The sequence below is a fragment of the Peromyscus californicus genome, unplaced genomic scaffold (assembly GCF_007827085.1).
Source record: "Peromyscus californicus insignis strain IS unplaced genomic scaffold, ASM782708v3 Scaffold_34__1_contigs__length_536609, whole genome shotgun sequence".
In the NCBI taxonomy this organism is placed as follows: Eukaryota; Metazoa; Chordata; class Mammalia; order Rodentia; family Cricetidae; genus Peromyscus; species Peromyscus californicus.
Window position 1 is genome coordinate 226,992 of NW_026294545.1, and position 72,089 is coordinate 299,080.

Genomic DNA, 72,089 nt, shown 5'->3' on the forward strand with positions numbered 1-72,089 from the left:
AGTATAAGATATAGAGAGTATAGTGGTTACTAGAGGCTTGCAGTATGGGATAAGGAGGGTACACAAAGAAAAATGAGATGATGAACAATGAGGTCAAAGAGATATCAAGAAAGCTCAAGTGATCTCAACCTGTAGGTTCTGCTAATGCATCTAGAACTTCAGAATTGCTAAGGCAGTAGAATTGAAATATTTTCACCATAAACAAAAGGTAAGTATGTGAATGATGAGTATGAGGTAATGAAAATATTGATTACACTGTTTTAATTATTCCACAATGTAGGTATGTATCGTGGCAGACATAAATGCTTCTTATTTGTCAATTAAAAGTTAAATAAAGTCAAGGAAATATATAAAACAGCTCTCCAGCCCTTCAGAGGGTGAACAGGAGGGAGGATAGCCAAGTAGGGTTCACTGGCCTAGCCAATTCTTCCAACATCACTTCCTATCTCTAGGCCAAGACTCTGGGTCCTGCTTCTGGGAGCTTTTCTTCCTATCCCCAGGGCACTCTGCAGCTGCTGACTGATGATTCTATTCTGCAGCTACACTTTCATAATTCCATTTGTAAACTGTCCTGTATAGCTAGAGTTTTCCTGCCTGGCCCACGGTCAGGACAAATCTCTCTCACCCCCAGTCCCATAGCCGCTCAGACCCAACCAAGTAAACACAGAGACTTATATTGCTTACAAACTGTATGGCCATGGCAGGCTTCTTGCTAACTGTTCTTATATCTTAAATTAACCCATTTCTATAAATCTATACCTTGCCACGTAGCTCGTGGCTTACCGGCATCTTCACATGCTGTTTCTCATCGTGGCGGCTGGCAGTGTCTCTCTCCCTTTCCCTTCCTGTTCCCTTAATTCTCCTCTCTGTTAGTCCCGCCTATACTTCCTGCCTGGCCACTGGCCAATCAGTGTTTTATTTATTGACCAATCAGAGCAATTTGACATACAGACCATCCCACAGCACTTCCCCTTTTCTTTTTTAAAAAGGGAGGTTTTAACTTTTACACATCTCCAAAGACAGCTTGGTATATTTGCGAATTTGGGCATAGCTTCTCTTACTACTTCCTGCTGGAGAGGGGCACTGTATCTTATGGGGACACAAAGAAAATTTAAGGATCATGGAGTAGTCCGTGAGGCTGTATTGTTTGAGTCAGTTGCCTTGAAATAATTCTGGATATTGGATCATCTGGGCCATGGTGTCATCAGAGACCTTTCAGGTGGTCTTGGCTGGTCAAACCTGATATATCTTAATCTGGAACAAATCCATAGCCTCTGGCTTTCTGTGGAAACAAAAGCATAGCCTCCTTTCCAAAGCAACATATCCTTACAACCAAATTTTGAAGTCAAGGTACCTTTAAAATATACATTTTGGCATAACTCAACAGCTTTTGCAATCAAATGTTTTTCTTCAGTTATGAATACCAAAGAGAACATAATCCAGATTCTCTGTGTGATAGCCATCTTTACGTGGCTTATTTTTTATATTACCTTGAGCCTATTGCTTTAAACTGCAGCATTCCAAGACTGAAACAGTGCAGTGGCTGCTGGCTCCATCCACTTCAGCTTCCCAACATGGCGGTGGTACGTTTTCCGCCAGCTCTGGGAATCATTAACTCTCAGAAATAGAGGGTCTATGCTTTTATCCAAGCAGCGTGTAGCCCAGAAACCTCTATTTTTTTTTTGTACTAGCAAAGGCTAAATCCACCACACAGCTTAATGTGCCACTTGTAGAGGCCTCATTCCCGCCCAACTGCAGGTGGAGTGTGCACGCCAGGAACCCACCAGTAGCTCAAATTGCAGGCTGCCACTAACTTGAGAGAGACAACTAGGAAGCTGTTTTTAGCTCCATTTTAGAATCTTTTCTCAGGTTTTAGGTGGAAACTCTTGCCAACACATTGGGCGCCATTTGTAGCTAGAGTTTTCCTGCCTGGCCCATAGTCAGGACAAATCTCTCTCACCCGCCAGTCCCACAGCCACTCAGACCCAACCAAGTAAACACAGAGACTTATATTGCTTACAAACTGTATGGCCGTGGCAGGCTTCTTGCTAACTGTTCTTATATCTTTTTTTTTTTTTTTTTTTTTGGTTTTTCGAGACAGGGTTTCTCTGTGTAGCTTTGTGCCTTTCCTGGGACTCACTTGGTAGCCAGGCTGGCCTTGAACTCACAGAGATCCGCCTGGCTCTGCCTCCCAAGTGCTGGGATTAAAGGCGTGCGCCACCACCGCCCGGCCTGTTCTTATATCTTAAATTAACCCATTTCTATAAATCTATACCTTGCCACGTGGCTCGTGGCTTACCGGCATCTTCACATGCTGCTTGTCATGGGAGCATGCTTTCTTAAAGTATCTCAGATGATAGAAATGTTGGCATGGACAAGAACACCAGTATGGTGGTCAGGATGCTAAGCAGGCAACTTAGAGAAAAGAATCAGAGGCCTCCTTTTTGGCCCCCAAATGTTTATATTCTACACTTACACCTGAATAAAGGTGTTTCTTCCAAGAAAGGCTATAGATCATCTGTCATTAGGTCAAAACAATATTCCATGATGCTAATTCTGAGGGGGAGAAAAATAGATCTTCATTTTTCTGGGTGTCTCTCGTCTTTCACAATCCATTTTTGGGTGCCTTTTGGGGGGACACTGATATATCAATGAAATTTCAGTAAAAGAACAGGTGTCCTAGAGAAATAGGGAAGGCCCACAGCTAGGTCTTCCCTGGAAAGTGCCAATACTTCCAGCCACAGGGGAGTGACTGGTGCCTGCACAGAGAGACACTTTCTGCTAATTCCCTTGCTGGCTGCTGATGCCATTATGTGACTTGAATTGTTAAATAACTGTCTTTAATTGGACTTAGCTGCCTTTGTCTGCCAAATGCAACCACAGCCAGCAGCCACATTCCACCAGCTGACTGTAACCCATGTTGTTGGGAACCATCTGAAGCCCTGAGCATCAGGGAGAATTGCTCCTTTACTCGAATAACCTTTAACAAATGTTTTGTTTTAAGTAAATTTATTGGGTCCACTTCTCCCTCCTGTTTCCCCCTGGGAAGCAAAAAATTGATTTCTTCTGGGAATGGAAAGCTCAATACAAAAGCTCTTTCCTTTTCCCTGGAGAAAGTGTTTCACAATTCTTCTTGGTGTTACAGAAAACCCGCTCACTTTCTCTTTCCCTCTTCTCCCTGTCACTTCCCCTCTCTCCCTTTGTTCTTTCCTTTCCTCTTTCACTTCTGTTCCATAAGGAGAAGAGGTGTGTGACTCCTGCCCTTGTCTCCACATTCACTCCAAGTCCTCTGTGACTATGACAAGAAGACCCAAGTCCATTAATCATCTCAACTGATGAAGTGCTATGAAATTAATCTGTTAGTGCTTTCCTCTAACATGAGGATGAGATTCCTGTCTTTGCCTTTTTTTCTACTAACGTGTAGAAGGAAATATATAAGAGATGTAGGATTTATTTAAGAACACTCCTAGCTCATCAGTGGTGGCACACACCTTTAATCCCAGCACTCAGGAGGCAGAAGCAGGTGGATTTCTGTGAGTTCAAAGCCAGCCTGGTCTATAGAGAGAGTTCTATACTCCTAAAGTTTTCTAAACTCTTTCAAATAATAACCTATGATTTTTATTTATTTGATAAACATTTTGGTACATGCTGTGATGGTTGATCTTCATCACTAACTTGGCTAGGATTGGAATCACCTAAGTGATAGGTGGGATGTGCCTGTTGATATGTGTGAAGGTGTTTTCAGAAGGGATTACTGAAATATCAAAGATTCATCCTGAATGTAGTGTCGTAGTTGCTTTTATTGTTGTAGTGATAAAATACCCTAACAAAAGTAACTTAAACAAAAGAGGGTTTATTTTGGTTGCAATTTGGAGGTACAGTTTCTCCTGACTGGGACATCAGGCAGCAAGAGCTCATCACAACTGGTGACATGGTGTCTAATGTCAGGAAGAAAAGTGCAATGAATGCTGATGCTGGCTTAGCATTCTCCTTTTTATGTACTCCAGGACCCAAACCTGGGACGTGGTGTAGTTCACTTTCAGGGTAGGTCTTCTCACTCCAATTAACCTAATTAAAATAATCTTTAACAGGGATGACCATAAGCTAACATAATTGAAGTAATGCCTCACAGGTATTCCCGGAGGCTTATCCTCTAGATAAATCCAGATCCTGTCAAGTATTACTAGATATCACAGTGGGTCACACCATTCTATGTGTAGAGGATCCCAGATAGATAAAAGGATAACAATTGGAACTCATCTAGGTACCAGCATTCCATCTTGTCTGCTTCCTGGTATGTTTTAGCATGAGCTTTGGTAGGAACTGCAAAGACACAGAGGACCAAAGATTCACAGATGCACCTGGGTATGAAGAGTCCAGTGTATTAGTCACCTGAAGGATGCAAGTTGGTTTGGCCAACTTCTAGCTGGATCAGAAGAAGGATGGGGTCTGTAGAAAGAGAAGGCCAGAGTCTTTAAGGAGGGACTTTGGACCAAAGCTGAAGGAGAAGTTTGAGTAGAATGGTAATGTGGTCAGGACCTTACTTTTAAAAGATACAACTTGGTTGCTTCTTGACTTTTGGCTTTGCTTGAGTCTGAAGGATATTCTTAATTATTGTATAAACACTAACTTCCTGAGCTACCTGAAGTGTTCATGGAGGGAGTTGGTGACAGTTTGGATATTGGTCATAGGAGTGCAGAAGGTGGCAGCTAACTAGATTCAGAAGAAGACAGTCAGTTCTCCTTATCCATAGTTTGCATTCATGGAATCAGCTTGTTATGGACAGAAAATACAGAAAATGAAAGCATAGTATCTTTACTGAACATATTCAGACCTTTCCTATTACTTTTGTTTAATTATAATGCAGAATAACAGCTATTTCATGGCCTTCACATTATATTATGTATTTAATGATGGAGATGATTTAAGATATGTGCATATTATATATAACTATGACATTTCATTCAAGGGAGATGAGCACTCTTATATTTTTATATTTCAGGGAGTCTTAATCAGTTCCCTGTGGACTCTAGGGGAGTGTGTGCACATGGGCGAGCGTGTGTGTGTGTGTGTGTGTGTGTGTGTGTGTGTGTGTGTGTGTGTGCCTGCCCATGTACAGATACACTTGTATGTATGCATATAACTTTATTTGAGGTTTATAAAAACAGAGTATGGAAGAGGAGCATACATCTTAAATTTAAAGCTAATTACACATACAAGAGAGAATATGTGTGCTAATACAGGTTTTTAAAAATAATATTTTTCTGGGGTCCAGTCTTGACTTGGGTTCAGGTCCTGAGAAAGAGAAGGGGTGTTGGAGCAAGGAAAACTTCTGACCACCAAGTGGATTGCACTCAAGTGGCCCCAAATATCTCAGGCTGTCTTTATTTATACTTAAATAGAGTTTTTCTTACATGAACAGCTTTATTACTGGCTTCTATTTTTGACTTTAAGGAATACATCACAATTTAAGTAATACATCATGGTCATTATAAAAGCCCCCATTGTTTATGGTGATATTTTGTTTGTACTGAAATGTGATTTTATTTGTATGTTAATAAATAAAGTTGCCTGGGGGTCAGAGCTAATAGCAAGCCATAGCAGAAGCTGAGTGGTGGTGATGCACGCCTTTAATCCCAGCTCTTGGGAGGCAGAGCTAGGCAGATCTCTGTGTGTTCAAGGATACAGCCAGCATGGAGACACACACCTTTAATCTCAATACCAACCATAGAAGACCTGGAGGTCTGTATAGACAGGCAGTGACGAGGAGGTCATGTGGTTGGGTTTACAACCAATGAGAAGGCAGAATAGAAGTCTATAAAAAAGACAAACAGACAGGAAGTAGCTCTCTTGACTGAAGAGGACAGCAGCAGCAGTGAAGGGTAAGGTTTTTAGCTCTTAGCTCTGACCTCTTGGGCTTTCATCTCTGCATTGGCTCTGTGTTTCTTATTTAACAAGATGGTTAAATCTACATTTGGTGCCCTCACCCCAATACCTGGCTCCAGGTTCGATTTTATTAATAAGAACTTTTAAGATTCCTGCTACAATTGTTCTCTTTTATGCTTCTCCAAATACACCTTCCCACCCCCTGCATAATCTTATTTTAGACAAAGAGTTCAGCATTTTTGTAGGCTTAACTAAATATCGAGCCAGATACATCTTACTCTTGGAGCACTTATATCAGCTGGCAGGTACTTGAGGTTGCAAAGTTATAAAGTAATAGACATGGGTACAATGCTTTAAGGACAACAGTATTAAAACCCAAACAATTCTTTCACGTCTGCAAGATATATTTTTATACAGTTCCATTTTCCAAAAGAGGGTCCCATGCCTCAATCTTTCTGTAAAAGGCAGACCTTGATAAAGCACTCTTTTCCCATCTCATTATATGATACTTCTTCCACCAATATGAGCTTCTATGTATGGTAAAGATGGATCTATCCATCCCACATTTTGCACTGTATTTTGTCCTCTTAGAGCATACCAGATCCTACCTAAGATTCTATGCTTGGTGTCCAGGGAACTTACTCTCAACTGTTGGCATTATGTGTATTCCTGAGGCCTTTTCCCTATTCTGTGTATGCATGCCCTACTCTCCTTTCCAGAACTGTGAGACAGGGTTAATATTCTAAGTGTTGTTTCATCATATGTACATAACTGTCTCTATTGAGCCAGAAAAATTCCCAAGATTGAGAATTGTAGTTAGTAATTCCAGATAAGAGATTTGAGAAACATTAACCCCCTGTTGAATCTTAGGGGAAAATATTTGAGAAAGAGCAGAATTTCCAGGGAAAATTACAGCAATTGCATGTATGACTGACACAGTAAAACTAAAAATAACCTCCAAATCACCAATATAATGAGAGAGAAAAGAGCCTGCAAGCTGCATAAAGTTTGCAAATTACTATGCTGTCCTGTGGACTACTGGTCCTTGCCAAGTGAGAGTCTGTTTCTACGGGTGCCTTGCCCTGAGGAAACCCATTGGACAGATAGTCATATGCTGATCCAAGACTAGGCTGCACAGCTCCCATCAAAATTTGAATTTATTCTTTGAGAATTTCACACAATATATTTTGATCATATTCTTTTTCCTCTCCTAAATACTAGATCTTCCCAACCCACCAAACTCATGTTCTTTCTCTCTCTTAAAAAAAAAGTAACAACATCTGGGTATCCTGGTGCACACATTGAATCCCAGCACTAGGGAGGCAGAGGCAGCTGGATCCTTGTGAGTTCTAGGCCAGCTTGGCCTACAAAGTGAGCTCCAGGACAGCCAGGGCTGTTACACAGAGAAACTCTGTCTTGAAAAACAAGCAAGCAAGCAAGCAAACAAACAAACCAAACCAAAATAAAAGTAACAACTAAAAATGAAACTACTCCTGCACATAGGGTGTAGCTTGGAGTGTGGTTGATATATCCAATGCCAATTCATTGAAGAAAATTGACTCTCATTCCTCCCAGAAGCTGTCAGTTGTGAATAACATTTTGGCTAGTGGTGGGACTTCACGCACACACTTGTCTTCTTCCATTCTGGGATTTTGTCTGCCTTGAGGTTGTACAGGTCTTGTGCATTCTGTCATGGTATCTGTGGGTTCATATGTGCATCTGTCCTGTTGTGTCTGGAAAATATTGTTTTCTTGAAGAACTACATCACTTCTACCCCTTACGATCTTTAGATTATGGTAAGGATGTGGGGAAAGGGTGGCAATTATTCATTGCTGGTGGGAGTGAAGACTAGTGTAAGTCATTGTGGAAATCAGTGGGGAGGTTTCTCAAAAAAATGAAAATTGATCTACCACAAGAACCAGCTATACCACTCTTGTAGAAATACCCAAAGGACTCTATATCTTATCACAAATACTTGTTTATCAATGTATATTGCTGCTCTATTCATAATTGTCAAAATAGGAAAAAAACCTAGATATCCACCATCTAATGAATATGTAATGAAAATACATATATTTACACAATGCTATATTTACCCAATGGAATATTATTCATCTGCCTCAAAAATGATATGTCTTGGAATAACTCTAACCAAGCAAGTAAAAGACTTGTATGATAAAAAAACTTTAAGATATTAAAGATATCAGAAGACAGATAAAACTCCCATGCTTGTAGATCAATAGGATTAATTAATATAGTAAAATGGACATCCTACCAAAAACAATCTATGATTCAATGTAATCTCCTATCAAAATTCCAACACAATTCTTTACATATCTTGAAATGACAATTTTCAGCTTCATATGGAAACACAAAAAGCCAAGGATCACTGAAACAATCCTGAATAATAAAAGAAGTGCTGGGTGTCACCATCCCTGATTTCAATTTATACTATAGGACTATAGTAATAAAAAGAGCAGGGTATTGGCATTAAAAACAGACACATTGATCAATGGAATCAAATTGAAGACCCAGACATAAATCTACACACATATGGACGTTTGATTTTTAGAAAGAAGCCAGACCTACACACTGGAAAAAAGTCAGCATCTTCAACAAATGGTGCTGGTCAAACTGCATGGTTGCGTGTAGAAAAATACAAATAGATACACACTCATCACCCTATACAAAGCTGAACTCCAAATGGATCAAAGACCCTAAAATAAGACCTGACACAATGGATTTGATAGAAGAGAAAGTATGGAATAGTTCAACAGTGAACTCATTGGCAAAGGAAAGACTTTCTGAACAGAACACTTTGATCACCAGTTTATTAATTGGATCTCATGAAGTCAAAAAGATGCTGCATGGTAAAGGGCACAACATGGCAGCCTACAGAATGGGAAAAGGTTTCTTACCACCTATGCATCCAATACCATCCAATAGAGGGCTAATATACAAAATATATGAAGAATGTATAAAATGGGTATCAAATTAATAACCCCATTAAAAATTTTGGTATAGATCTGGACAGAGAATTCTCAAAAAATGAAATTCAAATGGTTAAGGAGCACTTAAAGTTTATTATCTTTAGTCATCAGGGAAATGAAAATCAAAATTACTTTGATATTTCATCCTACACCTACCAGAGCAACCAAAATCAGTAAAACAAATGACTGTATGCTGGCAAGGATTCCGGATAAGGTAAATTCTCATCCATTGCTGGTGGGAGCACAAATTCATACTGCCACTATGTAAATCTGTGTGGCGGTTCCTCATGTCTTGTCTGCAAAAGATGCCAATGCAAAATTGGCACAAGACTTGTTGGAGTAACCAACCAATATCTGATTTAACTTAAGGCCCACTCCATGAGATGCAATAAATACACAGAATTGCTTTGGCAGACCAAGAACCGGAGATTAGATGTCAGGACCTGCTGACCTATCAAACAGTACCTGAACAGGGAGTGAAGATTAAGAAAGAAACACACAAGAGACAGAAGATGAAATAAGGAGGGCTCTCAGTGAATACTGCAGCAGCCCAGAATTTATTTCTCATAGCCTTTTTATATCCAAAGCAAGGGGGGTAAAAGACTTCCTTAACATGGTTCAAGGAACAAAGCAGTGTAAACACCTCCTTAATTCTCAAAACATCTAGTAACCATGCCTTTGGCCAATCATATTGTTATTTAGCTTAAGGAGCAAAAATAAGCTTGAACTCTCTGACCTTAAGTCAAGATGGAATCAAGCCATGAGCTGAAGTCACTGTGGGCTCCCACAATTAGACAGCCAGGACATAGGGTAAAACCAAATACTGTTCTATAAAAGGAAGATAGCAATAAAATGATTTAATGGCTCTGCTATAATCACAGATCAGTGACTAGCTCAGCCATCATCGGAGAAGCTTCTCCCTGCAGCAGATGGGAACAAATGTAGAGGCCCACTGTCAGACAATACGCAAATAGTGAGAGACCTGGGAACACCCAGCCCTCAACAGGATGTCACCATTAAATTCCTCCCCTCAGGCTCAGGGCACCTCGTAGAAGAGGAACCCTAAAGGGTGTTTTGTGTGTATGTCATGGCTACTGATTTTGTGTTTTTTATGACATTTCTGAATGTGTGAACTTTTTTACTCTGCATCTATATCTGTTACTTTTGCCTTTTCATGGGTTCTTTACCTTCTGTTTGCTTTGTTAAATTCTGACTTGTTTGTTTTGTTTGATCATACTACATTTTATTATTATCCCTTAGATGCTCATTTGTTTTCAAAGAAGAGACATAAAGGAGGAATGGATCCATATGGAAGGGTAGGAACTAGGAGGAGTAGAGGAAAGAGAAAACATAACCAGTATATATTATATGTGAAAAACCCTACTTCAATAAAAAAGAAATACTGTGTGTATAAGAGAGATCATCCTACTTTTTTTTCCTGCATCTGGGTTGAGATGATATATTCTGAAGGAAACAGAAGTTTCAGGAATTCGAAGACTGCTTCATAATAAGCCTCTTATTGCCCCTCTACACCTTAGATGGTTCTAAGTTCACTGAAGGTACCGTAGGAAACTTCTATCCAATGCCACAAACAGGTTTCCTTGGCATAACCATTAGCAGCTGAAGGGTGAATGCTGAAGGGAGAGTCTGTAGACTATTTGCTTGACTTGCAAATATATGCTCAAGGGGGTGGGCTGGGATCCTTAAGAGGTAGTTGGTGTTCTTTCCTTGAGGACATTAGTCCATTCATGAAAATAATTGACTAATAGACTAATTAATTCACAAAGAGTTAATATCTCAAGAGTAAATATGCTATAATGCCAGTTTGGTTAGGTTCCTCATGCTCTTCTGTCTCTTGCCATGAGATTTCTCATTCCATCTTGGGAAAACACCAACACGAAGATGACCACTAGATGTGATTTTCTGACTTTATATCAAATCATGAGCCCACATGATGTTAAATAAATTATTTAATGTGTGGTAAATGCAGAGAAAGTGTAGGGGTGAAGGGAGTCCTTGCAAATGGAAGCCCAGAAAATGGAAAAGCTTGAGAGTGTCCTGTGGGTTACCAACAAAACTCACTAGCAGATCCACCCAGCAGTGACACTGCAGATGAAGGTGGTCTATGACTTGGTGATCTAAATGAGTCTCATAAAGCAGTTAAATGTAGGTTTGAGAAGGTGGGGAAGTATTTTGGAGAGAGAGAATCCATATTGTCTCTCCTGAAACCATAGATAATTGTTGGAAGCCTAATTTACCAAATCAGAGGTATATTTTTGACAACTTCTTTCAGGCAAATGTTAATCTTTATTTTTGCATCCCTTAATTTGTATAGGGCCAATTGCTTTTGGAGAAAACTATATGATGAACATTTATATAATAAATTTCATAGTAATGACGAAAGGCATGAAGAAGCTCCACCGTATTCTGTTAAAAATTTGGTGACTATATGCAATGCTAAGCTCGATCTACACTCAGATAATTACTTTCTATGAAGTGAACTTAACAAAAGGTGTGCTGTCAGCTTTCCCAATTAAAGTGTCCATCTGCTTTTGTTTTTGAGTTAAATTTTGCCTATGGTAGCATACTGTACAATAAATGTCTCTTTTTGGCTTGTGCTGTTGTATGTGATTGACAGGTTTTTTTTAGTTCAGCATGCACATAACGAGCATGAACAAATAAAGAGATGCGTAATGATGAGCCTTAATGAAAGAGGCTGAAAGAGTGAGCTGGAAAGTACCTAACATGGTAAGCAGTGCAATCCGCTAAAATTAGAAGGGTGGGGGTAGGGAAGAAGGAAGGGAAACAGAGTGGGAGAAAAAAAACGAGATAAGATGAAGAAAAGAGAAGAGAAGGAAGGAAAAAGAGAAGAAATGTGTGAGAAGAGAGGGATGGCAGGGGGAGAGCTGGAGCAAAGAAAGCTATGGGAAGAGACAAAGCAGTAGTATAGTGGCTGAGAGAAGGAGGCAGTGCATTAGGATTGAGGAATTTGCCACATTATCTTATGTTTCCCTTCAATCTCACAGGTTATAAATTGGCATCTTAACTTATAAAGGAGATGGAGCCGCTGGAATATTCAAATACTCCAGTTCAATATTGTGTTTGAATTGTGCACCAGTATCATGTGGACTATGTAAGTTAAAACATTACACACTTAAATGTGTTATCCTTGTTAATGGTGTGTTATCCTTGTCATGGTGTGTGTGTGTGTGTGTGTGTGTGTGTGTGTGTGTGTGTGTGTGCACGCGCGTGTGTGCGCGCGCGCGTGTGCCTGTCTGTCTGTCTGTTTGATATTTAAATTAACATGGCCTTAGACGAATTGGATATAGACATAGGGATTAGTAAAAACTACTGTCTATTAGGGGAGCATTTTCCTGTTTCTGGACACTGAACATCAGAACAAGAGGAAAGAACTGAAACCCAGAAGCAAAGGTCATTGTTAATGGTTGATGAGACACTTGTCTGTGCTTAATGAAGACCATGGCCAGCATGAAACTCTTGGAATCAATAAAAACAAAGCCTAGTTTGTGACTAAATATTATGAAAAAATAACAATTGTTTGTCCAGCAACCCTTGTTCAAAATATTATGGAGAAAACATCTCTCATGAAGAATAGAACCATGCCAATATGATGCAGTGGCCTAAGTTGTCACTAACCAAGAGAATTGGCAATTTTCTGAGTGGATATTGAAGTTTCTGATACTCTGGTTATGGCAGTAGCTGCTCTAATACTATACAGTTTCCTCTTGAGTACTGTTATGAAAAGCTGTGAAACCACAAAAACCAAATAGCTATTTCCATCTTGGCAGTATACATGCCTTTTATTTTGAATGATGGTATGTGGCCCTGGGAGGCTGGAGATAATGATTTACAACTCATGGTTGCGAAGTATGCAGATTGTCTTCTCATGGTCCACAATCTGGGGACAAGGACAGCTCAGAGCTTTGGAGCTTGACATGCTGAATTAGAACCTAGAATTTAGAGTTGACTAAATTGTCAACTTGTATGTCTCTGAAATGGGAAATAATGGAAGAGTTTCTGCCCATGTAATATGCCCATGTAAATTTTGTTTATATTAAATTTTGTTTTCACAAATCTGCTCAGTATGCATAAATGTCTACTATCTTAAAAAGGAAAACCTGAAGTTCATAGTAAAGAAAGTCCAAAATTTATGACAGCTTAGTTTGGATTTTTTTTAACTTTATTGGAATATAACCTTATAATAAATTCCAGAGTGTATGCATTTAAATGTATGAATCTAGAAGATTTCATGTCTATTAAACAGCAGGATAATACTCAAACTTGTTGGATCTTGTCTCTAATGTTCTCACTTTATACATTAAAGTGGACCACTCTCACTTTTAAACCCTCATATGTTTGGGGTGACAGCATCTTTTCCTCCACTCACTGAGAAGAGCTGAAGACTGCCTCAATCACAGGGCACTAGGAGAGGAAATAATAATTATGGGCATGGGCCCATGGCTGGTGCCTATTAAGTGTTATCAGTCCTACACCATTGTAATGTCTGTGAACTTGCTCATAATTTCCCTCTTTCCAATCTCTTCAAAAGAACTACTTGAAGGATAAGTTTTTGCATTCCACTGGTGCTGAAATTTGGGTGGATGTCCCTCTCAACTGATGTATCGAAAGCTTGGTTGACAGTATATGACACTATTGGAGTACAGTACCCTCACCATTTCTTCTTCTCTTTTTGTTTTTCACTCACAGTGAAGTGAGGGCTTGCTTTGATATTTATTCCCACCATGTGTGGGGTCTTCCTATAGGACAGAAGACAATGGGCCAGATGACCATGGACTGAGACCTTCAAAAGTGAACTCAAATAAACATCTCCTTTCAAAGAATTTAGCTCTGCTAATTGGTTCTACCAATTGAAATTAGTATAGCTGACTAATACAATTGCTTTCAATATCATTTGGAGTCACTCTTTTTCAGAAACATAACTTTGGGCCTGGGGTGAGAGATGAGTATTGAGTGCCAGGATGTATTTGGCTAAGTGTGAGCTCAGCAACATTACTAGAAAAATTATGCAATGTGATTATTCTAAAGGTGTGGTGATACTTTATTTGTGTGAAATGTGATATTTTATTTGTATGTTAATAAATAAAGTTTGTCTGGAGATCAGAGGTCAGCAAGCCATAAACAGAAGTCAGGCGGTGGTAGCCCATGCCCTTAATTTGATCACATGGCATTCAGAGTCTCTGTGTGGTCAAGGACACAGTCAAGTGTGGTGACACGAGCCTTTAATCCCAGTACCAACCATAGAGACCTGGAGGTCTGTATAGACAGGTAGTGATGAAGAAGTCATGTGGCTGGGCTTAGAGCCAATGAGAAGGCAGAACAGGAAAGCAATAAACGCATAGGTCAGACAGGAAGAAACTCTGTGTGGAAGCTATTGCTGGTGGTAAGCTAAGGCTAGTCATGGCTATTCCCTCTGAGCTTCTTGGCTATTATTTCTGTATTTGGCTCTGTGTTTCTTATTTAATAAGACTGTTTAAAAATTCATCTACATAAAGGCAATGGCACAAAGTCATCTTCATGTCTAATAGGACGAGGCTAGGGTATTCATGTTAGACCCTTCTGTTTTTGTCCTTCAAGGGAGAATGGAGGTGAGCTCTTTACCTGGGAAGGAGTTCTCCTTCTCTTGGTCCTAGGTAAAGCTATATGCTCCCATCTGTTTTGATAGACACGTGGCTAACAGAATATCAGAACCATAGAAATATTAATAACACTTTATGCTTATTGGGTGGGGGTTTCACTGGGTACCAGGCCAACAAGATTTGTTAATCAGTCAGATTTCTGATACAATAAGAAAAAATATACAAGGCAGCCAACTTATAAAGGAGAGTTTATTCTGATGTAGGGTATGCAGGTTGTAGCTTATAACCTATTGGCCTTGCTGTTTTGGACTTGTGAAAAAACAGGTTCCAACAATGCTTATTTTTTGGTCAGAATGTGAAAAAAAAGAGATGGAGGGACTGTATCCTTATTCTCCTCTTCAAGGGCACGTATCAAATGACCTAAGACCCAGGCACCATCTCTTAGAGATCCCAACACCTCTAATAGCACCAAACTGGGACCAAGCCTTTAACATAACACCTTTGGAGAGCATCTGAATAAAAACTATAGTCCTACACAGCAGCCTGGCCCTTTTAACACTATTTTTCCTTGTTGTAGATTAGATTATTGTGTAACAGCATAGGCTTTATTTACCAAATGTCCATGAGCATGTTTTTTTTTTTCAAAAATTACTCACATGGAGAGAGATACATGATTATATCTTAAAAATACAACATTGAAAATGAATCTTTGCTATTTATCCTTCTGTGGGAAAACTAGAAAATATTAATTAAACCCATATGGTTGAAACCTTTAGATACCTTTGAGTGTTAGGTCCTAAAGAATCAGGTCAAAACCCAGAAAAAATTCAACTGTATCCCTGCATTGTTTCCAAGTGTGGTTTCTTGTGGTTTTGTGTGTTGATCGCCATTGCTGTAAAGAGAAGCTTCCTTGATGAACAGTGGTAGCTACACTTATCTTTAGGTATATGGATGAGATCTAAATGTAGGTAGGAATTATACTGGTCTTGCGAAGTAGAGTCTCCTCAAAGATCCATAAGATCATGACTTCACTGGGCTGAGGAGGTTGGCTAGATATCTAGTACCAGACTTGGTTTGCCTCCTATTGAGTGGGTCTTATATTGAATTAGACAGCTGTTGGTTACCACTAACATATAAGTCCACTTATTGCACTTTTAAGAATATCTTGCCTTTCTGGTCACTGCTGTGATTCATAGGTATCATAGCTGAGTATTTTCTGGTACCACTGAACCTCAGCCACAGGTAGGAGGCTTTCAGGTTGGATGTAGTAAGAATAATGTAAGTTCTGTGTCCTAAGTATGTGGTATCTTCAGCAATAGGGACTTACCTTAAACCTGTGAGAGGCAACCAAAGGCATTAGCTGTAGTCTATATTGTTTTGGGAATCACTTGGACTACCCTGACCAACCAGTCCAAAGGATATTTTTCATGCCTGATACTGGTTAGCTTATAGTTCTTATGGAAATCATTGCCAGATCTAACAGCATATAAGTATGTTTGTGTGTGTGTGTGTGTGTGTGTGTGTGTGTGTGTGTAAAACATTTACACCAAGGACCCTAAGTCAACATATTTTCATAGAGATAGTTGCATAGTTCTGTATCTAGTTTTGAGGAACCATCACACTAATTTCAGTAATGGTCCCTGGACCAGCAGCTATGGAATCATGTGGGGAGTTGGTGTTAAACACAACTTTCTGTATTCACCAAAATTAAATCTCTGATGAGGAGCTAGCCTTCCCCCATTTTCAGTCTTCATGTGATTCTTCTGTGTGACTTTGAGGATGATTGCTATAGATGAATGAAAGGCCTTGTGTAAAGAGAACATTATGAAGCCAAAGGAGACATAACAACACATGAGAGTCCTCTGAATAACAGGAAAACTTAATTAAAAGGAAACTATTTATTTATATGTAGAGGTGTTTTACCTGCATGTGGACCTATGCGCCATGTGCATGTCTGGTTCCCACAGAGGCCAGAAAAAGGGGCCAGATACCCTGGGATTTGAGGTACAGACACCTTGGGTTTGACTTCTAACCCTCTCCCCTAGCTTTCAAGGCAATGTAGCCTCCAAGATGATAATGCCATATCATGATATTTCTGATTTATTCTCTAGCAAAAAAGGGGAAGACCTTACTCAGAGAGAAAACTTCCCAGCAGTGTGAGGAAATTGAGTTCAACTTGGGTATAAATCTAGGCATAATTAACTTGCTCACCAAAGGTCCTACAGTAACCCCCTTACCTACCTGTGTTTTGAGAAACTGCTCTGAACTAATGTGTAGTGTGGCCAGTGTTTCGTCTAAAATAAAGTAGAATGTCAGTGTTTTCTGTCAAATAATAAAACAGTTTCTGCTTGGCCAGGCAGCTTAGAAAACTGTTTACTGGACCTTTCAAATGTCAGCAGGCACTTCCATGCTTCCCACAGTGTGAGCAAGAATATGTTAGAAAGTGCTCTGCCTTGGAGCTTGGAAGGTGAGCCACTCAGGGCAGAAAGTTCAGCCCATGCAGCTTTCTTTCTTTTTTTTTTCTTTATTAAGAAATTTTTTATTCATTTTACATATCAACAATAGATCCCTCTCTCTTCCCTTTTCCCATTCCACTCCCCAGCCTTCCCCCCTCCCAACCCACCTCCCATCCCCTCCTCTGAAAAAGTAAGGCCTCCCCATGGGGAGTTGGCAAAGCCTGGTACAATCAGCTGAGGCAGGTCCAAGCCCCTCCCCCTGCATCAAGGCTGGGCAAGGTGTTTCATCATAGGTAGTGGGCTCCAAAAAGACAGCTTATGCACCAGGGATAGATCCTGATCCTACTGTCAGGGGATCCTTTAAGAGACCAAGTTACACAACTGTCTCGCTTATGCAGAGGGCTTAGTCCAGTCTCATGGAGGCTCCACAGCTGTTGGTCTAAAGTTCATGAGTTCCCACTAGCTTGGTTTGGTTGTCTCTGTAGGTTTCTCCATCATATTTGATGCCCCTTGCTTATAGAATCTCTCTTCCCTCTCTTTGACTGGACTCCTGGAGCTAGGCCTAGCGCTTGGCTGTGGATCTCTGCATCTGCTTCTGTCAGTTACCAGATGAAGGCTCTGTGATGGCAGTTAGGGTATTCATCAATCTGATTACCATGATAAGCCAGCTCAGGCACCCTCTCCACTATTGCTAGTAGTCTAAGCTGGGGTCATTCTTGTGGATTCCTGGGAACTTCCTTATCAGGTTTCTCCCTATCCCCATGATGCCTTCCTCTATCAAGATATCTCTTTCATTGCTCTCCCACTCCATCCCTGTTCCAACTCGACCATCCCATTTTCTTAGGTCCTATTTCCCCATCTCATATCCTCTATTGCCCCCCCCCCACCCCTAGTTTAGTCAGGAGATCTCATTTATTTCCCTCTTCCAGGGTGATCCATGTGTCCCTCTTAGGATCTTCCTTGTTAGCTAGCTTCTCTGGAGCTGTGTGTTGTAGTCTGGTTATCCTTTGCTTTATATCTAGTGTCCACTTATGAGTGAGTACATATCATGTTTGTCCTTCTGAGTCTGGGTTACCTCACTCAGGACGATATTTTCTAGTTCTATCCATTTGCCTGCAAATTTCATGTTGTCATTGTTTTATACTGATGTACTCCATTGTGTATATGTACCACATTTTCTTTATCTGTCCTTTGGTTGAGGGGCATCTAGATTGTTTCCAGGCTCTGGCTATTATGAATAATGCTGCAATGAACTTAGCTGAGCAAGTGTCCTTGTGGTATGATTGAGCATTTTTTGGGTATGTGCCCAAGAGTGGTATCATTGGACCTTGAGGTAGATTGATTCTCAGTTTTCTGAAAAACTTCCATACTGATTTCCAAAGTGGCTGTACAAGTTTGAACTCCCACCAACAGTGGAGGAGTGTTCCCCTTGCTCCACATTCTCTCCAATATAAGCTGTTATCAGTGTTTTTGATCTTAGCCATTCTGACAGGTGTAAGATGGTATCTCAGAGTCATTTTGATTTGCATTTCCCTGATAACTAAGGATGTTGAGCAATTCCTTAAATGTCTTTCAGCCATTTGAGATTCTTCTGTTGAGAATTTTCTGTTTAGCTCTGTATCCCATTTTTTAAATTGGATTGCTTGGTATTTTCATGTCTAGTTTTTTGAGTTCTTTATATATTTTGGAGATCAGCCCTCTGTCAGATGTGGGGTTGGTGAAGATCTTTTCCCATTCTGGAGGCTGCTGTTTTGTCTTATTTACTGTATCCTTTGCCTTACAGAAGCTTCTCAGTTTCAGGAGGTCCCATTTATTAATTGTTGCTCTCACTGTCTGTTATACTGGTGTTATATTTAGGAAGTGGTCTCCTGTGCCAACCATGCAGCTTTTTTGTTTTTGGTTTTTCAAGACAGGGTTTCTCTGTGTAGCTTTGGGCCTTTCCTGGAACTCGCTTTGTAGACCAGGCTGGCCTTGAACTCACAGAGATCCGCCTACCTCTGCCTCCTAAGTGCTGGGATTAAAGGTGTGTGCCACCACCGCCCGGCGCAGCTTTTTTATTTCAAACATATTTCTTTATGGTGAGTCCATTGTCTTCTCAGGCCACCTGACAGGGCTACTTAGTAGCAGGTAGGTGATTTGGGGACTGAGGAGAGACATGAAGCATGTTGGAAGTTGCTAGGGGTGAGGATGAGAGAAAAAAACTGAGGTATATTTCCTTCTGTTGTTATGGCAGGCCTTTCACTTCCATCATCTCAAATCTGCAAGCCATTTTTACAGGTAAGTGCAGTTGTCTCTATGTAAGAAACCAAGAGATCACTGTGTTCTTCAAGAGCCCAAAGAAGCATAGAAGAGTAGGAGACAAATTCCTCTTATTGCTCATCCTTCATGGTTTACCTGTGGGGAGTATGTGTTTAGATTCCTTGGGGGCTCTGGGCCTGATGTGAACTTGAGATTGCTGGCTAGCCCATAGGTTTGAATACATGCTTTTAAAACTTTTACTCAACAAAGTAACAGCTTTTGTGAGCTCAATTGTCTTCCAAGTTCCTTATAATTTGGAGGCTATAGACAATATCTTAGAATCTGTATCTAAGATCTACTTCAGAATCAAATGTCAATAAGGATGGCCAAGTGGCCATACTCTTGATAATGCCTATCTCAGGAAGATGTAGTGCTGAGTCATTTCATCATGAGTCACCAATCTTTTCTAATTCCAAACTTGGGGCAAGGAAGAGGTCATTTGTACCACAGAAGACTTAAAGACTTAGTTCTTTCCTGTTCTAGCCCTCATTCTAAAGCATGGGCACTGTGAACTTCAGGATTTCAGCTTTTACAGAGCCATATCTGAGAGGTGATATCGTTCTTACCTTTCTGTGCCTTTCTAGTAAAGGAAACAGACACAATTCTATAGAACCTGTAGTTATTAGTGAGTCCAGACTCTTTCTCATGGCAGGCATCAGGACTGTGACATTCACAACACATGCCCATGAAGACTGAATTAGTATATGTAACAAGACTTCTTTGCAAATGGATCACCAAAAGACTGACAGCTCCTCAGTCTTGCAAACCAGAGTGGAGTTTCCATCAGTAGCCATGACATCCTTCCTTCTGTGCAGCACAGTTGCAGGAGCATGCACACATCGTGAAGCATGAGTAAAGCAACACACCTTTGCAGACTTGCCTCTTGCCTCTGTGCTCCCTGAAGTCACACTGATGAACTAGAAATGTGCTGCCATTCAAACTGATGCCACCCCCACATGGAAAAGTTGTCCAATGTGGCTATGTCCTATGTGTTCTAGGGAATTGAAACAAACAAATTGCCCAGCATATGGGACTGACTGACTGGCTACATCATCAATACAGTGGAATTCCGAGAAGACAGTGAAAGAAGTTTAGAAGCTCTCCAGAGACTCACAGAAAAGCATATGGATGATTTGCTGTTAAAATACTGACCATGAAGCAAGAACATAGGTAAACCAGTGCAGCTTCTTCACATGTTTATTACCAAAAACCTCTGTGAGTGGTTGGGGCTCAAGGGCAGAAGTGAGATTTAAAGTCCACTGCTTATTTCCATGACTATTTTTAGTTGTTTTACCATGTGACACTAATGCAAAAGAAAATTGAAACATTTTAACTTGTCATTCACTTGATGCTTAGTGGCTGATTGTTGCAAAGTTGGAGGTACAGGAAGCAGACGACAAGGTGGAAGTGATGTTCAGTCCTTGTGGGGGTAGCTTACAAGGAATAGTTACAAGAAATCACTCTAAAATCTCCACTGTCTCTCTGAACCCAAGGAAATAATTGAGTGTAATCAAGACCAGGATTGGCTCAGGGAATTTGAATGTATGGAGATTTGGTATACTCGAGAGATTTTAAGGAGCCCAGTTCTCACATAATCTGGAATCTAGTTTTTCCAAGAAATCTTTCAGACAGCATCTATTCTCATAGGATATTAGAGATGGGAGGGAATGAGTTAGATATGGAATAACTCAGGAAAAGAAGGTGAATGTAAGATTCAGCATGAATTAAGCACACAGTGTAGAATCAGCTAATAGACAATGAGAGTGGATTATTTCTGAGAAAAGCATTGAAATAGAACTATGGATTTTTTCTTTACCAAATAGTTGTTATTTTTCATTTGTGCTCTTTAGCAGAGAAAACTACTTTTTCTAGACTCTTTTCACTGGGTATTACCAAAAGCCACTTAGCACTTATAATGGGAACTGATTAATCAGATGGCAGACTATGAAAATGGTGCTTTCCTAAAGTGGCTAAGGCAGTATTTTGAAACTTCCCTTTTGCTCCTCAAGAATAAGAACTAATTTTCCCTGCACCTCAATAGGCCTGAGACCAAGAAATGTCCTCCAAGGTTGGGTCACAAGAGGGTCTCAGTTTTATCTGGCTTTGTTCTCTGTTTCTGTCTGCATCTTGTGTCAATTCCACACCCCCTCCCCCGTGTGTGTGTGTGTGTGTGTGTGTGTGTGTGTGTGTGTGTGTGTGTGTGTTTGCACATGTGCCCATGCATGTGTGGCATCTTCCTTTTTTGAGGTGTTGATCTGTCAGTCTGTGTCTTCCTATGATTCTGTCTCTGTTTGGATATTCAGCCTTGGAAGCTGGGCTGCCCTATTGTGATTTATTTGAGGCCATACAGGCACAGAAGAGATCATGGATAGCTGTTTCCAGCAACATCCCTGACTGAATTAACTGGCAATAGTCACAATCACCCCTGGCATAGGAGTTAGGAGCCTATAGATGATTCTACCTGACTCTTCAGCCATCCTGGGGTCACCAAATGGATCAGGGACCCACTGTCCCTTCAGTAAAGCCGAGAATGCTGATTCACAGACAAAGCCAATGTTGTTGATTTTACTGGGCCACAGAAATCTGGCTGCAGTGTGGGGGCAATGGGTGTGGGGGTAGGCCATTGTTGTAGGGTATAGGGAAGCACTGTTGAACAGTCCTCCCCCCCCCTCCACTTTCAGACCAACACGTCTGAAGGAAGCCGGGGGAAACTCTAAACTCCTGCTCTGCATGGGGGATCAGCTCTGCTGATGTATGGTGAGCTTCCCTGGGTTTAAGACAGCTAAGTGGCTTCATTCATCACATAAAGCAGTCTATGCCTATACTTTATAGAAGGCCTCGATAGAAGCACTTTCAAACACTGCAGAAGAATATAAAGTCATAGATAATTTTAATTGCCTGTGTTTACTTGCATTTAAGTCAGGCCCAGAGTATGATTCCCTACCCTTTAAGATCTTTCGTGTGCACTTACACATCCACATGCAAGGACCCCTTTCTTCTAGATCCCCTAAAGAGTTCTAGCCTCTGTCTTTACCTCTCCTGTGCTCTGAAGTGACTTGAATTTAGCACACAAGTTTCTGTTTCTTCTCTTCATGGCAGTCCAGGATACTAAGTTCACTCCTGGCCAGTCTCCAGGCCAGTGTCCTTGGGTTGAAGCTTCTATCTCAACAAACAGGCATGAGAATAGGCAGGGCCATATTCAACTGTCTTTAGGGAGTATCGCCTCTAGGTGGCAGTGTGGACTTGTCCTGCTCCCTGCTGGTTGCTCCAGCTGGAACCCAAGAATGGGATGTAATGAATTTTCCTCTCTGAATCTCCAGGGTTTCCCCACCTCCGCAGAGTTAGGGCTGGTTCTGACCTCTCAATATTAGAGCTCTGCCAGACCAAACAGGAATTCTGGGTGTGGTAGAAGCAGGTACAGCCTGTAAAAGCAAGAGCAGAAAAGAAAATTGTGCTTCCAGTACTACGGTGATGCAAAATGAGCGAGAAGGATGGGCGTGGGTCTGGAAGGTCGTGCTACTCTGTGCTTCAGCAAGGAACTGAAGCCAGGGGCGGATTCAGTGCACCTGAGTTCACTTTGAGATGCCTGGCTGTGCTCTCAGGACAAATACAGAAAGCTTAGTAGTGAGTGCTGAAGGTCCAACTTTAGCAATAACTAAACATAAAGAAACCCAACAAAGGAACCAGACAGGGAGACCAGAAGACGCAGACAGGGCAATGAAAGCCATCTTCTATAGCATGATGGTGACTCCAGTGACTCAGGGGCCATATGCCAGCCTCCTCTCAGGAGTGTCCCTCTGTTCTGGGACATGGGGATGGAGGTTGGGGTGGGGTTCAAAGTGTTTGAAAGACAGTAGCAAATCAAGGTTGAGCCAGCCTAGCCTATGTGCACCGAAACTGCTCCTGGCTGCACTTTTTGCTGGGCAGTAACTTTCCCATGAAGACTCTGAAAACCAAACATCATCTTGACCTAGTGAGAAATACACTTAACTCGATTTTCAAGATGTGGTGCTTTTCTTAAAGTTGGGCAGGACGAGGAACCGAGCAGAAAATAACTGAGTTGTAGCATGAGTAAGCTGACAAAGTTCACGAAATATGGGCTTTGGTTCACTAGAAGAATTCTGCTGACTTGGTGTGGGGGTCCAGGCAAGCAGACAACTCGTGGAAGACTCTTTTCTAGCCTTTACATACACGTGGTTGCAGTGCAGCCCTGGTTGATGCCAGCTTCTTTTTGAAATTACCACCTGTAGGGAAGGTGTCCTTCCATTCTACCTGTAGAGGGGTTACCAGAGAGCGCAAAGTAACTGTTGGGCAAGAAGTGCAACCAGTTTGAATTCCTACTTAAGTGAAAGTAAATATTCTAGGAACCTCATGCACAAATGTGTTTGCTGAAGGCAAGGGCGGCAGTGGGGGGGGTGGGGGGGTGGGGGGGAGGTGAACTCTCAGTGGCTGAAAGGCCTGGGCGAGTACGTGAGAGCAGACAGGAGCTCAGGAGAGGGTGGTTTGCATGATCACTGAAGTGGCTAGGTTGAGCATTTCAGTTCCACCCAGCTGCCCTGCTTAGGCATCTTTGAGTCATACTAAGTCCTCGTGGGAGGCTATTACCAAGTGCTAAGGCATCTTTCCTGCCATCAACTCCCACGGCATGATCTGACAAATGGCCACATCACCTTCTCTTTCCCTCCCTCTCACTAAAGGCTGCAAAGACGTATAGGGCTCTCAGTATGCTGCTTGTTATTTCCTTTGTCCATATTAGTAGCTAACCACTTATTTTCTTTTCTTAGACCCTTTTGATTTTTCAGAGAACACCCCCTGATGCCCAGGGATACTGTAAGCTAGTGATTTCTGCCCTGGCATGGTTAGGCTCCCAATCTGTTAGCTGCAGTTGCTAGGCTGACTCCGGCTACATGTCACAAAGAAGTCTGTGAAAGTCTCAGTAAACACCATTAAGCCCTAAACGGATGATGATAGTGAAATGGGCTTTAAGCTGTGGCTAATGGGATGATATATTCATTGTGCAGTATGAGAACCAGGACAAAGAACTGGACACACGCCATGGTTCATAGGCAATTGGTACTATACAAACAATACACATGGTAAGAAATAGCCTTTGCCTCTGAGAAGCCTGATGATAGGGTAAGGCTCAGTGGTGGGCTTTGGTGACAGCCTGTAAAGGCAGGCTGGAAGCCTGTGACACAATGGTCTTGGGTTCTGCCTTTCCCCAGTTTCCTTCATCTGTTCTTGTTTTTAGAAGACAGAATGCCCATGGAAAGCAGAGGAAAGTTCTGGGGACCAGAGCCAATGTTGGGGATGTCTAAGCCTTCCCAGTGGAGCAATGATTCTAGGAACACCAGGCTGGCGGAGATTCATGGGCCTGTTTTATCTTTCTCAGTGTGGGAGGTGTGGAGCTATTTTAAAAACTCTTTAACTGTTGATAATTTAAACAGTATTTCAGTAGGGGATAAAAGCTAAACTTCTCTGACTTTCTTTGGATGGGCTTGGTGTGCATTTTAGAATGGGCAGAGGACTCTACACAAAGAACTATCCAGAATGTATAGAACTTACAGATAGGAAAGAGCTAGATCAAGCCTTGGTAATTAGAATAAAATGAATTACTGATTGAAATGATTAGTGTGAATTGTCAATTTGCCAGAATCTAGAATTACCTGGGAAATGGGCTTCTGGGCATGTCTGCTGGGGATTATTTTGATTCCCTGTTGTGGGAAGGCCAATCTTGACTGCGTATAGAACTATTCTGTAGGCCTGGGATCTTTCACTATTTAAGATGGAGGAAGCAAGCTGAACACCAATGTGCATTCCTTCCTCTGCTTTTAATTGTGGATGTGATGCAACCAGTTGCTCCTAGTTTCCACTCTCTTGACTTCCCTGTCTTGGCGGACTATCTAAAACTATGAGCTAAAACCTTCCTTCTTTCAGGTGCTTTTGTTAGCAACAGGAAAGGAGAAAGTGACTCCATTTACTTTTTCACTTATAACTGGGTAACTGGGCTGGCTACATGCCTTCTGTAGCCCTGTTTTCCTGGTGTCCTGTTCTTTCGAAGTCTCCAGTGTAAGATGGGGTTGGGTATGAGAAGAATGTGGGATCTTAGGAGAAGTTTGCTTATTTTTTATTTTTCCCCAGTGGGAGATGCATTTTTGAAGGTCAAGCATATGCATATCAAAATGTCCCTTCTCGCCCTAGGTTCTAATGACCAAGACATTGGGAGGGTGGTCAGTGTCTTACTTCAACTTCACACATCAACCATGACTTTCTGATATATGATTCCTGATGACAATGGGGTGGAAGTTCAATGGTAGGTTGTTGCATCATGATGCTTTAGGCAACACAAGACTTCCCATTTGATAGCTCTATATCATCTAGGCTACATATATAATAGGCTAAGTCACATAGGTTTGTGTAAGTATACTTTATTAGATTTTTACAATGGGTAAGTTACCTAACCCTGCATTTCTTAGAACCTGTCCCCATGCTTTGGTAATATATGGCAGTAATAGGTAAAGTTCCAAATCATCCTATATGTGTGGCAATGTGGCCTGAGTAATGCCCTAAGATCAGAGTATATGAAATTTCCTAGCACTTCCATGGTTCTTTCTTGCCACATGGTTGAACTTTTCTCCACTGAGGCCCCCTCCTTCATGATGCTGTCTTTAGAATTACATAACTACTTACCTGTGAAAGAATGCCTCAGGAGCTGTGAGATCACTGTGTGTTACCTATACTCCGCTAAGCTTGCCTCTGTTTTATTGTATCCATGATGATCTTGGTGCCTACTCCAGTAACAGCCTATCCTTTACCATTGCTGAGTCCTATTTTGTACTAAGTATAAATATGTTCTCCAGTGCCTAACCCAGGGGATAATACAGCTTAAAATGAGATGGGTGGGTAATCTTGGTTGCTAAGTTGATTGGATAATGTGAATCTGGGCTGTAACCTTAGAAGAATTTGTTGTCTTCTCTAAAGTAGATACTTCTTAAGGAAAATAAGATGGCTATAGCTGCCTTATACTGGGATTAAGTAAGTCTGTAAATGACGGGCACCAGGGACTCAGTTCAATGATTTGACCCACAGTTGGAAACTCACAAACATGAATTCCCATCCTTCCTATCAGTTTGCCTCTTATCACTAAAGGCTCGGTTGTCCCATACTTCAGTCTGCAGGCTGGGAGCTGGGGAAGTAGAGGATGTTCAGCCCAAGAAACTGGAGGTCTGAGGAGAAAAAAGAACTGATCATGCAACCAGTAAAGCATCCTTCTCTACGTATCATGATGCTCTTTCCAGAGACTGTGACTTGTGTCAGTTAATTGTGTGGGGAAGACCCCCCACTATATTGGTGGGGCTATCCAATAGGATGGAACAAAAAGTGGAAGAAAGGTCACATATGCACAGTGAACACTTCTTTAGTATTCCCTAAAATATTTTTTTCTGTTGTCATTGCCCATGGGTTCAGACCCCAGATTCCTTTGTCTTGAACAAGGACTAGGGCTGGAAACATTATCTGTTTGTTTTCTTCCAGTTTCTTGGACTGAACATGTGTTATTTCTCAAGCTCCCCATCCTGCAGAATGTCATTATGGGACAATCCAGCATTTGGCCATGTGAGGCAATCTAATAAATCCTCATTTTACAATCATTTATATTCTGGATTTATGCAATCTGTTCATAAGAATCCAACACCATTTCTTCTACGTAAGTTTTATACATTGGCCTGTCTTGTTCATTTTGAGGTCATGAAAAAAATCAGAGAAAGTGTGGCTGAAAAGCAACATGACATGCTATTTATTTTATCTCATTTGCAATTCCTGTCACAGGCAGGCAACAGTTCAGACAATTCAAGTTCCTTCATAGAACTCCCATAGATTTCTGGGCATGAACTTTCAATTTCAAATCTTTCTGGCTCTTACTTAGACATTGACTCTACCTCTTTGGACTTGCAGGTTAGAAAGTGACTTTCAGAGTCTTCCTGAAAATTCACAGTGCACTTTTAAAGGACACAACTATTGGGACCCCAAAGGAAATTAATACAGAGTGAATATTGTGGAATCAACTCCTTGAAGACTGTGATAGTGGAGTCCCCTGCAGCATATCTGTTTTTGGTTTGTAAGCACAAATCCTGTGACTCCTTCACAGGTAACACAGCTGGAGGTTCCTCTAACTGTAAGATTCTCCTAAACTTGTTGCAGCTTGTCTGTGTATCACCACGGAAGTGTGGAATATGAAAGTGAGTGGAAAGACAGCCCAGGGAGTGCCTGGTATGTCTTGATATTTTGTGTGAACTGCCTTTCTCCGGAGTGTCATTGTGGTAAAGCAGTAAATTATGGTATTACCACCTGACATTGCACATCTATTCTAAAGGGGGAAAGACACAAACCTAGAAACTGTACAGCAGGAATCTACAATGTGAGAAGTGGTGGTTATGAGAGCATGGTGGGAGACAACCAGGTGTTAGAATAGCTTTGTGTGTTCCTTGCTGATAGGAAGGATGGCAAGTCATATTTGTGAGTTTCCAACTCTTGTCCAGTCGTTGAACTTAGTCCCTGGTGCCCCTGATTTACAGACATGCTTAACCACAGTGTAAGTGGGCTGTGGATATCTCACTTTATCAGCAGGAAGCTACATATATAGAAGACATTGAATTCTCTTAACTTATAGCCAAGATTCACACTATGTTGCAGCGAAACAAGGCTTTTGGGGGACTGGAATGTAGCTTAGTTGTGGAGAACTGATTTAGAAGGTACAAGCCTCTGAAGTTTGAAAAGCAAACTCAGTTATACTCACTTGCTGAACTTGTTGGAATAGGACATAAGATAAAAAATTTGAGAATGTGTGAGATATCTTGGAACTCTTTTCTCCCTAGATTCTTTACCATTCCAATGAAACCCTCCTATTTATATCTCCATGTTGAGCAATGTCTTGCAGAGAGAAAGGAGCCTCAGTAATTTCCCCAAATCAATGGACTTCGGAGGCTGTCTCTCAAAATGGACTTCTTGTTAATTCTTGATTCTTTCCTACTGCCTTTCCCATCTTCTCTCTGCAACCATGCTTCCCATGATGGAAAAGTTGCCTCCACTTGAACTCAGCTAAAAAGTTTATCAGGGTGTCATGTATATGGAATATCTTCTGCTGAAGAGAAGTAGATAATGGAAGTAGTGCAGGAGTTAAATTATCACAAAATGACAACAGACACTGCCAGATACCAGCCCCTGTCAGAGGTCATGCCAGCTTTTCTTGCTTCTGAGAGTTCTCCTGAGCCATATTTCGTTCTTTCAAACTTTGTCTCCATTTTTCCCCATAGAAAAAACCGTCTTTCCTCCACTCTTGTGAGCTCCAGATAGGTGCATATGTACACATTCTTCTTTCAAAGATAAGGGTCCATAAAGAATAAGTAATAAAGTATATCTGCTATTATCAAAGTGGTACAAATGTGAACTTTTGTCATTTTTAGATTTCCTCAGTTTCCTAATTCCTTATGAATATTTATTACTTTTTTTTTTTGCAAGGAGGAGAGAAAAAAGAATTATTATTTTTAGTTTAAAAAGAAGTCATGCAAAAGTGGTCTTGTTCCATGGGACCTAAGCCAGGAATCATCTCTTTCTTTGCTGTTCACTACCGACTCTTCCTTCTTCAAAGCATGCCACATTTCAATCTTCTTTCTTTTAATGTTTGAGGAGAGTAATCTGGCAGGAGGCCTGATAAAAGATCTTAAAATGGACTTTTCATATGTGAAACCTGACACAGTCCTGGAACAGAATCATGACTGTATAGTTAGTAATTGCTCCTAACTTCAGGGAAGAAGAGACTTCCCCACTCAGAGAGATGAAGGGCTCCACAATTGTAAAACCTGTTTCAATAACTGATTAGTGTTTAGAACTGTGGTGTCTTTCTGTCTTCTTTTCAAACTAACTAACTCCTGTGAGGGTTCATGATCCCTGATGTTCACTAGAAGATGACAGTAGTGAGTAGTGCCTGACTTCTTCTTCTTCCTCTTCCTCTCCTCCTTCTCCTCCTCCTCCTTCTTCCTCTTCCTCCCCTCCTCCTCTTCCTCTTTCTCCTCCCCCCCTCTCAGATCTGATATACATACTGCATGATTCTGGCCATCCTTCTTGGGCTTTAAGCCAGTCCAAGATATCCCTATACTTGAACCAAGCTCCAGAATGACCTGGAGGAGGCCTCCGAGACCCCTTCGTAGCAGCTGACCCAGCCCTTGTTGAATATTTGCTGTGCACTCATGTTTCCAGCAAGAACCTGTTGTGTGGGTCTCTGCTCTTTGTAGAATGTTCCTTCTCTTCTTTCTTCTACTGAGGCTTTGTTTCACTTGCTTCATCTCAGGACTGCAGAAGCAAGGCCAGCAAACTGGAAAGATCCTAGAAGAGGCCAAGACCCCAGAATTCAACTTTGGCATAATTATCAATTAACTGGTGAAAACCAAGCCCCCAGACTCTTTCAATATGCCCATCTTTAAAATGATTTCAAAGTTATTATAAAAGGCTCACTGCACACTGGTTACCATAGAACAAAGTAGGCTGTATTTCTTGTCATTTAATCAGTTTCCCTGAAGGATTTTGTTGTAAAATTGAACTGTCAATTTTCCCTACTTTGAAATACCTTTGATAGATCACCCTGCCCTAGAGTGGTATAGGAAGTAGTCTTGAATCTTGTTTTCTAGCATCTGCCTCTGCCGTCCTACTCAGGATCTGAAAGGAACATATTGCTATTGAGCCACTTAGTACTCTTTGAGTGTGGCAATGGGCTGCTAACAAAGACTGAAGAAAATATTGAGAACTATTGTACTGGGATCTGGCAGTAAAAGGATTTGTCCTTTTTTTTCTTTTTAAGATTAAATGTAATAAGAAGTACCATTGATTTTTTTTTGTGTGTGTGAAGGAATAAAAAAATTTAATTATTAGGAAAAGAAGAAAAATAGAGCTGCACACATCTTTCAGCCAGTAAATTATCTCCCTGCAGGATAAGCCACATGGAGAATCTTAGCCTGGTTAGAAAGGATCATGGTGAGAAGCACATTATTTCTTAATGCACTAGCTGAGACATTAGTTATTTTGTCAGAAGTCATTACAAGAAAATATCTTCTTTATTAAATGAAACAGGTTTTTATACAGTGCGTTTTATTGTTTACTTTCTCTTAATCATGCTAAAAAAGTCTTTAAACATTTTCATCTTCAAATACAAATTGTAACATGTGGACTATTTACAGTGCAGTAACGTGAGACAGTTCTCTTCTTTTTTCTTTTTTAATTTTAGTTTGTTCACTGATAGCAGTGATGTTTTTTAAATCTGTGTTCAAAATAGCTTTTGGGTTGTCCCAGGGCATCACACTCAAAAATTAAGGATTAAAATTCTCAAAGTCATTGACATGCATTCACAGGGTTGCTTCTTTCCAAGGGAATTGATATAAAAAATAAATACTGGCCCCGGACCCCATCTCTGGGCACCAGCCACTCCAGGGAAGACCTGCCCAACTTGGCCCCAGGTTCTGGCCACCCGGCAGGTTCCCTGCTAGCCCCACCGGGAAGGATCCCCTTCTCCAAGACCCCTGGCAGGCCCTGCAGTCTCCACGCCCTGCCCCCACGCCCATCCGCCTGAGCCCCAAGCCTCTTCCTGAGACTTAGAGGCCGGCCCCCAGCTCCCATCTTGCTCCGGACTTCCCTTTTGCAACACTGGTCTGTCTGAACCAAGTGTGCGGATAAGGCCAGTAACGAACCACAAGGAGATGGGCAGACGTCAAGGCAGAAACATATACAACAAAATGAATAGCAATACAGCATCACCAGGCCCTAGCCCTCCTCCAACACCTAGACCTGAACATCAGAAATTGGAAGAAGCAGAAGAAAACAGCCTTATGAATGACATCATGAAGAAGCTAGAGGCTTGTGTAGAGGAAAAGACAAAAAAATGTGAAGAACGCTGTAAACAACTAGAGGAAAGGGCAAACAAATTAGAAGAAATCAATAAAGTCCTGGAAGAAAACAATAAAATACTGAGAGAAAATCAAGAAAAATCAATGAAACAAATGAAGGAAACAGTCCAAGACCTGAAAAGGGAAATAGAAAAAATGAAGAAGACACAAACAGAGGGAATGCTGGAAATAGAAAATCTGAGAAAACGATTGGGAACTTCAGATGCAAGTATAATCAACAGAATGCAAGAGATGGAAGAGAGGATCTCTAGCGTTGAAGATACAGTAGAAGAAATACATTCATCAGTCAAAGAAAACACTAAAGCCAACAAAGTCATGAACCAAAATGTCCAAGAAATTTGGGACACCATGAAAAGACCAAACCTAAGAATAATAGGGGTCGAAGAAGGAGAAGAATACCAACTCAAGGGCACAGAAAATATATTCAACAAGATCATAGAAGAAAACTTTCCCAACTTAAAGAAGGAAATGCCTATGAAGATACAAGAAGCTTATAGAACACCAAACAGACTAGACCCCCAAAAAAAGTCCCCTCGCCACATAATAGTTAAACAACTAAACGTACAGAATAAAGAAAGAATATTAAGAGCAGCAAAGGAAAAAGGCCAAGTGACATATAAAGGCAAACCCATCAGAATAACACCCGATTTCTCAATGGAGACTTTGAAAGCCAGAAGAACCTGGACAGATGTAATGCAGACACTAAGAGACCATGGATGTCAGCCTAGACTAATATACCCAGCAAAACTTTCAATCACCATAGATGGAGTGAACAAGACATTCCATGACAAAGCCAGATTTAAACAATACTTATCCACAAACCCAGCCCTACAGAAAGCACTAGAAGGAAAATTCCAACCTAAGGAAGTCAGATACACCCTCAAAAACACAGGCAACAGATAAAGCCACAGCAGTAAACCCCAACGTATAGAAGTACCCACACATCACCACCAAAAAATAACAGGAATGAACAATCACTGGTCATTAATTTCCCTCAATATCAATGGACTTAATTCACCTATAAAAAGACATAGGCTTACAGAATGGATACGAAAGCAGGACCCATCTTTCTGCTGCATACAAGAAACACATCTCAAATTTGAAGATAGACACTACCTAAAAATAAAAGGCTGGGAAAAGACTTTCCAATCAAACGGTCTTAAGAAACAAGCGGGTGTAGCCATCCTGATATCCAGCAAAATAGACTTCAAACTAAAATCAATCAAAAGAGATCAAGAAGGGCATTACATACTCATCACAGGAAAGATCCACCAAGATGAAGTCTCAATTCTGAATATTTATGCCCCAAACACAAGGGCACCCACATATGTAAAAGAAACATTACTAAAGCTTAAATCACATATAAAACCCCACACATTAATAGTGGGAGACCTCAACACCCCACTTTCACCACTGGACAGATCTCCCAAATTGAAACTTAACAGAGAAATAAAGGACTGAACTGATGTCATGACTCAAATGGACTTAATCGATATCTACAGAACATTCCATCCTAACAAAAAAGAATATACCTTCTTCTCAGCACCCCATGGAACCTTCTCTAAAATTGACCACATACTTGGCCACAAAACAAATCTAAACAGATACAAAAGAATTGGAATAACCTCCTGTGTTCTATCAGACCACCATGGTCTAAAGTTGGATTTCAACAACAACAAAAACTACAGAAAACCTGCAATCTCATGGAAACTGAATAATACCCAACTGAATCACCAATGGGTTAAGGAAGAAATAAAGAAAGAAATTAAAGACTTCCTAGAGATCAATGAAAATGAAGACACCACATATCCAAATTTATGGGACACTATGAAAGCAGTACTAAGAGGGAAATTCATAGCACTAAATGCCCACATAAATAAGTTGGAGATAGCTCACACTAGAGACTTAACAGCATACCTGAAAGCTCTAGAACAAGAAGAAGCACAGTCTCCCAGGAAAAATAGACGCCAGGAAATTATCAAAGTGAGAGCTGAAATCAATAAAATAGAAACAAAGAGAACAATACAAAAAATTAATGAAACAAAGAGTTGGTTCTTTGAGAAAATCAACAAGATAGACAAGCCCTTATCCAAACTAACCAAAAGACAGAGAGAGAGCATCCAAATCAACAAAATCAGAAATGAAAAGGGGGACATAACAACAGACATTGAGGAAATCCAGAGAATCATCAGGTCATACTTCAAAAACCTCTATTCGACAAAACTGGAAAACCTAAAAGAAATGGATAACTTTCTGGATAGGTACCACATACCTAAGTTAAATCAAGACCAGATAAACTATTTAAATAGTCCAATACCCCTAACGAAATAGAAACAGTCATTAAAAGTCTCCCAACCAAAAAAAGCCCAGGACCAGATGGTTTCAGCGCAGAATTCTACCAGATCTTCAAAGAAGAGTTAATACCAATACTCTCTAAATTGTTCCACACAATAGAAACAGAAGGAACATTACCAAACTCCTTCTACAAGGCTACAATTACCCTAATTCCTAAACCAAACAAGGATACAACAAAGAAAGAGAACTACAGACCGATCTCCCTCATGAACATTGATGCAAAAATACTCAATAAAATACTGGCAAACAGACTCTAAGAACACATCAAAACAATTATCCACCATGATCAAGTAGGATTCATTCCAGGGATGCAAGTGTGGTTCAACATACGAAAGTCCATCAATATAATACACCATATAAACAAACTCAAAGAAAAAAACCATGTGATCATCTCACTGGATGCAGAAAAGGCATTTGACAAAATCCAACACCCCTTCATGATAAAGGTATTAGAGCGATCAGGAATACAGGGAACATACCTAAACATAATAAAGGCAATTTACAGCATGCCAACAGCCAACATCAAATTAAATGGAGAGAAACTCAAAGCAATTCCACTAAAATCAGGAACGAGGCAAGGCTGTCCACTCTCCCCATACTTATTCAATATAGTACTTGAAGTTCTAGCCAGAGCAATAAGACAACATAAGGAGATTAAGGGGATACAAATTGGAAAGGAAGAAGTCAAGCTTTCCCTATTTGCAGATGACATGATAGTATACTTGAGCGACCCCAAAGATTCCACCAAGGAACTGATACAGCTTATAAACACCTTCAGCAACATAGCAGGATACAAGATCAACTCAAAAAAATCAGTAGCCCTCCTATATACAATGGACAAAGAAGTGGAGAAGGAAATCAGAGATACATCACCCTTTACTATAGCCACAAATGACATAAAATACCTTGGGGTAACACTAACCAAGCAAGTGAAGGACCTATATGACAAGAACTTTAAGTCCCTGAAAAAAGAAATTGAAGATGATGTCAGAAAATGGAAAGATCTCCCATGCTCATGGATAGGCAGGACTAACATAGTAAAAATGGCAATCTTACCAAAAGCATTCTACAGATTCAATGCAATCCCCATCAAAATACCAACACAATTCTTCACAGACCTGGAAAGAATAATACTCAAATTCATATGGAAAAACAAAAAACCCAGGATAGCCAAAGGAATCCTGTACAATAACACAACTTCTGGAGGCATCACGATCCCTGACTTCAAGCTCTACTATAGAGCTACAGTAATAAAAACAGCTTGGTACTGGCATAGAAACCGACATGTGGACCAATGGAATCGAATTGAAGACCCTGACATTAATCCGCACACCTATGAACATATAATTTTTGACAAAGAAGCCAAAAGTGCACAATGGAAAAAAGAAAGCATCTTCAACAAATGGTGCTGGCAAAACTGGATATCAACATGTAGAAGGCTGCAAATAGATCCATATCTATCACCGTGCACAAAACTTAAGTCCAAGTGGATCAAGGACCTCAACATAAATCCAGCTACTCTGAACCTGCTAGAAGAGAAAGTAGGAAGTAGTCTTGAATGCATTGGCATTGGAGACTACTTCCTAAATAGAACACCAGTAGCACAGACTCTGAGAGAAACAATCAATCAATGGGACCTTTTGAAACTGAGAAGCTTTTGTAGAGCAAAGGATACGGTCAACAAGGCAAAGCGACAGCCTACAGAATGGGAAAAGATCTTCACCAACCCCACATCTGACAGAGGACTGATATCCAGAATATGTAAGGAACTCAAGAAATTAGACATCAAAATGCCCAACAGTCCAATTAAGAAATGGGCTATAGAACTAAACAGAGAATTCTCAACAGAGGAAACTCAAATGGCCGAAAGACATTTAAGGAATTGCTCATCATCCCTAATCATCAGGGAAATGCAAATCAAAACAACTCTGAGATACCACCTTACGCCTGTCAGAATGGCTAAGATCAAAAACACTGAAGACACCTTATGCTGGAGAGGATGTGGAGCTAGGGGAACTCTCCTCCACTGCTGGTGGGAATGCAAGCTTGTACAACCACTTTGGAAATCAATATGGCGCTTTCTTAGAAAATTGGGAATCAATCTCCCCCAAGATCCAGCTATACCAGTCTTGGGCATATACCCAAGAAATGCTCAACCACACCATAAGAGCACTTGTTCAGCTATGTTCATATCAGCATTGTTTGTAATAGCCAGAACATGGAAACAACCCAGATGCCCTTCAACTGAAGAATGGATAAACAAAATGTGGTACATATACACAATGGAATACTACTCAGCAGAAAAAAACAATGGCATCATGAGGTTTGCAGACAAATGGATGGATCTAGAAAAAATCATCCTGAGTGAGGTAACCCAGACTCAGAAAGACAAACATGGTATGTACTCACTCATAGCAGGATACTAGACATGAAACAAGGATGAATTGTCTGCTACTCACATCACCAGGGAGGCTACCCGGAAAACAGGACCCCAAGAAAGACACAGGGATCGCCCAATGACAGAGAAATGGAATGAGATCTACATGAACAGCCTGGACATGAGTGGGGGTAATGAAAGGTGAGGGTCGAGGGAAAGAGAGCTTGGGGGAGCGGGAGATCCCAGCTGGATCAACAACAGAGAGGGAGAACAAGGAATAGGAGACCATGGTAAATGAAGACCACATGAGAACAGGAAGAAGCAAAGTGCTAGAGAGGCCCACAGAAATCCACAAAGATACCCACACAACAGACTGCCGGCAATGGTCGAGAGACAGCCCGAACTGACCTACTCTGGTGATGGGATGGCCAAACACCCTAATTGTTGTGCTAGAAACCTCATCCAACTACTGAGGGATCTGGATGCAGAGATCCATGACTAGGCCCTGGGTGGATCTCTGGGAGTCCAATTAACGAGAATGAGGAGGGTTTATATGAGCGAGAATTGTTGAGACCAAGGTTGGATAAAGCACAGGGACAAATAGCCAAATGAATGGAAACACATGAACTATGAACCAATGGCTGAGGGGTCCACACTGGATCAGGCCCTCCGAATGGGTGAGACAGTTGATTGGCTTGATCTGTTTGGGAGGCATCCAGGCAGTGGGACCAGATCTTGTGCTCATTGCATGAGTTTTCTGTTTGAAACCTGGGACCTATGCAGGATTGTTTGGCTCGGCCTGGGAGGAGGGGACTAGACCTACCTGGACTGAGTCTACCAGGTTGACCTCAGTCTGTGGGGAAGGCTTTGCCCTGGAGGAGATGGGAATGGGGGGGGGGCGTTGGGGGGAAGGTGAGGGGGACGGAAGGGGGGAGAACAAGGGAATCCGTAACCGATATGTAGAACTGAATTGTATTGCAAAATAAATTAAAATAAATTAAAAAAAATAAATAAATACTATAATTCAGGTGCCTGCAATTGTGAGATCTGGGAGATTTTTGTAGCGCCCACAATTATTGTTCCTCTTGCCACATTTCAGGCCATCAGTTTCCTAAGGCATCGCTTTCCTAGTCCAAGCAATGCAACAACAGAGAAATGAATATGTATTCATTCAGTTCATTTACCCACAATGGCTCAGTTTGATTCCGTTTTGTAGGGCAAGTAGCATATTAGTGAATATAAAACTAGAAGAGAGTTTTAGAGATCTTTTAAAATCCTTCACCATTGCCCATCCTCACTTATCATCTGCACCTTGCTTGCAGAGAAGAGTGCTTGGACACAGTGGACCGAGGAATAAAGACTTTCCAGAAAATCATGTACCTGTAAATCCCACTATTGTTCCACACTGATGGTCCACACTGACCCTAGGTCTTAACTTAGCAAGTATATCTTCCCCAAATATTCTTATTTTTTACTCTCCTACAGATATTTGTAACAAAAGATCAAATAAGACCACCAAAAAGGATGTTCGCTACATGTGCTTAGATAGCAAAAATAGGCTTCATTTATGTTCTTTCTGCATTACATAAATAGTGATGAAAATTTCTTCCATTGATCTTCTTTCAATATTTTTGAATGTTCCAAACACTGAACTGAAACCTGTAAAAGTTTAGAGTTCTCTTGCTTTAAAGGTGATTTCTTCCATGGATCTGGTGCCTTAGAGGCTGCACATGGATCAGGAGATACTTTCAAAAAGTTATCTCTGACTAAATTGTTTGTTGAGGCCTCAGGGATGAGACCTCTGAAGGGTGTAAAAATCCAGAGAATGACAGAAAATTGAGTGTCATTGTCAGAGTCATATGTGGAAGTTGTGAAACTTGAATCATTCATTTTTTTCATTCCTTCATTCAGTATTGATTGGCTATGTGTTCTGTGCCAGTTTAGTCAACATATAGATATAATCCACTTTCTCTACATATAGGTTAGTGGGTAAGGAGAAAACTGTACCAGTATGTCAAGTAGGCATGATGGGAATTTCAGTGTCCTCTGGGAATGCTGAAAAGGGGTACCTAATCTAAGTGTAGAATAATGTCATTCTGACACCTGTAAGATAAGCAGGGACTGTGAGGTAAAGACCAGTAGGAAGGGCATACACCATGTACACAGACCCTGCATATGAAACAGCCTTATTGATAGCAGAAGGGGACTGAAAGAATCCCAACTTTCCAAGATGAGTATGTTGTCCGGTCCTGAAGGAAGGTGGCATGGAAAAAACAGAGGTTAGTGTTTTGAACTAGATCACCAGATCAGACTTATATGATATAGCACAATTACCGTGTTATTGGAACTGTATAGATACTTTCTGAATCACCAGGGTCACTAAGCCAGCATAATCCCTAACTATGTTCTAAACATCTGTCCTTATGCCCACAGATAAACGTAGTCCTAAATCCTTATCAAGAAAATTTCTCTTTGAAATATGTGGAGACCATTACAGAAAACCATAACCAGTCAAAATGAAGAGTTGTAGAATGCAGTCCCAAGGAGTACATCTACAATACTCTGGCACCGAAGGCTCGGGGAACATTGAGAAAGGGAGAGTAGAAAGATCCTAAGAGTCACAGGATCTGGGAATTTGCTGTCAGATTGTGTCTCCTAGTAATGTCCGAAGCTACACACTCATGAAGTTTCACCAACACGACTATCTAAACAGGAACTGAAAAGTATGATAGCAGGAGACTTGCCAGAGTAGATGAGAGAAAGCCCATGAAGCTTTCCCAAGCACAAAGAAAGACATGCAACTAAGGAATACCGAGAGCATGAGAAATAGTCTTCTCCAGGGAAGAACACACCAATTGGTTATTCAATACCAAATGATCATCCCTGAAAACATACATACATTACATTATACATGACATATATGACAACATTACAACATACATGACATTATACAGATTGAGCAGGTTGCATGTATATATGTAACAATCAATGAAAAAATCAGCTATGAGTTTGAAAGAGATCAAGGAGGGGTGTATGGGAGAGCTTGGATGGAGGAAAGAGAAAGATGACATGATGTAATTATAGACCCAAAAAAATCATCAGATCTTATTGGATAGGAAACTTTCCTATGCATAGAATAGAAAAGCATAAAAATAATACAATGTAAACAATGTTTGGCGAAAACAAAGATGTTTTAATGGGAAGTCATTGCTCACAGAAAAAGGAATCAGGGTAACTCATTATTACAGTAACAACCTACCTCAGTGAAGATTGTGCTTAACAATAAAAGGAAAATAATATAACATATGGTATATTTTCCCTCTTAGAATCCCCAAGAAGCTGATAATATTCACCCTGTCCTTAGCATGTGGGTTGGATTCTTTATTACTCAATAAGGATTCTCTCTGCTTTTCTGTATGTAACAGAGGAAACATCTCTTTCAGTGAATCATCAGAGGTCCCTTTACTCATACAGAATAACCTGATAGCGCAGTGTTTATCAAAGATTAGGTGCATGAGAATTATTTGGTGTCCTTGTTAAGGATACAAATTGCTGAACCCTATAACATTCCTTTTGAATGTAAGTGGCTAAGGTCCTAAAGTCTTGCGCTCTGTAAGTTTCTGAATGCTCCTTGGGGCTACAGGTTTTTAGAAATGTTTATTTGGATTCAGTGTGCACATTTATGTGTGAATGCATGGCAAGGAGAAAAAAATGGTCATGGTAGCACCAGTGTTTTGGGTTACCATGGAGTATTTCTGAGGTAAATGGTGAGGGAGGCATCATTTGTAAGGTACTGACATTTAGCATGAGCTTTGATGGTTGACTATTACCTGCCTGCAAGGCCACAAGGAACTAGCTATAACCTGTTTTCCTTAACTAAATCATTATTTCATTTAACTTAATATAAAAATATCATTAACACTTAATTAACGAAGGAAGAACGGCTGATTTACATTTCAGCTCAAGTTCATTATCACATGACAAGTGATCCTTTGCTTAGCACTGGACAATGGTAAAACAGAAATGTAGTATTTTCAAAGTCTTCAGAAAATGGCTCAGAATGGTGTAAAGAGATTTCAGAATCAAAGTTGATCTTCTAACTATCTATAAAGTATAAAGGTGGGTCTTCTGGTTAATTGTTATTCAGCTCCTATAACTATATAAATTACAGTTATGCAATAAAGTGTGGATAGTTTAATGTTTTTGCTTTGCTTTTTCAATGCTGGTGACCAGAGCTAGGACCTTGTGTATGTAGGCAAGTGTCATTTCTTGAGTTACACCCAAGCCATGCTACATTGCTAGCCAGTCCCCCAAAAACAAAATACTTAATGTCTTTGGGAGATGAGGATGGCCATGGTTGTTTCCCTCAAGGCAATGAATACCTCAGAGATGGATGCTACTGTGCTTTGGTTGGGGATCTGCTGAAGCTGTGGCTTTATAACAATTTATATGTAAAAATGGAACTTTTGCTCAGGAGTGCGCCCATACTCCTTTGGAAATCAGACGGTGTGGAGGACAGGACATTTGTGTCAAGTGTGGCATGCTGGTGATTAGAGAGGCCCCAGGGAAGGAATTTGATGAGTGTGGAAACTTCCACAGAAGGAGAGAAGAGGCAGTTGGAGAAGAGTGGACATAGATCATTGCAACACATGGTCTAAGACTCATTATATCTCTTCACAGAGGACCCGAGTCACATATAATAATCACTATGCATTGATACACACACACACACACACACACACACACACACACACACACACACACACACACTTCTGAGAAATCTCACACTCAGTGCTTGATTTAGTTGTGGTGGTATTGTGTTCGCCGAAATATTGTGCACTCTAATAAACTTATCTGGGGTCAGAGAACAGAACAGCCACAACAGAGAGGATAGGCACTGGTAGCACAAGCCCCTTTAATCCTAGCATTCCAGAGGCAGAGATCTACCTGGATCTCTGTGTGTTCAAGGATACAGCCAAGCATGGTGACTCATGCCTTTAATCTCAGAAAGTGAGCCTTTAATCCCAGCGAGTGATGGCAGAAAGCAGAAAGATATATAAGACGTGAAGACCAGAAACAAGAAGCATTTGGCTGGTTAAGCTTTCAGGCTTTCGAGAAGCAGTGCAGATGAGATACATTTGGATGAGGACTCAAAAGCTTCCAGTCTGAGGAAACAGGATCAGCTGAGGAACTGGCGAGATGAGGTGGCTGTGGCTCATTCTGCTTCTCTGATCTTCCAGCGTTCACCCCAATACCTGGCTCCAGGTTTGATTTTATTAATAAGACTCTTTAAGATTCATGCTACATTTAGTCCTTCCAAAAGCCTGGTATTTTGTATTACCCTCTATTTCATTGATGGGGTAGATGCAATTCAAAATGTATCCACATTAATTCAGGGGTATACAGCTAGATGTGAAGAGCTTTGGACTTGCCTCATTGGGAACCTCTAACTTTTAGCTATTCGGTCACACCTCAGACCTGGATACATGTCATTACTATTCTCCATCAGTGCTTTCTGTCTACAGAGCAACTGTGACACTTTCTCAAAGCTGCTCTAAAATCATAGCAGGAGGAGCATAGGGTGGGTTGGCAGGTGCATTTTACCAAGGATTGGATTGGATTCCTTAGAGATCAGCAGGTATCTCATATTTTTAAGCATGACATTTTCATGTGCTTCATGATATCTTAGAGCAAGTTGTGCTTATGTGTACATAGTTTTATAGACTTAGTGAATTTATTAGTGGGTTACTTGACATTGAATTAGTGAGTTTTATTTGATGAATTAATTTGTTGAAGATAATCAAAATAATAGTTAAATATCAAATTTACAATCAGAGTTATATCCCTTTCCTGGAAGTTTTTTTCCCCTCTTTTTTAGGAGAGAGGCAGAGCTGACATTAAATGTCATATACCCATAGGCAGCTACATAGTTTAGGTGGAGAAAGGCACAGGAATGAATGTGGCATTCATTAGTTATTGTCCCCAGGTAAAGCATTTTATTCTAGAAAGCTGTTGTTAAAAGCTGACAGATGTCTCTGTCCTCCAAGCTATTAACTCAAAACATTAATCACTGGTCTCAGTCTCCAGACTTGTAAACAACGGTGTAGAAATATAAGTTTAAATCTTAATTACATGACTTGATGAAGAGTTCTGGTCAGAGAATGTGCACTGTGTTTGTAAGGTGTTTTTCTCAGAGGAAGATAGAACACATGAAATTATAAGCTTCAAACTCATCTCTCGGATATTGTTTTATGGCTACAACTTATTCTTCACATGAATATTATTTTTAAGTCAAATTTAGAAACTATACTAATGTAAGATTTATATGAAGTGCTTTATACACTAACTTTTTTATTTTTTTTTGAGAATTTCATATATGGGTACATCATAATTACATTGTTTACCCTCCTCCCAATCTACTTTTTAACTCATTCCATGTACCCCACCTTACTCCCTATAGAATTAATTCACTGTCTACCCTTCGTGCTGTAGAATGCTGTATCTAAGACACACAGAACTTCACACATGTAACTATTCCTTTGGTGTATGTAATTTTGAGGGCTTCCATTTATGCAGTCTATAGAGTATATTCGATACTGAATGATCTGCAAGACTGAATTTTGCTTGTATCATTTCATGTGTTGTTCCAGAGGTCTCAGTGAAATGAGTGTTGGCTCAAGTCTCTATACAAATGTCTCCACTTGATGTGGAGAACTTCAAAGTTAAGCTCATGTTGGGGCCTCACATCAAGAGCTCCCACTCTGTACACAGCCTCAGGCCTCTAGACACTAGGTACCTCGTAGGAATGTTTAGGCTTATCTGGCCAAGTTAGAAATCGAGGAGGTATCTTTTAGGCTATATCATACCTGTAATTTTATAACAATTCCAATTTTCGAATGAAGGAAAAAAAAACCAGTAAAACCCATCAAGTATAGAAAGCACTGCGCATTCTGAGAATGAAGATGAAGGAAAAGGAAGAAAAAGCTGTAAGAATGGTAAATACGGGCAAGGGAAGGCCTTGTACCTGCTTATGGCCTAGCAAGCAGATAAAGAAGACAGATCTAACCCTGTTATGTGAAAGGATTGGCAATGTGTACCCAAGTAAAGGTGTGAAGGGCAACCAGGTGTTTGTCCACAGAGACATCTCTCTGAGCTAGTTTAGTGACTCAGAAGGGAAGATCCAATATAATGGAAAAGCAGCATCTTCCCTGGGGAGAGGGTCTAAATGTGACAAGTTAAGAAGGTTCCACTGACTTGGGGAAAGACTGCTTGGAACAGCTGATCACATGGGGATGCGGCTCAGGACATAAATTTTGGCCCCACTGTAGTTGTTGACTACCCAGAAAACCCAATGATATCTAGCATTATGAGAGTTTCCCAGCTGACAAACTTAAATATAGCCTAAGAAGAAAAACGCTCTTTGAAGTGCCATAGATAAAAGACCTCAAACATTCAACGTGATTTTGATTCATGCTATTTTTTGCCATTTTGCTCAAAAAGTATCTTTCTGCCTCAATAGTTTATGTCTCTGTGCTAGGAAAACAAGTTTCATAAAAATGTAACTGAATATATAAACAGGATAGTCCTAAACAGGCATTGAAAATATCATTTAAAAGGGTGAATTCTTTAAAATATTGAGTTCTGTTGTGGAAGTCAGGAGTATAAGGGCAATGCTTGGACACTTTTAGGGCTAAACTGTTTAGATGCTCGGAGAACCAGGGATGTAAAAGAATTCATCATTTCCTACTGTTCAAAGGGGTTTGGTTGGATTTAAATCCATTACCACATTGGTTGGATTTAAGTCTATCACTAATTATATTGTTCTTTTCCTGCCTCGGGAGCTAAATGCTTATTGTTTCTTCATTATCAAGGCTTCAGTGTCAGTTTCTACCTGCTGGATGTCATACCCAAGGCTCCTCAAACCAGTACATGCTCCCGCCCAGAACCAGTTTTAGACTATGAAGTAGGAGAGAAAGTTATAATGGTTTCCAAGACCTTTTTCTATTACAACAGAGGCTGCTGGCAGGAAATTGAACTGGGAGTAATTTATATGCATAGTAATAAGTCACGCTTCCTTTTGTACATTTCCGTTATGGAACATATCACATCTTAAGGCAACTGTTAGGTCATTTGAAACAACATGCAGAAAACAGAACCATGTAAGTATAGCCTGTGGCTGAGCTTAATGAAGCCAAGGCAGCACAGTCCAATGAGCCTGGGTGTTTAGGGAGTTGGATCCTTGAGATTTCTGGATACAAGATTATAATATACAGGAGGCAGTCAAAGATTGGGTTTATGATGGAGAAGTTTTCAAGTCTTTTTTTTTTTTTCATTGAGGGAAGCTTTAGAGTAGGAGCTGTTGGCATTGGCTACATGCAGCCTTTCAATGACAGTTGTTGAGGGATTACCTTGCAGGACCAGGGACTTTCCTGGGGTCTTGTCCTATAGGCAGGCTTCCCTGGAAGAACTCTGGAGAAACAGGGACAGCTGTTTTGGATGGTCTCTGAAGGCCTCTGAAAGGGATGATGTGGGCCTTAACCACCAATTTAAGTGCCTGCACATCACTGGAGCCTCTTTAAAAAATCCTAGGATGTAGCCCATTTCATGCTGGAGGAAACTGAGGTGCAGAAGAGTTAAGATACTGGCAGGCTTGGGTACCACTATACTTTCCACTCTACCCATGGTGCCCTTTGTGCGTCTGGCTGGTAGAGGGAAGATCCTGTCTTGGAAGCCTTGCTGCTACAGATTCTGCAAGACCTCCTCTATGCATCCTGTCCAAGTATCACTGTCATATGCTAAAGTGGCCCTAATAATACTGCCCAAAGCTGCAACTGCTGCTGGCTGTCATCTTACCCACTGGGTGCCTTTTTACTCTATTACCCTCTGATTTTCACTGATCTCTGTTTTGTTGGAGGCCTCCTCTGTATAAAAATGGTGTCAAGACTTGAATGTACAAATGTTAAGAGGGTTGTTAGGCATACCGGGGAGAGAAAGGAAAACTGAGCAAAGACGTTTTGATATTTGCTCAGAGAGCCTAGGCAACTCGCTTATCTTTGCTAATCTTCAATGCCTCATGTCATAATGGATGAAAGATACCTGCATGAGATTTGCTGTAAGAATTCATTTTCACGTATCTAAAGTTTCCAGTCCAATGATGGAATGTCACTGATACGTTTTAAATGGGAAACTACTTTCATCTTTTGAAGTACATAGGTAACGGATTAGGTCCAGAGCCACCATGAAAGAGCGATCTAGAACCCCTGCCCAGAGAGAGGCGTTGTATGTTCCCTAAACATGCTGCACATGTCAGAATAACCTGGCTTTGCACTCTGTCTAGCACGGAAATGAAAACTTTGGGTTTTATTCTTCTTGTAGGGATGACTCCATCCCTGATTCTGCTTAGGAAAAATACATCTTTCTGAGAGTCTAGAAAATGTAGGCAAGACAAATACAAAAAGAGTTCTCAGAAGGTAATTTCTTGTTAGATGGTAGCCATGACATGTCACAAAAGGAAGCCACCGAGCACTTGAGGCTCAGGAAACCATCTGTCAGCATACACAGCAGAAGACAAGTTCTTGAGTTTTCCTTTTCCTCTGCTGTGGTTTCAGGTGGTGGGTAGATTTTTCATATTCCTTTCCTTAAATTTATAGAGCAATAGCACTTCTCATAATATATGGCAAGTGTTGACTTTCTCAGACCTGTGGAGTCAGTACCCACAGGCTGACTGCTTTAACGAAGTATGAAGGGCTGGGCTCTCAGAGTCCTGAAGGCTGAGAATTCAAGATCAAGGTATGGTTGGAAGAGGTTTCTTCTGAGGCTTTGAGGAACTTTTTTCTGGGCTTCCCAAGTCTTGGGAATTACCTGGTAATTAAGAGTGTTCCTTGGCCTGTAGCAGCATCTCCCTGAACTCCACCTTCAAGGTCACAGGATGTCCTTCCTCTGTGTTCCACTATATGAGCGCATTTTCTGGACATTGTGGATTAGGGATCCACTGTGCTCCAGTGGGACCTCATCTTAATTAATTCCTAATGAGGTCACAGCTCAGATATCAGGCATTAGGATTTTATGATGTGAATTTTTAGAAGTCTTCAAGTATAGTTAAGCATCTAACCTATAACAACTACTTACACTGAGAGTTAATATCCAGACCAATAAAGATGATACAATGTGTGTCTCTAAGCCAAATTGTCATGCCTCTAGTTTAAGCATGATCTTGAGTCCTTGCAGTGCAGGTTCAGGCAGGATCCTCTGAGTGGGCCCTGGGAGTCTATATGGCTGATGAGCTCTAGGGAAAGACCAAGGTAGTTGTTGGTCCACACAGGCCACTCTGGGCAAGAAAGGCCTGTGCTCCCTGAAGAACTTCTATGAAAGGAGGAGGAAGGTTTGTGAAAGCTGTTTGAAGTATAATGGCAGAGCAAAGATAGTTCAGCAGCTCATGTGCCTGCTTAGGTTTACGGCTGACTGGATTCTGTGTGGCTCTTGATGTCCTAGCTGTAGAGAAAGAAACCCTGGCTGAGGCCATGTCGAGCCAAAGCAGGTACACAGCAGGAGGCACATATGCTAATGATCACTAATAAGACCACTCATGGCCTGAGTTCTTTGCCTGTCTCACATAACATCATTACCCACACAGATGGTAGCAGGCTGGGCTGCTGTTTCTAATTAGTATGCTGAGTCATCATTGATGAACTTCAGACAGTTCAGAGCTATCAAGGGCTGCAAGTCACTAGAACCCAGCCCCCTCTTCCTGATGGGCTGCTGCTGGGGTTCTAGGATGTAACAATCAGGACTGGCCACACACTATGATGATCAGCATGGCTGCTTCAACAGGAAGCAGAGGCAGAATTCCTGGTATCCTTATAGGAAAAGACTGCTTTCTTCTTCAGCTCTTAGTTCAATGTTACTGAAAAGGGAGACTGAATGTTAATCCATGAAAACTAAAGTAGTCAATAAGACTGAAGGATACAGCCTTGGCTCTGGGGCTGCACACACAATGGTGATTCAGACTGTTGGCTTGGAGACCTGCAGGCAAGACTTGGGCTCCATTTCCTCCTAGTTTTCTTGTTGCTGTCAACTCCAGTGTCTCTAATGCAAATCCATTACGTTAAAGGGTGGACATCATGGTCCAAAAACAAAACAGCAGAAGGTGATAATGTTTAGATTTCTCTGCTGACTTTTGAAAGAGGAAGCCAAGATATTAATTGCATCAGAGCCTTTAGGGTCTGGTTTTTCAGCACCACTAAAGCAATGATTTTCAGGCAGGGTAGCTCATCATCTCTACTTAGGGCATATGTGACAATCTGTGGATACATCCTTGGCTGTTTGGCACAAACAGGGTTGTTCTGCTGGTGTCCCATAGTTGGATGCTAAAGCTAAATATAAAAATGCAAAGGTCAGCCCCCAAATTAGCTGCTTTTTGGTGTGATTCAATACCTGACAAGAGGCAAGGAGGCAAGCTTCATTTTGCTTTGTAGTTCCAGGGAATAAAGTCAGTCATCCAGGGGCCAGCATGGCGGCAGGAGCATTTTGAGGCAGCTTGTCATTCTGTGTCGTCGCAGTAAGGAAGCCAAGAAAGATCTGGAAGTAAGACCGCAAGGCCTGTCTCCACTCATTCACGTCTCCAGCGAGGCTCCACCTCCTCCTGTAGCTTCCACACCTTTTCAAAGCATGACCGCTGCCTGGAATTGTACTGTTTAAACACAGTAACTCATGGAGGGATATTTCACATTTAAGCCGCAGCAGACCTAGTAACAGTTATCTGGCCTAAAACGTCAATAGTGTCACAGTGGAGAAGTGTCACTTAGCCAAAGTCAGAATTATCTAATTTTCATGAAATGAGTAGGAGACACATCGATATGCCTTAGAACTCTTCTAGTGGGGTTTATCTATATAAATGTGTGAAATAGAATCTATATTTAGTCTACATGTAACCCTTTGACTGCAAGCATATGTTTTGTTTCCTTCAAAACCGAGTAAAATAACCAAATGTATATTATGTAACAAAGGGCTTTTATCAGCTACAAATAATAGAATGGGCAGATTTTTAAAAAAATTAATAGAGTTGGAGTTATTAATAGTTACTTAAAACAAAGATTTTAAGCGTAGGGATCAATAGAAAGGAGCACTCGGGAGAGAAGGTAAGACCCTCCTAACAGTATGGGTATGTGTAGCAGGAATCTTAAAAAGTCTTATTAGTAGAAACAAACCTGGAGCCAGGTATTGGGGTGAATGCTGGAAGATCAGAGAAGCAGAACAAGTCACAGCTTCCTCACCTCGCCAGTTCCTCAGCTGATCCTGTTTCCTCAGACGGGAAGCTTCTAAGTTCTCATCCGGAATGAATCTCAGCTGAACTGCTGCTGAAAAGCCTGAAAGATTAACCAGCTAAAAGCTTCTAGTTTCTGGTCTTCATGCCTTATATATCTTTCTGCTTTCTGCCATCACTTCCTGGGATTAAAGGCGTGTGAGTCACCATGCCTAGCTGTTTCCAGTGTGGCCTTGAACTCAGAAATCCAGGTGGATCTCTGCCTCTGGAATGCTAGGATTAAAGGTGTGTATGCCACCATTTTCTAGCCTCTGTATCTAGTGGCTGTTCTGTTCTCTGACTCCAGATAAGTTTTTTAGGGTGCACAATATTTTGGGGAACACAATACCACCACAGGTATGGGCTTCTCAATGAGAGAAATTCAAAGTGTTTTTATAGCACTGTATATACTTGCTTTTTGGCAGCTTCTGAAGGCACATGTGGAAAGGTGACTAAAGGACCTAAGAAGATCATAGGGTGGTTCCTGTGCACTGGCGAGGATTATTAGACCCAGCCAATAGTCTTTAGGGTATTATGATAAGGTGTTATGTATGGTATGTAAGCATCCTGGCTATCCTAACTGCAGAGCCAAGCTGGAGCTTTTAGGTGAGCACCCTTGATGTCATGTCTTATAATTCTGCTACATGTAAGGCAAATGTTTTTCTAAGTTAGAAATTGCAAAGTCCAGGCTGATAACAGCAAGTTCCTAGGCTTTTTTTAGCATTCTCATCAACCATAATTACTACAAAGATGTGGTTTGAAGAGAAATATATATATTAAGGCATATTTCCCACATTGACAAACCTTCCGCTGCCCCAGGTGCTTCAGTACTCATCTGTGTTATCTGAGTGAGTCTTTTATGGAGGAATTTTGGAAAGCCTAAGTTTTCAAGGTCAGTCATCACTGGAACAGAGGCCTGAGGCCCTTTTGGGGTATAAGACATTATTCTATACAGCGGTTTACCTTTTGCTGTGGGCTAATGCCCTATATTTTTAGAACCTAGATGAGGGCAGTTCTTATTAGTACCCTGGCTTCCCAGAACAGTGACAATTTTAGGTCCATTTATAATTAGAATAGAATTTGCTTCTAGTTACGTTGAAGACAAACTGATCAGACCTTCAAAATAACTTGAGATACTGCTTTCTTTGTATTCTGTGTATGTTATGATGGTTGGATGAGAATTTACATAAAGTAGGAAATATGACCCTTTTAGGATCTGGGTATTGTGTTGGAAACTTTCCCCCAGACACAGAGATTAAATTGGTGCCTGGCAAAATACCATAGACACCTAAAGTGATTTCCAAGGAGAATACCAGAAACCACTGTGTTGGAACAACCCTTGAAGAAAGTTTGAAAAATTGAAGTATCTCTTGGGAGAAATAAATTGAATTAAGAAGTCAGCCAAGCCGGGCGGTGGTGGCGCACGCCTTTAATCCCAGCACTCGGGAGGCAGAGCCAGGCGGATCTCTGTGAGTTCCAGGCCATCCTGGGCTACCAAGTAAGTTCCAGGAGAGGCGCAAAGCTACACAGAGAAACCCTGTCTCGAAAAACCAAAAAAAAAAAAGAAGTCAGCCAAGATCACATATTTGTTTGGAATGCTCGTAGAACCATATATGCTATTTTATACAGTGATCAATTTCAAGGATATTATAATCTAGTTATGGGAAAAACAAAACTACAATAAGAGAGTGGAGAGATGACTCAGCAGTTAGGAGTACAGATTTATGCAGAGGACAGGAGACAAATCCCAGCACACATGTTAGGTAGTTCATAACCACTTGTAACTATAGCTCCAGGGAGATTCAATGCTTGGGGCCTCTGCAGACACCTGCGTATATACTTTCGTTTACATAATTGAAAATAAAACAAAGCAAATCGTTATAGAATCCAACAGTAAGATTGACCACTCTGTGAACTAAATGTGTTGTTTGCTGTCCTGGAATGAGCTTACCTCACACCTAATCTTCACTGTTTCTTGCTCCATCCTGTTTCTATGTCAGCAGGGCAGCCTGATGTGGGAGCTGCAATTGCTCCATCCTGTTTCTATCCCGGCAGGGCAGGGCAGCCTGATGTGAGAGTTGCAATTGCAAGTGTGAGAGGAAGAAGCATTAGCTTTGCAGGATGTTCCCAGTGAAAGCATGACAGAAGGGCTATCCTGAGCTATCACTTGGTTCTCCCATATGACAGACACAGACGATGAGAAGAACAGAGAGATTCTTACCATCTATGGAAGGTTATGGCATTATCAAAGTAAGATGTGGTTACAGTAGGACCTGTTTGTAGACTGTGAGTAAAATTCGGCAGAGAGGGATAATTTTTAAATTTATTTTTTTAAAGAATTGTATACACAGGTACTCTATTATCATTTTTAGTCCTCTCTACTTCCAACTCTTTCCATCTTTTCCCACTCCCTCTCAAATTCATGACATCTTCTTCAATTATTTTTGATACACATACATATGTACATATATATACACACGTACATACATACAAAACTATAACACACATATCTTAGAGTCCATGTAATACTGTTCTTATGTGCATATGTTAAGGGCTGACAAACTGGGATTGAATAATCTATCAAGGGGCTCATCCCTGGAGAAGACTGATACTCCTCTGGGCAACCATTGATTGCCTGTAGTGCTTCATATGCAGACAGGGCCTTGTGAAATTTCCCTTATTTGTTGTGTTTTGTCAACTGATAATAACTTTGGTGAGAATCCAGCTGCAAAGGGAGGTAAGTTAGTCCAGGGAAACAAAAGCCCATGAAATCTGAAGGATGCCACTGTGAAATCTAATTGATTCTTTCTTCCTGACCCCAGTCATGGTTTTAAATTGTCAGGCACAATTATTGTTTCTCACAGAGGATGGTGGAGAAATCAGATGTGAGTGGTGGCTTGGCTTCACCAGAGAGGCATGGCATTTGCTCTGTCATCTAAATTCACGAAGGTTGGGTTGACACTGGGTTTGTCTTTTCTGTGGGGATCTGAGTGGCTATGACCAGACTTATTGAGGCAATACTAAATTTATCTTCTGAATTTGGGGACAAGTCTTATCTTTCCCCAAGTTGTTATGAGAATTTCCAAGTAGCCTCATTGTTTAAGGACCAGATGAAAGCAGCAGTTTGCCAGAATTTGTATTTCCCCTCACAGCAGCCAGCGGCAGGCATGTCTACAGCCTTCTGTGATTGCAAAGACATTTTTAAAATAGAATGAGAATGTTTTCAAGGCAGCATTATAGATAAAAAAAATCTGAGCTAAAAGTGACCTAAACAACTTGTGAATAATTCTTTCTTCTTATGTTCAGTGATTGGCATTTTATGGTGGTGACATTCTCAGAAATAATGATCCAGCTGAAGAATTAAAAGCAAAGCTTATCTCCTGTGCTGTCTCAGAGAGCTCACCATCCCTTAAAAGATTTTTCCCATAAACTGAAAGATAAGATGACACAGAGAGATAGACTGTTAACATCCCCTCCCTGCCTGCTGCTAAGTAGGGTTGTATGTGGGGGCTGATATCCAGAAGCATTGTTTCATTTTGTATTTGAATCATTATCAAGGACTCAATTAATAGCCTGCTAATTCTGAATTTGGTCCATTACATTTCCTGGACCATTGCTAAATACTTAAGGAGCTTCAATTATTTTTTTTTTTTGTAGAAAACCCTAAATAATATAAGTATTGACTCACTTAGATTTAAATTTTGGTTATTGGAAGTAGAAGGCATCAGGCACTTTCATTCTTGCTTGTGAGTGGCTGCTGAATCACAAGGATATAGTATATCTTTAAAAAGCCATGGGATGGCTTTTTAAAGATATCCTATAAAAATTTCCTGCACTATTATACGAGGTACTACTAAAAGCCATGCTATCCCCATAATTGTGAGCATAACAGTTTAAATCTGTTTCAACATGGGCCTCATGAAAGGAAGAGAAAATCAAGACTTGCATTCTCTTTGATTCTTTGACCTTGAACAATAACCTACTTCTTATTTCAAAACCTGAGAATCTTGGAGATAGAAGCTCATACAATTTTCAGGATTGGCTGGATGCAGCAACTTGTCATGCCAGTCAGAATTGCTCAGAAGTCACATCTGTACAGAATACTGACTGACATCCAATTCCTATGTGAGCCAGCCTGGCCTTCCTAGCTGCTACTTGTTATCTGGACTGCAGCAGCCATTCAGCAGGTTGGTGTATCCTCAGGACACAATGTCTTGTGTAGGATACAGGGAATACATTTGTTTTGTAGTTCTGAATTGGAGTGGACTCCTGTACTTTCTGATTTGGCCTTCAAATATGATTAATGACCACCCTATGACACTTAAGCTTTCTATCTAGTCATTATAGCCCCCCTTTGCTGTTTTCCACCATTTCTAAAGCATTCCAGTAATCTCTGGTGGAATGTACAGTGTTCAAAAATATCCCTCACTGTAGAAGTTCTTTCCAAAGAATTCATGCATTTATCTTAGATACAAATATATTATCAGCTTATAAGAGTTATTATGACATTTAAAGCCATGGCTAGGAAATAAAGTTTGTCTGGGAATGAGACAGACAGTTGAGGCTCTGGTCTGCCTTGATGAGGAAGGCTGGGTTCAGAGTGCTTTGATAAATAGGCCTTTGCCTTCTTAGATCTGCCTTGCTCTCAAGGCTGCACACACATTACTTCTCTGAAGATGGAGCCAGAGATATTTCACAAAGACAGCAGAGTTTATGAGAAAAGCCAGGGAGATAAACTCTATCTTTTTTGGGCAGAACTGATAAGCCATGTTTCCCTGTTTGCCATTCTGGAGTAGGACATCTGCAGCTCATTAGCTATCCACAGCTATCATTCACGTCAATTAATTGAAAGAATTAAAGTACATCTTAAAGATAAAAATACACCAACTTTGTCCCTTGGTTTCTTGTGAACCAGCATCATATTGAGCTGCATTCAAATACAAAGACACATTATTTTGTTTAAAATCTTTTATTCTTGATGGTATCACCTTTCTTTTATTTCCCAGTATTTTATTGAGACTGAAACATGTGAGTTCTTCTTGCCACCCCATATCTCTCTCTCTCTCTCTTTCTCCCTCTCTCTCACTGCTCTTCCCAATATTTCTTCCTAGACTGTTACCTCTAACTCCTTTAGTCCTGATGTCAATCATTTTGTTATAATTTTGTTGCTTAGGGTCATCATCAACTATAGTGGAAAACAATACCTGTATGTTGAATTAGAGATCAAATTTTTAATAATAAATAGATACCTCCCTTGCATGACCTGTCTCATCAAGGGAAAGACAGCGATACCCTAAATAGTTGTAGCAGTCTCATATAGCTTATTTTTTGTTTTGAATTAGGCCAACTTCTGACACTTCTGTGGTACACATCTGTGCTCTCACTATTAAGTGAATATTAGAATTGTTTGGTTCCATGCACAGACAGAAATCAACAAGCCTTTATCTATGAGAGATTTTGCTGTTTTCAGTCTCTTTAAAAATTATATTAAGACTTCTGCTGGTGTCAAAAGGGCTGGCTACTCTTCAAACAGGAACAGACAGGAAATACTATTTTGGCCAATCTGCTGATCTTGTTTTTGGTATGTATAGGTATAGATATGGATGCACACTTATAGTATACACAAATATGCATGTTTATGTACACATTCATGCATCATATATCATATATGTACCATATGACATTTGCATTCTATGTATAGATTTAATTTCTGTAAATTAGAAAGCAAATCAAAGCTTTCAGACAATGACCTGTCAAACATAAATGTTATTCTCCCATGGAGCAGGGGGTCAACTTAGGAGCACAATAGGTCTTTATTGCATAGAGCTCACTAAGAGGTTGGTCAAATAACAGAGGCTTTGAAACCCACTTGGAAGTTGCTTAAAATTTCTAAGTGCTTTGGAGAAAGCAAGTTCCATGATTTTTCTCCATGTCCTAATATAAGGCAGCAATAACTCCCTCTGAATGTACCACTTGCAACTACTACCTCTTTCTCAAATTACAACAATTAAGACATTGCAGCATTTTGAACTCTTAGGCTTGGTGGATTACTAGTAAGAGTCTTAGAGACACAAAATCACCTAATTTGTTTGTCAGCTTTATGTATATATTTATTTAAAGATGGTAATCTAAGGATAATCCCCAAGTGATTTGTCCATGAAGCTCCTTATTGTTGAGTGTCTACAGGTAATGAAAAAGACTAATATTAAGCATATTCAATCTCTTACTTGTTGGATTTCTGCTTGGGCTAGAAACTTGGGAAGACCTTTCTTGGGGATGGATACAAGGGAAACCATCTTGTTAACTGATGTTGAAAGTACACCAAAGTCTGGAAGGAAGTTCACTTGGTTGTTAGCATTCTAGACAACTGTTAAAATCAGAAAATTTCCCTTAAACTCATAAATAAAAAAGCATGTATTAAAACAGATGTCTCAGAAACACAAAGGACAAAAAAGGACTATTATGAACAATTACATACTAATAAATTTGAAGTAGATCAGTTTTTAGGAGCATAAAACTTACTTGAGAATAAGTCAGCCAGAAACAGAAAACATGAAAAGATGGATAACAAAGGAGACGAAAGCACTACTAGGATCCTTTTTCTTTTTTTAATTTTTATTTTGCAATACAATTCAGTTCTACATATCAGCCATGGATTCCCTTGTTCTCCCCCCTCCAGCCCCCCTCACCTTCCCCCCAGCCCACCCCCCATTCCCACCTCCTCCAGGGCAAAGCCTCCCCCGCGGACTGAGGTCAACCTGGTAGACTCAGTCCAGGTAGGTCCAGTCCCCTCCTCCCAGGCCGAGCCAAGCGATCCTGCATAGGCCCCAGGTTTCAAACAGCCAACTCATGCAATGAGCACAGGACCCGGTCCCACTGCCTGGATGCCTCCCAAACAGATCAAGCCAATCAACTATCTCACCCATTCAGAGGGCCTGATCCAGTTGGTGACCCTTCAGCCATTGGTTCATAATTCATGTGTTTTCATTTGTTTGGCTATTTGTCTGTGCTTTATCCAACCTTGGTCTCAACAATTCTCGCTCATATAAACCCTCCTCATTCTCGCTAATTGGACTCCCAGAGATCCTCCTGGGGCCTAGCCATGGATCTCTGCATCCAGATCCCTCAGTAGTTGGATGGGGTTTCTAGTACGACTATTAGGGTGTTTGGCCATCCCATCACCAGAGTAGGTCAGTTCGGGCTATATCTCGACCATTGCCAGCAGTCTGTTGTTGGGGTATCTTTGTGGATTTCTGTGGGCCTCTCTAGCACTTTGCTTCTTCCTATTCTCATGTGGTCTTCATTTACCATGGTCTCCTATTCATTGTTCTCCCTCTCTGTTGTTGATCCAGCTGGGATCTCCTGCTCCCCAAGCTCTCTTTCCCTTGATCCTCGCCCTTCATTACCCCCACTCATGTCCAGGGTGTTCATGTAGGATCGCCCAATGACAGAGAAATGGAAGAGATCTACTAGGATCCTTTTAATAAGTGGAAGTCTGGGACCGGATAGCTTCATGGCTAAATTCTAACAAATGCTCACAGAAATTTAATGTGAATCTTTAAATTCCTCACAAAAAAATTAGAAATATGAAACTAACATCAGTGCCCAGGATCTCTAGTACACAGACACATCAGATGTCTCCAGTGACACACAAACTGGATCCGGTGTGGGGGAACCTACCCACTTCTCTGTGGGAGGTCCACCCAACTTTTCCCCAGGGTACTCTTGAGGAGGGAGGAGAGAGAAATATTTAGATAGAAGGATAAAGGGGAGAGAGACAGATAGAAACACAGGATAGTCCTGGGAGGGCCTGGTTCAATATCAACCGGCCCCTTCTGTCTCTTCTAAAGGACATTTATAGGAATGCCAAGGGGTGGAGCAAAAGACCTCCCCCTAGCACAGCCAAGTGCAGACCTTTTCCAATCACCTGGTAACCACACAAGTGGTCAAGGAATCCTCTAATGCAGACCTGCTGGGTAAAGCAAGCTCAGATCTCACTAGGAAACATTTGTGGGCCTCCACAATCCAGTAGCTCATTAAGAAGAATGTACACCATGGGCTAGTTCATTTATCCAAGGAATTTACTTGTTGATTTTTACATATGACAAACAAATCATATGATCATCTCAACAGATACAGAAAAAGAATATAATAAAAGTCAACATCCATTTATAGATGTTAAAATATAGATTTTTATATTCCAAAAAATAGAGAAATATTTCTTCAATGAAATAAAAGTCATTTGTGGAAAGCCCACAGCTAATATGACCAATGGGGAGGAACTAAAACTTTTTCTCTAAGATCTTGTCCAAGGTAAGGATGATCACTCTCTCTCTAATTCTACTTAATGCAATATTGAAAGTGCCAATAGGAGCAATTGATTAAAAAAAAAGAATTCATTCAAACTGGAAATGAAGTAGAAGGAAATACCTGTTTACAGATGGTGGGATCCTATGTAGGGAAAACCTGAAAAAATTGTTTAAGATCATAGTGCAAAATTATCATAGTCTTAACAATATGGTCCAGGCACAATGGCAGACAAGAGCAATAGAACAGAACAGTGAAGCCAGAAATAAACGCTGGCCAATCAATTTTGACTAGGAAAATCAATATTTGTGAGTAAACACACGAGTGAAGGTGGTAATAAAGAAGGGACTAGGAGGTGCTAACTAACAAATATAGTGATTCCCTCTTATCTGTGGCTTCATTTCCCAAGATTAATCATAGTTTGGAAATATTAAGTGGACATTTCTAGTAATAAAGCTGTGCAATATTCTGAGTAACATGAGGAACTCTTTCACTATTCCATTTCATGGTGTAGGATGCCACTTGCCTCTCTGCTCAGTGTGTTCACATAGAATACACTACCTGCTGATTGGTCAACCAATGAGCTTCTTGGTTACCCAACTGAATACCATGGTAGTGCAGTGCTTTTGCTTGAACAACCCCCATTTTAATTAATTCCACTATTGTAAACCAAGAAAAGCAATGCTGGTAAATCTGATGTACCAAAGAGAAGCCACAGGAACTATGGTTGGAACTAATGTTGAATCTGTGAAACTGTGAAGAAAGAAAAATAATTATTTACTAGTTTTTTTTTTAAAGGTGAAAAAGGCTTAATAGTACTTTTATTCTTTTTTTATTTTTATTTTGCAATACAATTCAGTTCTACATATCAGGCATGGATTCCCTCGTTCTCCTCCCTCCCGCCCTCCTCACCGTCTCCCCAGCCCACCCCCCATTCCCACCTCCTCCAGGGCAAAGCCTCCCCCGCGGACTGAGATCAACCTGGTAGACTCAGTCCAGGTAGGTCCAGTCCCCTCCTCCCAGGCCGAGCCAAGCGATCCTGCATAGGCCCCAGGTTTCAAACAGCCAACTCATGCAATGAGCACAGGACCCGGTCCCACTGCCTGGATGCCTCCCAAACAGATCAAGCCAATCAACTGTCTCACCCATTCAGAGGGCCTGATCCAGTTGGGGACCCCTCAGCCATTGGTTCATAGTTCATGTGTTTTCATTCGTTTGGCTATTTGTCTGTGCTTTATCCAACCTTGGTCTCAACAATTTTCGCTCATATAAACCCTCCTCATTCTCGCTAATTGGACTCCCAGAGATCCTCCTGGGGCCTAGCCATGGATCTCTGCGTCCAGATCCCTCAGTAGTTGGATGAGGTTTCTAGCACGACAATTAGGGTGTTTGGCCATCCCATCACCAGAGTAGGTCAGTTCGGGCTGTCTCTCGACCACTGCCAGCAGTCTGTTGTTGGGGTATCTTTGTGGATTTCTGTGGGCCTCTCTAGCACTTTGCTTCTTCCTATTCTCATGTGGTCTTCATTTACCATGGTCTCCTATTCATTGTTCTCCCTCTCTGTTGTTGATCCAACTGGGATCTCCTGCTCCCCCAAACTCTCTTTCCCTCGGCCCTCGCACTTCATTACCCCCACTCATGTCCAGGCTGTTCATGTAGATCTCTTCCATTTCTCTATCATTGGGGGATTCCCGTGTCTTTCTTGGGGTCCTGTTTTCCAGGTAGCCTCCCGGATCAAGGACCTCAACATAAATTCAGCTGCTCTGAACCTGCTAGAAGAGAAAGTAGGAAGTAGTCTTGAACGCATTGGCATAGGAGATCACTTCCTAAATAGAACACTAGTAGCATAGACACTGAGAGAAACAATCAATCAATGGGACCTCTTGAAACTGAGAAGCTTTTGTAGAGCAAAGGATACGGTCAACAAGGCAAAGCGACAGCCTACAGAATGGGAAAAGATCTTCACCAACCCCACCTCTGACAGAGGACTGATATCCAGAATACATAAGGAACTCAAGAAATTGGACATCAAAATGCCCAACAGTCCAATTAAGAAATGGGCTATAGAACTAAACAGAGAATTCTCAACAGAGGAAACTCAAATGGCTGAAAGACATTTAAGGAATTGCTCAACATCCCTAATCATCAGGAAAATGCAAATCAAAACAACTCTGAAATACCACCTTACACCTGTCAGAATGGCTAAGTTTTAACACTGAAGACACCTTATGCTGGAGAGGATGTGGAGCTAGGGGAACTCTCCTCCACTACTGGTGGGAATGCAAGCTTGTACAACCACTTTGGAAATCAATATGGCGCTTTCTTAGAATATTTACTAGTTTTTGACAGCTAAGTTTTCCTTTGAAAATTTTCATGCATGTATGTAATGCATTCTGATTACTCTTACTTTTCATTTCATACACACATATGATGCATTCTCAACACACTTTCTGCTCTCTCTCATCTCCATCCTACCTCTGTCAACCTCCTCCTCATCACTTTTCCAGATTCATGGCTTTTTGTTTGGTTTTGGAATTCACTTATTTTAACCAGAGTCATTCTCTGTGACCTTGGTTTGGAGCTGTTCAGTGGTGCTATCTCACCTGGTGGGTGAGAATGCAAATCAATGACTCCCCCAAATCCATCCATAGACGAGAGTTCATTAGGGAGGGGTAGGTCCCTCTGAGCCCCTCCTTCATCCGTACCTAGCTACTAGTTTTGTTATTGCACTTCATACTACACAAGGCATGGGCAGAGTTACATGATTTGGTATGTGTGTTTTTAGTCTTGGGGTACATCCTCCACAGGCAAGAAGAAACTGTAATTTTATTGACTTGGCTGGAGTAGGCACTGTTGTGCATGGATGGTATTCTGCTTTCTTTCAAAATGTTTGAGTAAACTGAATGTGAGAGTTTGGGGCAGTGGGTTTGTCATGTTGGGTGAGTGTAGATATATATTTGTGGAAAGTCTTTTGTTGGCTCTGTTGAGTTCACCTTGGGAATGGGAAACATTGGCACAAATCTTATCCTGTAGCCTAGGATGGCCTAGAACTCACTACATTAGTCCAGATTGGCCTTGAAGTCATGGAAATCCTGTTGCTTCAGCTTCCCAAATCTGGGGTTACAGATATAAGCCACCATTCTTGGCTCAAGCATGGGCAAGCTTGACATAGATGAGATGCATTCAGATGTATAGAAATGTCATACCTGGGATACTATCCCTCACACCACATGGACGTCCATGGGCCATGTATTACAATTCCAGGGCACTTTCGTATGGAAATTTTCAGTGTGTGCTTGTCTCTTTAAACAACATGGCAAAGCATTTCTGTTGTTGTTGGGGATATAGGAGTTCCAAAGAACTGCAGAAAAATTAGATTACTGAAAATACAGTGAAGATATCTAATTATAGTTAAATTTAACAAGCCCAAGAGAAAGGCTGGAGGGAGTGTGAGCCAGAAGAGAGGGAGAGATGCACTTTGCACCTAATGTAGTTTGCTTTATAAGCTCAGTTTGAGTGTTTGCCTCTGTGGCTGCCTGCTTTTTATTGCCTCTCTCTTTCTACCTCCAGCCTCAGGTCCTCTTAGCCTCTCAGGTGCAGATGTGTGGAAACTTTTGCTGTCATTGCCCGGCGTATGCAGATCCACTCAGCACCTTCCTCTGCAGCCCTTCTCTGCCCCACTTCTCTGCTCTACTCTCAGCTGGAAGTGCCCTGTGAAGGAGATCCTTAATTGCATACCTCCCTGTGATCTTTCTATAGAAACGAGCACATGTGATTATTTTGTTCTTGGGGTTTGAGTTTCCTGGTCTTCAACTTGGGTCTAAGTCAACTCTGTAATCTAAAAGCTATGCCACCCATAGAACCAGGGAATAAATTTAAACGGAAGCCAAAAATCTCCAGATGAATGTAAGCCCAACTATAAAACAAACGTTTGGCACAAAGAGGAGATCTGACAGGTTGGAGGGGTGGACTTACACAGCCGTGTTTGCCTTTAAAAGAGTTGGATCAAATTTGCTCACTCACCAGTTAGTTCCATTGGTTCTTTTAGGGCCAGCAAGGGTTAGTCATTTCAGTGCTCCCATGTGAGGGTTTCTCTTTACCATCTCTACATTTAAATATCCAACGTGAGTCTTCTTGACTTGAGTCACTCAGTTTTCTGACTTGTCATTGCATTAGTCTTTCATTCTGAGAGACTTCGGAAGAGAGAAAAGGCGCATCGGGGATAGAGAGCTGTGCTAAGCTTTCTTCGGGGGTTTACTGTGGTGGTCACATGCCAGTCTACAAAAATTGATTCTGGCACCCTTGCTGGTAGCAAAGGGATTCCTTATTATCTATTTGTCCCCCTTTCTTAGTCACACTCTTAACTGCATAAGTGACTCTTCACTCAGCGACAGTTGACAAGGAGGATTTTATAAGAACCAGTTATTTCCCTACTGACAGATTTCAAGCCATAAATGAGCTACTGTATTTTTTGCTTAAATGTGTCCCATACATTTAGCGTTAGTATTTTCAGTTGTAGGAGGAAGAGGCATGCTGTCAATAAAGATTCATTTTGGAGATTATAAAAGCTTTGAGAACATTAGGCACAAAATTGGTTCACTTTCTCTGTGCATGTCTCTGAGCAGGTGCAGCAGCCTGGCTCTGAGGCAGGTGCTCATGGTACATATTATTGTGTTGAGGCTTCAGCACCGTGGGCATGTTACTGACTTTGTAGAATTACAAAGCTGGAGTCCAACCTTTAGACCAGTGGTTCTCAACCTTCCCAATGCTGTGACCCTTTAATACACTTCCTCATGGTGTGCTGAGCCCCCAACCATAAAATTATTTTTGTTGCTACTTCAGAACTGCAATTTTGTGACTGTTATGAATCATAATGCAAATATATGATATGCAAGATGGTCTTAGGTGACCCCTGTGAAAGGGTCATTCGACCCCCTCAAAGGGTTCTCGACCCACAGATTGAGAATCACTCACTGCTTTAGCTCGAGAGAGGAATAGTTCCTCATTGTATTCATTGACCCCTGCACTGTTGTGTCATGAGGTATAACTGAGTCTCACTTCGTTACTCCTCAATGTCACCAAGTACTTGAGTATGACAGTTCTTAAACTGAAACTATTTTAATTTAAAAAAATCATATGGCTGTCTCAGATGTGTAATTTGTAAAGGGAAACATGATCTTGAAGTTGACCTTGAGCTTAACATGAGTGGTGCCCTGCCACTTCACTCAACCCCCCTGCCCATATTTTTTGTGTAGTGGTAATAATCGGGCCAATAATTTCTATTTTTAACTAATGATAATTTTCTACTAAACCTGTTTTTCTTTATATGGCACAGCATTTACAATAAACTTCTTTTTTAGTTCTAGGGAACAAATGTCATTAATTTGCTTAACCATTCCATTATTTTTTGATATTTGTGGGTTTTGACTAATACATACAATGCTTAAATGAGGATATTGTCCATGTAATTGTTCTACATAATACAAATCTCTTCTGAGAGGTGGAATGAATTATTCAAAGGTTTTGAATAATTTTGTTTTCTAGATATAAACTGACAGTAAATCATAGCAATTTTAATCAATTTGAAACAGTATCTACCTTCCATCTCATTATATATAACTCATTATGTGTTCATTTCATTTTTCTGTATATCTATATAAGAATGCAATAAAAGAAAAGAGACAAAGTTGCAAAGTTCATTTTCACACTGCTTATCTGTACACTTGTATTCACTTGGTTTTCTTATTTTTTTTTTCTATCAGGCTTAAATTAGCCCATTTCTCTTTATGCCCTGACCACCGACCTCTAAGTATGCTGCACCTAAAAACTAACTCAATTTCCACTTGGATATTCTATAAGCATCTTAAACAACTCAAAGCAATTTCAAACCACTTTCCCTAAACTGCTCCACTCACTGCTGTGTTACTTAAAACCAACTCCATGTGCTCATCTTAAGGACCCTGGAGTCAGCAGGCACTCTTTACTGTAACTCCTATAAACGTGAGTCCTCAGCAAATCAAGTTAGCTTCACTGGAAAAATCTCTTCAGACCTGACACCTGTCTACAGGCTGCCCTGATGCCACCTGCTCCACGTAACTGCCATCATCTGTCTGGATTGCTTGTTTCTTTGTCTCTATTTCTGTTCCCCCAGCAGAATGCCAAAAGCACCTCTTCTGGTACACTCCTGCTGTGAGACAGGCCAGGTCATGCTATCCATAAGCCTGAGACGCTCTAACAAATATTCATTTTATTTAGAAAAAAAATAAAGACCAAACCTCGCAAACCTCTCCTCCTAATGTTTTATTTTCACTGTTGCCCTTGGTGGCTATGCCTCCTTCTGCTGCACCACTCTCCTGCTCCTGTGCAGTTTTTCTGAGTTTTCCGTGGCTATCCCATCTGTGGCCACTGCCTGGATCCCATTCATAACTTTTCTTCTCCAACATCATGACAAGGGGAATGATCTGCAACATTCACGGATATATCCCTAGTATGCAGAAATGTCTGGCATCGAGAAGGTACCAAATAAATATTGGTTGCACAGGTGACGAGGAAACTATGCAGGTTAGGCAAATTACTCTGGACACTCAGCCTACTGCTGTATGGATTTGGAAACAGAACCTAGATCTGCCTGTCACACACCATATCCAGATGATGTAAAATAATGGGGAACATTCTTACTTTACTAGTTTCTGAATTCATCTTTCCTTGGAAGCTTTGGCAAATTCACTCATAAAGCTATTTGACTTAATATTTTTCTTAGTAGGATATGTAAAACTTCAAAATTTTATGCAGTTGTATAATTGTTCAGGTTATCTGTTCTTTCTGGGTTAGTTTTTCTAAGTTGTAAAGTCTACAAATTTACTTCACATAAGTTTTCATATTTATGGTCAGGAAATTGTTTATCGTCAACTCACAGATGCCAGACTGCCCCTCAGATCAGGGGTTTACTGGAAGAAATAATAGCAAACCTCTACTTACGTTCATGCTCACAAATAGGTTCTGTTCTAGCAAAGGACAAAATGTGGGCTAAGTGACAGAATAAACAAGGAAGCAGAGGCAGGAAAGTCCGGTGCAAGGCTTCCAGGCATGCCTTCCCCATCAGGGTCATAAGGTGTCTCCAGTCACAAACCACAGACACAGTATGAGACATCTTCACAAAGAGCCCTCTGGAATCCTAGAGTTATTGAACAGTCTGGGGCAGCTTTGGCATTCTTATTAGCATCTTAGTTGCTGACTTTCTCAACATTGCAAGATTTAAGTTCTCAGAATTGCACCAAGCTAGGGTCAGCATTCTTGGTGTCTGGAGATAAGGGAAAACTCAGAAAGGCAGACATGTTGCTTCCCTCTTCCCCATATCTTCAGCATTATAGCCTTGGTAGTTTGTTCCATTCTTAAAACTGTTTATCTGTGCTAGTAAATTCTGCTTAATCATTATTGCTAGTACTTCAAGTACAAAAATATGTGCTTTCACTGATGTCCTATAATATATTTCATAATATTAGATAACCTGTACTGTGCCATCAAAAACACATTATACAGTTTTATAATAAATAACATAAATTATGTATTTGACATTACTATCAAATTTATATGTTGTCCAGGTTGCTTATTAAATATTATAAAACTTTTAAAAGAAAAAGTCCAGGTTTAATGAGTAACCCATACTCAGAAAGACAAACACGGTATGTACACACTTACATGTGAATACTAGATGTAAAGCAAAGGATAACTAGACTACAAACCACAGCTCCAGAGAAGCTAGGAAACAAGGAGGACCCTAAGAGGGATGTACAGATCACCTTGGGAAGGGAAAACAGAGGAGATCTCCATGAGTAAACTGGGGATGAGGGGAGGCAATAGAGGGAAGAGGATGGGGGATGAGAACATGAGGGAACAGGATGATCCTGTTCTAGGGATCTAGCTAGGGGAGGGACCGGGTAGGAGAGCAATGAAAGAGATATCTTAATAGAAGGAGACATTATGGGATAAGAGAGGAAGCTGGTGATAGGGAAATTCCCAGGAATCCATAAAGATGACCCCAGATTAGACTATTAGCAATAGTGGAGAGGGTGCCTAAACTGGCCTATCCTGGTAATCAGATTGGTGAATACCCTAACTGTCATCATAGAGCCTTCATCCAGTAACTGATGGAAGCAGATTCAGAGATCCACAGCCAAGCACCAGGCTGAGCTCCAGGAGTCCAGGTGAAGAGAGAGAAGAGGGATTCTACGAGCAAGGGGCATCAAGATCGTGATGGGGAAATCTACAGAGACAGCTGAAACAAGCTCAAAGTAACTCATGAACTTTAGACCAACAGCTGTGGAACCTGCATGGTACCAGACTAGATCCTCTGCATACGAAAGACAGTTGTGTAGCTGTGTCTGTTTGAGGGGACCCTGACAGTGTGAACAGGATCTATCTCTGGTGCATGAACTGGCTTTCTGGATCCTGTTACATATGGTTGGACACCTTACTCATCCTTGAGGCAGAGGGGAGGGGCTTGGTCCTGCCTCGACTGAATGTACCAGGCCTTGCTGTCCCTCCATGGGAGAACTTACCCTTTTGGAGGAGGGGATGATGGGTGGGTCGTGGGGGGGTTGGGGGGAACTGGAGGAGGAATGAGAGGGGGATCTGTGGTTGGTATATAAAATGAATAAAAAGATCTTTTTAAATAAAAAAAATTAAAAAAGAAAGAAAAGTCCAGGTTTAATGAGTAAAACACTCCTGGATGATTTTCTGGCCACCAAAGAGGAAGAGGGAGAAGAGACCAAAAAAACCACATGTCCATTCTCTGGGGGACAGTTTGGAGTGGTCTTGAGCATCTCTGGGGGAGGAGCCACTGTTTGGTGGGTCTTCTGAGATGAGGCAGGGTTTGGAGGGAGGGGTGGGGGCCTGAGGTGGAACTTCCACCTGTACATCCCAGACTCTTTGGGGATATGGATGCTGGGTTCATGTCTGGTTACTTCCTGTGGGCATGGACAATGTGGGGAGGGGGAGTCGGAAGTTGGTGGACTCACACTTAGCAGGAGGTATGGGTGAAGAAGCATCCAGTTAACCGCCATCCTGGAGAGCTCAGGCATCTGTTTCTTGAGGAAGCAGAGGAGGCAAGTTGCTAGAACAAATATTATTAACACCTGCCTTATGAACAGGCTACCCACGGGAGAGTGATCAGATAGGCCCTTGGGACATTTTGGAAAACCGGAGGGTGGAGGGTCCCAGCTGCTGGACAGACTATGTATCCTGAAGAGGTGCCCACATGAGCCTGGAGAGATGGTTCCAGGATGGAAGTCCCAGGATCTTGGCAGCTGACAAGGTGGGGAGGATCATGGTGTAAGGTCCTGTCCATTGGAGCTCAAGCCTTCCTTCACTTCCAGGATCATGGTGCTCATGATGGAAGCTCTCAACATTTTCTGGAAGCTGCACATCTCCTACCATATACAATCCTCTGGAAAGGTTGAGAGGGCCAATAGACTCATTGAACAGCAGCTCTCCAAGCTCTCCATTGAACTCAGGCTATCTTGGCTCTGCCTTCTCCCTATTGCCCTTACCTGCCTCCAGGCCACCCCATGCTCTCCTACAGACCTAAGCTCTTTTGAGCTCCTCTACAGAAGGCCCTTCCTCCTCAATCACCACCTCCTGGCCCAAACTCCTCCACTGGCCGGGTACCTTCCCTACTGTTCCCTTCTGAGGTCCCTTCTTCATTCATATGATGACAGCTATCTCCCTGCCCCCACACCAATGTACCCAACTGCTCCCGAACCTGTCCCACTCTCCCCTGAGGGGACCGAGTACTCCTCAAACAGCTAGTTCCTAAGTCTCTTGAGCCCTGATGGATAGGACATTGCATTATAAAATATCTTATTCCAATATATAATATTCTATGTATTTAATTTTTTCTTTTCATTTCACTCTTAATTTTCCTTCTATTGAATAGTCCAAGTTTATTTGATTTGTATTCCTTATGCCTTTCACATTTGTATAAATACTGTATGTGTTTTTTAGAGATAATGTCTTCTTTAACTTCTGGATACACTGTCATAAATATATGTGTTAGACAAATTTATTAATGTTTTCTAATTTTCTGTAGCATCCTTTCTTTTCTGTTAGTTTGCTTGCTTGATTTATGAAATACTAAAAAATACAATGTGTTGAAATCTTTCCTCCGAGGTCAGTTTGTCAATTCCTTCTTGTAGTTCTGTCATTTTTGTTGTATATTTTGATGATACATCATTCTGTGCACAAACGTTTATCTAAGCACTCTGTGAATCTTTTTTCATTATATTGACACTTATGTCTAGAAATGTACTTTGTCTTAAATTATCTTTTGTTTGGTATGATTGTTACTGCAGGTACATTCTTTTAGTTATTTTTATTTGAATACTTCATCATCTTACCTTATATCATAGTTTTTGGGTACCATTTTTATGACTATATTTGGCAATTTGCTAACTCCTTTGTCTGATTTTATTGAAATATTTTGTTACCTGTCTTTGAAAGCATATTGTCAGGAAAGTTACACAATAACAAAAATTTTGAAAGTTCATCACAAACATTTTGTATTCAATACTTCCAAAATGTTCCATAGAGTATCTGTAGCTGCTGACTTCATCGCAGCAGTGCAAATGCGTTTGATTCTCTGTCCCTTCACTCCCCATGACACTAGCACTGTCCAGCTGTTTACTGCAAAGCATTTCTATACAACTTTATAATACCCATTACAATGTGAATGCTGTATAAATAATGGCTATGCTATGTTTATAGAGAAAGGATGGTATAAACACAGTGTCTTTACTGGGTCAATGTGAGTGGAAACTGCTGTTAAGAATAATTTTGATCTCTGATGGGTTAAATCCATAGCTGAAGAATTCTTGGATGTGACCTGCTGTCTGAAGTGTCAACTGGAGAATCTGTGCCCATTTTGCTTGTGAATAATCTTCACATTCTTTACTTATTTTTAAATTGGAATAATTTTTCTTCATATTTACAACATTTTATTGCCTATTCCAGATGCCAAACCCTTGCATTTGGGATGATATAAATATTCCCTACCAATCTGAAAATTTCTATAAAGTATTTTTGAATGGTGTGAAGCTTTAATTATGCTGGGTGAAAGTCCTGAAGACCCAATATATAGAATTTTTACATATAAGCAAATTTCATATGTTCTACATGTCCTATTATTTGTGTATAAATACTCTCCTATAAAGTTGTTAAATAATGAATAGAAATTCTGCTAAATTTTACATAATCAATTCCATCATCATTTTGACCATGGGTCGGTCATACTTCTGAACACTTATATTTTCTAAGTTAGAAAAAAATTCTGTAATAATATTCTCTATTTATTTTGAAATATATAAAGTCTTTAATGTAGCTATAATTTGGTTTTATGAATATTAGGTAAGGATGATCTTTATTTTTCTCTTCTGAATAAATATATTTTCTCATGGCTGGGGAAATGGCTCAGGCTGTAATGAATTTGATGCATAAGCATGACGGCTTGAGTTTGATCTCAGCACACATGGAAAAAGCCTGGTGTGGTATGTACTTGAAACCCCAGGTGGTGAAGACAGGCAGACGGCTGGCCTCATTGGCTGGAAAATTTAGTCTAATTTACAGGCTCCAGGGCCCAGTAAGAGAGCCTATCTCAAGTAACAAGGAGAAACATTCCTGAGGAATGACACCCAAAGTTGGTCTCTGGCTTCCACATGCCATACATCTGCCCACATGCATGCCTTCAGGCACACATGAACTCACAACGCTGCACTCATATCCACAACCTCCCCACACAAATTTTCTCAGTGTTATCTTAAATCATTATTTCTACATTACAATCTGGTGGCCTGTGTATCCAGGGAATACATGTGAATCTGTCCACAGTATCTGCATCTAATTTTACTGGCCCATAAGATTATTCCTGAGGACAAATTAATGTATTATTTTATTGCAACTGTAATGCTTTAGCACCTGATGGGGAGTGTCTCTTTACATTGGCTTTGTTTTTCAGTATTGCTTTAGTGTGTCTGCATTAATACAATTTCATTTTTAATTTCAGCCTTTTCTCTGTACTTATTTCCTCTCTATAAAACTGGAGTTATATTTTCATATATTTCAAACAAATTCAGGTAATTCTACATATTACTTAGAGTCCTTTTTCCTCCTGATCCTTTTCCCAATTTCATCTTATGTGCTTGCAAGGCTGCTAATCACTCTCTTGAATTTCATCATAGTTTATATGTTCCATATTTTAAAAAAACAATTTCTTATTGGCAGCTATTTAGATTGTTTCCAATTTTTCACGATTATAAATTATGCTGCAAAGAAAAGCATTGCACATGCATCTTTTTAATCATCTGTGATTGATTCCTTAGGACAAATTGCTAGAAATAAAACTCCTTCATCAAAGTATGTGCTATTTTTGAAGTGTTCTCCTGTGCTGCCTAATTGCCCTCCAGGCAGTTTGCACTAAGTTATACTCTCATTGCAGGAATTTGAGAGTGCCCATTTCCTTTTCCTTGTAGTCTATGAAACTGAGAATAATTATTATTTCAATTGTTATAAAAGCTTCTACATAGATGGGAAAATCACGTAGGGGACTAGCAGAGTTATTACTAGTAGGTATTGAACACCTTAAGAATATTTATTGGCCATTTTCAAATTTATGTGTGCAATCATTTCCTTTATTCAACTTTTTTCTAGATGTTCAAATTTTTCTAATTTACTTTTTCCCTTTTTGAGATTATAAATAAAAGAGTTTTCCCCTCCATTTCTTTCCTTCGGGTATTTCCATATACCCCTTCCTGCTCTAAAGGACACACACACACACACATACACACACACACACACACACACACACACACACACACACACACACACACACACACACAGGGGGGGGGGCAGGGATTGAGTTGCTTGAGATATCACAGTGAATCAGTGATGTGGACACAGTGGGTTTCATCATGATGAAGTTTCAGGATTCCCAGCCCTCCTCTCCTGAACAACAGTTCTTTCTCTCTTTCCCATGTTGAGTTATGCTAGTTTCCATGTATGATCTAATGCTGCATCGAAGAGAAAACTATGCTCACTTCAGCAGTATTATTACAGAACAAAACAAAATGCTGTCCATAGGGGGAAACACAAAATAGGCAACCAGGTAAAACAGGGTTTCATCCCTGAAACTGCCTGAGGAGGCAGGTGGACAAGAATAGAGGACTAGGGATTCTTGAGTACGGAAAGGTAGGCGACAGTAAGGATTCCCTAATCTGAAGAGGCCAGCAGGGCATGAGCCGAGAAGCCAGAGTGTTTGCGGCTCTGCCAGTGAAAGTGTCATTGCAGCTGGGCTCAGTGCTGGTGAAAGAAGATACTCCACAGTGCACTGGGAGCTGGGTGAACTCGCAGTTTGGCAAGGGGCTCATTCTGCTGTGGGATGTTCTGTGTGTTAAATGTGTTGCTCTGATTGGTTAATAAATAAAACACTGATTGGCCAGTAGCCAGGCAGGAAGTATAGGCGGGACAAGCAGAGAAGAGAATTCTGGGAACAGGAAGTCTGGGTCAGAGAAACACTGCCAGCCACTGCCAGCCACTGCCATGACAAGCGAGATGTAAGGTACTGGTAAGCCACGAGCTACGTGGCAACATATAGATTAATAGAAATGGGTTAATTTAAGATGTAAGAACTAGATAACAAGAAGCCTGCTGCGGCCATACAGTTTGTAAGCAATATAAGTCTCTCTGTGTTTACGTGTTTGGGTCTGAGCGGCTGCAGGACTGGCGGGTGAGAGAGATTTGTCCCGACTGTGGGCCAGGCAGGACCAGAAAAACTCTAACTACATCATTCCTTGCAAGATGAAGATCTACTCGATAGCGCTGGGTCAGAAAGCCAGAGTGTTGTTCCTCGATTATCATCTTCAGCCCTTTTCTCTCTGAGTTGATGGATAGCTTCTCTGGCTTACTTGTTCCCTTTGTGTGGTACAGTTCCATATGCACACTTTCAGAAGCTAAACTTTTTATCCCCTTCTTGATGCTTTAGGGTAATTTCTTTTATGCGTGCTCTACTTTCTTAATTCAGCTTCTGGGAGTCTAATTCCATATTCCTTGTCCATTGTGCAGCCTTAAATTTTGCCAACTGTACCTTTTTATTTCCGTTTGATCTATCTCTCCCTCAGATCCCTTCCTCTTCACGATTATCTGATGGTTTCAAGCATATTACCCTCCGCAGGAAGGTGCAGAATCTGCTCTTTGGGATTTGTCATGTTTCCTTTTGTTTCTTTTAAGGAAAATCTATACAGAATTCTGTATTGATTTTCCCAACATGTTCTTTTATTTCACTCCTAGCCATTTTAAATGTATATTTCTGGAGAAAAAGTCTGTGCTTTCAAAAATGAACCCAAAGTGTTCTTCTCCAGATTGATTTTTGATAGGGGAGGGCTTAGATTTAATGCAAATGTCATTTTTCTGCTCCAACTCTTCATTTTAGTGAGGCTCTTCTGTGTCTCGGGTCCTGTTCCACAGAGTGGGAGAAGCAGGCAGTCTAACCATTTCCACCTAAGCTGTCAGAATGTGATTAGAAGCGTGGCTGCCAGCTCGAGAGACCCACATCTGTGTGTCCAGGTTGACTACCTTCACAACTGCCCATGCACCAGACATGCTGCTTAGAGTCCTTTACTTGCGCTCCATTAGTTGCCTTCTACTGAGTCTCTTCTATTTCTTCCTCTAGAAGGCATTTTTTTTTTTTTTGCCCCTGTCAGTTATTGCTTCATGCCCATTTGCAGCAGGAATTTACTGGGTTTCCTTACATAATGGCTATATAAGAAGGGAAGATATGGCTGTTTCTTTTATATTTTACTTCCTTGAGGGTATCCTAGAGAGTAGGAAATAGAATTATGCCTATTTTACTATCTTACTTGATAATTTTTAAATCATAGCCCATCTATTTATTTGGGTTTATAAATTTCTATATAGAAAGAGTAGTAGATGATGTGAATGAGAGTTATTAGATACATGTGAAATGACCAAGACTGTGAGGAATTTTAGATACTACATGCCTTTGTATGTCTTGTGAGGCTGAGATAGCCTTTCCAGTCTTCTGAGGAACCATGTCCTCCTTTATTTTACTGTTTTGAGTGGTGCATCCTTCTTGCATGTGGCATGTGCCTCTGAAGAACAGAAATAGATTTGGCAACCTACTTAAAGTTAGAAGTACGGGTAAAGTGTGTTGAACTTTAGAAGCAACTCTCTATCCAGTGGTTTGTACATATTGTCTCTTTTGGATGCTACTCTTCTGATGGTATATACAGCACATATATTATTATAGATAATGATTTTAAAACTTTTTTCTTTCCAAATAGATCTTCTGAGTCTCTTAATGTGAGCAACAAGTATTCATCATCACTTCTGACAGATGAAACATACTTTTCATTGGATTTCCCATAATTTATTTATTTCCATATTTCATTTTATTGATAGGCAGTGCCTTCAGTTATTGATGATTATAATATAACTTAAATAATAAATTTCTTTCTATATCTAGGCATAATTTTTCCATTGGCCA

The 72,089-nt window shown here is 40.7% G+C and overlaps 1 long non-coding RNA gene across 1 annotated transcript; it reads left to right on the forward strand.

The window, feature by feature from the left end:
* Positions 1 to 2,160: 2,160 nt before the first annotated feature.
* Positions 2,161 to 18,950, forward strand: LOC128121197 (uncharacterized). The gene is made up of 2 exons (XR_008222111.1): positions 2,161 to 12,009; positions 13,605 to 18,950. It is a non-coding gene; the product is annotated as an uncharacterized LOC128121197 (long non-coding RNA).
* The last annotated feature ends 53,139 nt before the right edge of the window (positions 18,951 to 72,089 follow it).